Source organism: Podarcis erhardii (genome assembly GCF_964252035.2).
Source record: "Podarcis erhardii genome assembly, chromosome: 14".
NCBI classification, from domain to species: Eukaryota; Metazoa; Chordata; class Lepidosauria; order Squamata; family Lacertidae; genus Podarcis; species Podarcis erhardii.
Window position 1 is genome coordinate 18,977,426 of NC_138503.1, and position 72,089 is coordinate 19,049,514.

The following is a 72,089-nucleotide window of genomic DNA, read 5'->3' on the forward strand; positions in this document are numbered from 1 at the left end:
TTTTAATGAGAAATAAGATTAAATAAAGTAAAAATGGATGATTAATTGGTGAAAGAAGAGAATGTTAAATTACAGTATATTAAGATAAATTATAAAGATGAAGGATTTGCTGAAATATCTAACTGAACCAGAATACAAAGAGGGGAGGTGTGAGGAGGTCAAGGAAATAAGCTAAAGAAAGAAAGTTATGTAAAGGTTTGATCTGTTTTTTGTTTTTGTTTTTTTGATTCTATGCATCCTTTTTTCTTTTTTGTCTGTTTTCCATTTTTTATCTTTTTTCTTTGATGTGACTTGTTTTTATGTTTTCTTTTCTTTTTTGGTTTAATTGGGTGTTTTTCTGTTGTTATTTTTTTAAAATTACTTATGTAACCTTTAAAATTTTAATAAAAATCTTTTTTTAAAAAGTCTGGAACAGATTAATCCCTTTTGCATTACTTTCTATGGGAAAGCGTGCCTTGGTTTTGGAACGCTTTGGTTTTGGAATGGACTTCCGGAACGGATTACGTTTGAGAACCAAGGTACCACTGTATGTTGGAAGCTGCCCAGGGTGGCTGGGGCAACCCAGTAAGATGTGTGGGGTATCAATAGTAAATTTATCATTATGGAATGGGACGTCCCTATTTTCATTGGAGAAATGTTGGAGGGTATGTCAATAGTTATTAGCCATAAAGGCTATGTTCTAACTCTGCTATTGGAGGCAGTATGTCTCTGAATACCAATTGCTGGGAATCCTAAGTAGGGACAACGCAGTTGTACTCAGGCCCTGTTGTGGGGTTTCCCATGGGCATCTTTTTGGTCGCTGTAATAACAGAATACTGAGCCTGCAAGCTCTTCTTCTGTTACAATATACTCTGAATTATTTTGCACTTAATTCTATGGGAAGTGAGGGTTGGTAGGTTATGCATGCTGGGTTCATTGTTAGTACAAAGAAAGGTCTGTGAGGGGAATATGGATCTGCTAACAACTCTCAGCACCTTTAGCAAACTATCTGGGGTGATTTAGGGCACTGTTGGTGCTGTGGGTTAAACCATAGAGCATAGGACTTGCCGATCAGAAGGTCGGCGGTTCGAATCCCCGTGACGGGGTGAGCTTCCGTTGCTCAGTCCCTGCTCCTGCCTACCTAGCAGTTCGAAAGCACGTCAAAGTGCAAGTAGATAAATAGGTACCGTTCCGGTGGGAAGGTAAACGGCGTTTCCGTACGCTGCTCTGGTTCGCCAGAAGCGGCTTAGTCATGCTGGCCACATGACCCGGAAGCTGTATGCCGGCTCCCCCGGCCAATAAAGCGAGATACGCACTGCAACCCCAGAGTCGGTCACGATTGGACCTAATGGTCAGGGGTCCCTTTACCTTTACCTTTTTCACAAACTTGGATCGTCAGCTGCTTTTGGACTACAATTCCCATCATCCCTGGCCACTGGTCTCTAGCTAGCTAGGGATGATGGGAGCTGTAATCCAAAAAACAGCTGGAGACCCAAGGTTGGGGGAACATTGCTTTCAGGAAAGGCATGACTGTTGAAAGCGGTGTGATACTGCTTTGAGGGTATAGCCCAAATGGGGCCTGATATATTTAGAAGTAATAAGCGCAGAAATGCCATGTTATATTTATATACCGCTCAAAGGTTTCGCAAGCAATGAACACCTTATTCATATAAAGAAAGATGCAACAAAAGCATGATAAATACAACAGACCAATCATCGAAACAATGTCAGATAGCAATATCAAGGAAATGAAAAAACACATGAGCTGATAGTGGCCTACTTACACAATGAATCCGCCAAGATCTAATAGTTATCAACTAATCGAGGACTGTATCACTTAACCCAGTCTGCAATGTCATGTGTGCTGTTGTGAATTCTGGTTAGTCCTTGGTTTTATCTATAGCCTCCATTTTGGTGGTTGGGCTTTGATAGTGAGGCGCTCATGAATAAGTGTTGCGTTAGCAGCAGATGCCATCGTAGAAGTCATAAGCCGAAAGGGATATTAGGAAAGGAACCATTGTCTTTATCTCTATTTATCATGGCAAACACTAGTCATTCTTTGGGCCTTCCGTCTCTTGCTCGGAAAAGCTGGCTGACAGGGTGGTAGATATCAGACACCAGCAAATCCTGGATAACATGAGAAGGTAACCGGAAATGAAACAGATGGGTTTGTTAGTCTGTTTTTGGTATGGTATGCAGCAGGCTAATGAATTGTGTAAAGATCTTAGGCAGGGGCGAAACTAGGCTTTATTTCACCTGGGCCAAAGACCCAGTTGGGCACTCCCCACCACATGCACATTTGTGTACATGCACACGCAGTCCAGGAGCCTCCGGAGGTTTCATCTGGGGCAAAAACCCCAGCTAGCCCCCTGTAGCTACAGCACTGTTTCATGTACAGTGGTACCTCGGGTTAAGTACTTAATTCGTTCTAGGGGTCCGTTCTTAACCTGAAACTGTTCTTAACTTGAAGCACCACTTTAGCTAATGGGGCCTCCTGCTGCTGCCGCCGCGCCGCCAGAGCACAATTTCTGTTCTCATCCTGAAGCAAATTCTTAACCCGAGGTATTATTTCTGGGTAAGCGGAGTCTGTAACCTGAAGCGTATGTAACCCGAGGTACCACTGTATTAGATTTTTTTTAGTTTTTCGCCTCTGAGAGTGGGTCCCTCATTGCGAGAAGTGAGGTTACAGGGAACCAGACAGAGGGCCTTCTCGGTAGTGGTGCCCACCCTGTGGAACACCCTCCCTTCAGATGTCAAGGAAATAAGCAGCTATCCTATCTTTAAAAGACATCTGAAGGCATCCCTGTTCAGGGATGTTTTTAATATTTAAAGCTGTACTGTTTTTAACATTTGATTGTGAGCCGCCCAGAGTGGCTGGGGAAACTCAGCCAGCTGGGCGGGGTGTAAATAATAAATTGTTGTTGTTGTTGTTGTTGTTGTTGTTGTTGTTGTTGTTATTATTATTATTATTATTATTATTATTATTATTATTATTATTATCAACCTGACTGAATAAGCTAAAACACATGAACATGTTGCAAGCTGTGAGAGTAAAATGTGCCAATTTTAATTTTATTTTTTTAAGGTTGCCCGAAACACTGCTTTAAGAGATGTGGGTCATGGGTTTGGAAATACCCTTGCGGAAATAAAAAAGCAGAGTAAAAGTCATTGAGCCATACATGATCAAAGGGCAAAAAAAGGCATGCCAAGAGCTGTGTGCGCTGTAAACCACCAGTAGCCAGGGACTTTTTCCCAGATGTTGGCAAGCTCTTCTAATTTAATTTTCTCAAATATTTGATTGCGACGCGTTTGTCTCCTGACAAAGCTGAAAAAAGAAGCCAAGTCTCCAGTCCAGGGATGGACAACTTATTTTTTCTCCTGATGAGAGTCGCATTTCCTTGGGGGCAATATTTTTGGGGCAGGACACCAAAGATGAAAGGAGGACAGGGTAGAACTCAATGTGGATGGGGACAGGACCAGAGACAGTTGTGTGGGCCAGGCCACCCCCTTTTCTCTCACCTTGCCACTCCTTTCTCTCTCTGGTCGCTTCCAGACCACTGGTTCATTGAGCATTCATCCCAATTTGTTTGCACAAAGCTTGTGGGGAGGTTATATACATCCTCGGCTGTTTATCGAGCATCCATTCTGAATTATTTGCAGGGAGGATATGCGATGTTGTGTATAGTTGTTACCCTCAACTGCCCTGTTCAACAATCAGTGAGTGATTGTGATCAAAAACGAGTGTGCAATTTTTTTTATCACCCTGTGACAAGGCTAAAATACAGCTTGCACACCAACATTTTGAAACAGGCTGTGTGCATAATCAAAAAATGCCATTCAAAAGTTGAATGTATAATAATAATAATAATAATAATAATAATAATAATAATAATTTATTATTTATACCCCGCCCATCTGGCTGGGCTTCCCCAGCCACTCTGGGCGGCTTCCAAAAAATATATTAAAATACTGTGCTACATCAAACATTAAAAGCCTCCCTAAACAGGGCCGCCTTCAGATGTCTTCTAAAAGTCTGGTGGTAGCTGTTCTCTTTGACATCTGGTGAGAGGGCATTCCACAGGGAGGGCGCCACTATAGAAGGGAAACTCCCAAGGTACGCTTTTCAGCTCGAGTCTCTTTAACCGGCCTTGTGAATGTTGGGAGATCAGGTCCTTGGGATGAAAATAAGAACCTAAAATGAGCCTAAAAGGCATGACTAGACCGAAGCCACTGCTAATCCAGTATCCTGGTATCCTGTTCTCACAGTGGCCAGCCAGCCAGATGCCTGTAGAAAATCTGAAGATGGATGTGAACACAAAAGCACGCTCCTCACTTTTATTCAGGGGCAGGCTTCCTTTGAATGTGGAGGCGGTACACTATCATGGCTGATATTGATTCCAGCCTGATCTTCCAACTACAGTGGTACCTCGGGTTACATACGCTTCAGGTTACATACGCTTCAGGTTACAGACTCCGCTAACCCAGAAATAGTACCTAGGGTTAAGAACTTTGCTTCAGGATGAGAACAGAAATCATGCTCCGGCGGTGCGGCAGCAGCAGGAGGCCCCATTAGCTAAAGTGGTGCTTCAGGTTAAGAACAGTTTCAGATTAAGTACGGACCTCCGGAACGAATTAAGTACTTAACCCGAGGTACCACTGTATGTGTCTAATCCCCTTTTAAAGCCATCCAAGTCGGGGCCCATCACTGCATATTGTGGGAGCAAATTCAACAGAATTCTTTCCTTTTGTCTTTCCCGAATCTTCCACCATTTAGCTTGATCCAATGACCCTGGAGGCCCCTTTTTATTTATTTACTTGTTTTTTTAAAAATAATTTTATTGTTTATTTAACATAATTGTTACAAAATATAAGCAAAATATTACAAATACATACAAATACATACGTATATATTTCAAATGAGCATGTATATATGAAAAAGAAACAGAAGAAAAGAAAAGAAGAAAAGAAAAAAGAAGAAAAAATAAAGAGAAAAAAAGAAGAAGAAAAGTTGGAAGAATTTCTTCCAAGTTTATTCTACAAATATCTCAATATGAAAATAATAATAAAATTTCATTGATTGACTTCCATTGCTTACACTGCACTTCCTATATACATTTTCCATTTTATTTATTTGCTATTGAATTTCTAACTTCCCATTCCCTCCTGTTATAGGAAAATTTTGGGGTTCACTTGGATTACCAAACAAAGACACCAGCTAGAAATAGAGGAGCAAAACAGCAGCCAGTAGGCCTGTTCTTTCTTCAACAGGACTTCCACTAACCACATGGTAGAAGCAGGAAGAAGCCCAGAACAAAGGATGGCTATTACTTTTATCAGTTTTACAAAGATACCCACACCATCACAAATACATCACAGCTTGGGAGGGTCTGGTGACAGAAACCTGAGCATCAGGTTTGTCCCCATCCTTCCCTTGACCTCCACCTCACACCCATCAAGTAAGACAAAAGAAGTTCCTGGTTTCCAAGGCCAAGTTAATCATACTTCTTTGTCCTGACCAAGAACCTAATCCATTCCTGGATGGTTTGCCATTGTCTGTGGGATGACTGCCTGTCTGACACCCATTTACCAGGATGCCAGTGATTATCTCTTGTGCAAGAGGCTGCTGTGCACGTGATCCCAGGTTTCAGGGATTATGGCTGCCCACATCCCAGCCTCCCCCCTTCACAAGCCATTCCTTTCCTGAACAGAACAAAGTTGGAATGGTGCAAATCCATACTGGAGCGATTTTATATGACTTTCTAAAGTTTTCCCAGTGAGCCAGTATATAGATATTGAATTGTTACATTTGGTTTTTTAAAAAATAAATTAATTTATTTAACGTAATTATTACAAAATATAAGCAAAATATTGCAAATACATACATATATACATACATATTTCAGATAAGCACACACACACATATATAAAGAACAAAAGAGAGAAAAATAGGAAGAGGAAAAAGAAAAAAGGAGGAAAAAATAGAGAGAGAAAAGAAGAAAAGTTGGAATAATTTCTTCCAAATTTATTCTGCAAATATCTCAATATGAAAATATTAATAAAATTTCATTGATTGACTTCCATCGCTTACACTGCACTTCCTATATACATTTTAAGCAAGATTGAATCCAGATTGTTACATTTGGTAATGTGCAGCAGAGGTGCTTTGATAGGAAAAACTGACGAAGTGTTTTGTGGGGACATTTGCTGAAGTGATTGTGTTGATTTTGGTAGTTGGGGTGTGTGTGCATGGTACCTGCTGGAAGGGCAACCTCCCCACCTTTACATAAATTCCTGCAACACTCCAAAAAGCCGGCTTGGGTGTTCCTCTCCCCCTGCTCATTTAATCCCCACAACAACCTTGTCAGTTAGGTGAGCAACTAGCTTTAGGTCACACAGTGAACTTCAGGGCCAAGTGGAGATTTGAACCCTTGTCTCCTAGGTCCTAGTCTGACACTCTAAACACTACAGCACAGTGGTATTATAATGTATTAGAATTAATGCTAGTATTATAAGGTGCCATGGCAAACCTGAGTAGGGTTGTCACCTGTTATGTATAAATACAGTATTGTCCCATATTTCAATGTAAAATGCTGCATCCTGTATTGATGCACCTTTGTCCTGTATTTCAAGTCTTCTCTCTCTCTCTCTCTCTCTCTGCCAAGTTAGGGATCCTCTCCAAATTCATGTGTTTGAAAGAGTGTATTTAAGTTCTGGGTAACCAAGCACAGACAGATCTACAAATTCATGTGTGCCTGTACGTGTGTGACAAATTCCAGAGGGGCCATCCTGTTAGGCTGCAATAGATCATAATGTCTTTCTATTGCAGTTGGAAAGACAATAAGGTCCCTACCAGAGCGGAATGGCAGACCAAGTTGTTGGACTATGCAAAGATGGCAAAAATGACCAGGAAAATCAGAAACCAGGAGGTTCAAAACTTCAATAAAGAATGGGGAAAAATTATACTATACTTGAGAGACTACTGTAAGCATTTGAACTCTTTAGCAGGTCTTAAATAACTCATGTAATGTTACATAGACTTTGGACACAATGGAGAACTGAAAAATTAGAGTGACTTATAATATGCAGCTGAAAAGGTTAGCTAAAGGTTAACTAAAGCACCCATGGAGGGGAGGAGGGAAGTCTCAAGATTCGGAAGAATCTTGTGTAATTTTTATTATTTGTGATTTGGAATGTGAACAAATTTGTAAAATCAAATAAAAACTATTTAAATAAAAAGCAATAGATCATAATGGTTTGCTTTGAAATCACTGCGCATCAGATGGAAAATAAATAAATCGGGGCCCCCCACCCTACCCTGTCCTGTATTATACCAGAACAAAGGTGGCAACCCTATTTCAAGCACGACTGCGCTTAGCCAAATGTTGGCGTCTAGGCGCCCAGCAGCCCATCCCGGTCCGCTCACCCATCCCTCCAAATGGGCCAAATGGCTTTCCTTTGCGCTGCTGTTGCTCCTGCTCCTTCCGACGCCGCTCGCCATTGGCTCGACAGCCGGAGCACGTGGTGGCGGCGGGGCGTAATTGGCAGGCTGAGCCTGAAGGGAAAGAGGGGGCGGGCTCGCTCTCTGCCTTGGGCTGCCCTGAGTCATTCGCCTGTGCGGAGCAGGAACACAAACAGGCGGCAGAACTTGCTGAGCTTGAGCGGAGCAGGACGAGACGGGACGAGAGGCGCGCTCAGCCCAGCCCAGCCCCGCAGGGGAACGACGCACCATGAAGGGACCCAGCTCCTCGCAGCTCCTGCTGGGGCCTCTCCTCGCCTTCTGTCTGCTGGTTGCTGTCAGCGGTGAGTAGGCAGCGCTGATTTTCCCTTCCCTTCTCTCGCTTCCCTGCCTGGTTTTTGGCTACTGGAGGGGGTGGGTGGGGAGCCCTTCTTAAATTGCGCGCGGGGCGCCTCGAAGGCGAAGCTGCCCTGGCTTTAAATCCGTTTGCAGCCCAGCCCCTCTCGATTTGTTCCTTCGCTGCCGACCAAATCCTTCCACGAAACTCGCGTTAAAGCGCCGTGAGATCGCGAAATGCCCATTTGAAAAGATCAGCCGAACGCACAAGCAGGGTATGTTTACGCGTTGGGTTGGAATGCCGTTTGCTTAGGGTTAGGGAAAAGCGCTCTGTACATGCTCGAGAGGCTCTGTGCGCAATGATGGATTCGCCAGGGGCGGCGGGCGGCGCTAAGTCCTGGCTTTATTTTTATAGTTCTTCTCGTCCCTGCCTGTGTTTTGGGGGATTTAGCCTTGGCAAGCTCTAAGAGGAAGACCTGGTTATGAAGTTTAGAGAAGCAGGCCCTGTGTTCAAATTGTGGAGGGAAACGGTGGGGGAAGGGAAAGGGAGCTAGTGAAATCCACAAGCCTCTGAACTCGCCCAGTTTTACCCTATCTGTATCGTTCCTCAGTAACATTTTACAAACAATAGCTAGTGGGGTCAACGCAAAGAGTAAGGCTGTGCTCTCTTTCCCCACCCTCTGAACCTTGACTTGATGTGGGGATCATCAGACTAACATTTTGCAATGTGGGAAAATAGGCACCATATTTTCCCACGGGAATTGGTCTGTGGAAATCAAAGTGAAAGGAGAGCCTAAGGGGGCCTGCTCTAGGCTTTCAGGGTTGTTTTGGGGATAAGTAACCTCTTTTCTTAAAACTTGGTGCTAGAGAGGTATTTTTGTTCTCCTTCTATACCGACCTATTTCCAGGACTTAGGTACGTGTGCATGTTTTTGGTTTAAGGGACTTCCTCATAAATCTCCCAAGGGTCCTTTTGGGTGCTTGTGGGCAAGATGTCGGTAGGCTTTTGTGGGGATGTGGAAGACACTGGATCAGTGCAGTGACTCATTTCCAAAAGGAGCTTAGGGACTTAGGAAGCTGCTTCCATAACCAGTCAGATCATTGCTCTGTCTAGCTCAGTTTTGTCAACACTGGCTGGCAATGGTTCTATGGACTTTGAGGCAGAAGTCTCTCCCAGCCCTACCTCTGAGCAGTGGCCCCTCACAAGGGTTAATCTTACTTGGAAGCCGCTTTCTGGACGGTTTACCTAGATGTGCACCTCCAGACTGAGGCTCCTATAGCTTTAAAGGCACCATGGTTTGGCTTAACGTTGCATCCAGATTTTGGCCCCATGGTTTGTCTTGCTCCAGACAAACCATGCACTTTAACCAAGGTGTGTTCCTGGCTTACCGCTTTATCTAGGGTAGACAAACCATAAGTCTGGGTTTTAACAGTATGCCAGACCATGGCTTCGTCCCTTGTAGGGCAGCGGCATTGGGGAGGAGTATTGTCACAGTGATCTTTTATTTATTTATTGGTTATTCATTAAATTTGTATACTGCACTATACCCGCAGGTCTCAGGTTGCAACATAAAATCACAATATGAAAACACGAAATGCACAATAAAAACAAAAGTCCCTTCAGTCAGGGAACCTGCTTGCTTGCACTAAGCCTCGCTTTGGTTTAGCTTTATGTGTAAGTTTGGGCTAAAGGGAGGGTCTGAAATTAAAAACTACTACTTCTTGCAAAATAATTCAACTCCTTTTCTGTTCACCATGGAGGTATTCTCAGTTGCCTTGAGTATGAAATGTCACCTCTTTCCGAAGTATGCCCTGGATGACTTTAGGCCAGTCGCTTTCTCAGAGCCTAACCTACCTCGCAGGACTGTTGTGAAGATGCAGTGTATTGAACTCCCTGAAGAAACAGTGGAATATAAACAAAGTACATAGGGACCCAGGAAGCTGTCTCAGGTGGAGTCAGATCATTGGCCCATCTAGCTCAGTATTGTCTGCTCTGGCTGGCAGCTTCTCCAGGGTTTCAGCCATACATAGAGTTGCTGGGGATTGAACCAGCAACCTTCTGCTTGCAAAGCAGATGCACTACCACTGAACTGCGCCTCTTCCCTAGTAAGCTCATTGAAAAGGAATTCCAAACAATTGCTTTCAGGATTGGGATGTAAGTATCATATTTTTCTCACGCCCTATCCATGGTAAATAGGCCTTGAACAGCCAATATAATATAGTACAGCGATGGGGCGAGGGGAGATCTGGGCCCCATCTGCACTATGCATTTTAAAGCATTAAACAGTTGTGATTTCCCCCAAAGAATCCTGGGAACTGTAGTTTGTAATTTTCATTCTCAGAGCTATAAGTCCCAGAGTTCCCTGAGAAGAGGGATTGGTTGTTAAAGCACTCTGGAAATGGTAGTTCTGCTAACTGAATAGGGGATCTTCTAATGACTCGGCACCCTCAACAAACTACACTTCCCAGGGTTCTTTGGGGGAAGCTATGACCAATTAAAGTGGTATGATGCAGCTTAAATGTGTAGTGCAGACAACGCTGTGGATATGATAGTGGCTGGTGATCACCTCCTCCACAGGGAGTCAGATTCCTAATTGCTTATAGTACTTGTAGCAACCAAATGACTCCTGATTAACACTGCTGAAAGGAAACTTGGGATTTTTTGTTTGCAAGGACTGTGAGCTTCATTCAGTTTTAGTACTTGGAGCAAACACTTGGGCTCAGAATTATTTAATTTTATATGCATTTATTTTGCTCCAGTTTCCCATGGGTGGACCTTGGGTACATAGTAAAAACAATGACAACAAGGCATATTCTCGAAGCCTGAGTTTTGCTCACTCCTTTTCTAGTGAATAGGCTGTTGGACTTGGGTCAGGAAGACTTGGGGTTGAATCCTACTTGGCCCTGAACCTCATTAACTGACTGTTGGCCAACGGATCCCTCTTAGCCTAGTCTACCTAAGAGGGTTGCTGTGAGGACAAAATGTGCGTGCATGGGAAGGAATCATGTACAGTATGCCGATCTTGAAAGGAGAGCAGGATAAAAAAACAAGTTAGCAATAGAATGAGGAAGTTGAGGGCATATGTTCCTTGTAACATCTCTTCCCACACTTGGCAATGCTCCTTTGTGTGGTCAGAATCGGGGATTTTTTCTTCCGAGGGTTTTACCTGGTTCCTAAGGCAACTGCTGGAAGAGAGAGCACAGCATATTTATATTTCTGATTGATGGTGACAGTGGGGAGGAGACTGTTTAAATGCTTACTGCAGGGCTGTGATGGGTACGGGCCTGAACCCAACAGTGAGCTAAGCATTATCTGCCTCCTCTCTTGTTAGCACTTTAGGGCAGAGTCAGCACTTCTAAGTCTTTGTTGGAGGAGGAAAAAAACAACAACCTGAAACTCAGGATGATGGAGGTGCAGAGCTGTATGTAGCTGAAAGGGATTAGAATGGATTCTGCATGAATGAAAATCCCAGTGGATTCTGCTTTTGGTGCAATCTGTCCTCTTGTCCACTTTCCTTTTAAAAATTCTAACTTAAGTTCCGCATCTGGCAACCTCTGGGCCATCCAGCCCGCTTCCTTGGTGATTAAAGGTCCCCCACTCACTCGCCACACTTGCCAACCCCAAAATATAGGGGTGAATAGGGGAGCAGCCTCTGATATTTGGCAGATGGTACGTGGGTGGCGCTGTGGGTTAAACCACAGAGCCTAGGACTTGCCGATCAGAAGGTCGGCAGTTCGAATTCCCGCGATGGGGTGAGCTCCCGTTGCTTGGTCCCTGCTCCTGCCAAACTAGCAGTTCAAAAGCACGTCAAAGTGCAAGTAGATAAATAGGTACTGCTCCAGCGGGAAGGTAAACAGCGTTTCCGTGCGCTGCTCTGGTTTGCCAGAAGCGGCTTCGTCCTGCTGGCCACATGACCCAGAAGCTGTACGCTGGCTCCCTAGGCCAATAAAATGAGATGAGCTCCGCAACCCCAGAGTTGGTCACGACTAGAACTAATGGTCAGGGGTCCCTTTACCCTTTACCTTACTATCAGGCCCACAGGGTATTTAAAGTATATTACTTCCCCAAAAGAATCCTTGGAACTGTAGCCTGTCAAGGCTGTTGGGAATTGTAGTTCTGCATGAGATAAACTGCAATTCCCAGGGTTCTTTGAAGGAAGATGTGGGCGTAAAATGTTCTTTAAATGTATGGTGTGAATGTGACCTAAGCCACCTTCAATCAGTGATGCTCCTGCGGAAATAATTCTCATTCCTTCTGCCCAGTGGTTTAGAGTCAAGAGTAGAGAAAATGCTACTCTTCCCAATGAATCAAAACTCTCTAGGAATGATTTGGGCTTTTGTTTGGGGGTCATGAAACATTAGGGAGAAGTGGGCGACAGGAATTGGGGCTACTCCAGTTCCAGGCAAGATACTACATTCAAATACTGTGCTTTTTGAGCACATGGAATGAATTTTCTGTGCATTCATGAGGACTAGCGGCTTAGTAAAGGTACCCCTGCCCGTACGGGCCAGTCGTGTCCGACTCTAGGGTTGTGCGCCCATCTCACTTAAGAGCCCGGGGGCCAGCGCTGTCGGGTCACGTGGCCAGTGTGACAAGCTGCATCTGGCGAGCCAGCGCAGCACACGGAATGCCGTTTACCTTCCCGCTATAAAGCGGTACCTATTTATCTACTTGCACTTAGGGGTGCTTTCGAACTGCTAGGTGGGCAGGAGCTGGGACCGAAAGACGGGAGCTCACCCCGCCGCGGGGATTCGAACTGCTGACCATGCGATCAGCAAGTCCTAGGCACTGAGGTTTTACCCACAGCGCCACCTGCGTCCTAGCGCCACCCGCATCCTAGCGCCTTGGTACCCCCTCCTAAATGAATCCTGTTTTTTTTCCAGGCACTTCTGACTCTGGGAAACGAGACACATTGTTCTCTAGGTTGGGGGCATGATTGTGTTGCTCATCCGATTTTCTTCTCTCGTGACAGTGAGTGAAGTGATAATTGGGAATTGGTTCTGACCCAACAGTCCCGACGCAGACACATAGTATTCTTTTAATCATGAAGCAATCCTTCCCTCTGCAAGCAGACAATAGTTTCTTATCCCAGCCAGAAGATACGTTTCCCCCTTTCCATTGTTTGCTGGTTTGTTTATCAGGGCCAAACGGAATGAGCTGGTTCTTAAACAGTAGCTAATCAAAGGACACAAACATTCTTAGCCTGCAGTCAGAATGAGGGAAAGGAAAAGAATATAAAGGAGCACCAATGGGTGTGGGAGCAAACTTTTTATTCTGCAGGGACACCCTAAAGAGGACTCTTGTTGTTGTTTAGTCCTTTAGTTGTGTCCGACTCTTCGTGACCCCATGGACCAGAGCACGCCAGGCAGTCCTGTGTTCCACTGCCTCCCGCAGTTTGGTCAAACTCATGTTGGTAGCTTCGAGAACGCTGTCCAACCATCTCGTCCTCTGTCGTCCCCTTCTCCTTGTGCCTTTCATCTTTCCCAACATCAGGGTCTTTTCCAGGGAGTCTTCTCTTCTCATGAGGTGGCCAAAGTATTGGAGCCTCAGCTTCAGGATCTGCCTTCCAGTGAGCATTCAGGGCTGATTTCCTTCAGAATGGATAGGTTTGATCTTCTTGCAGTCCATGGGACTTTCAAGAGTCTCCTCCAGCATCATAATTCAAAAGGAACAGACGGCATGTAGGATATGACACTGCCTTTTACCATATCAGGCTTCTTGTTCATCTAGGCTAGTACAATCTACTCTGTTTTATTTTATGATTGTTGCTATTTAAATTTACTAGTCCCTTTTTAAAGGGATTTAATTATTATTACAAAAAGCATAAAACAAAATTTAAATCAACTGTATTTTTAGAAGGCAGGATTAAAACATCCCACTCACCCAAGGCAGAAAAGGCCTGGCACCTAAAATATGTAATGATGGCGCCAGGCGAGCATCCTTGGGGAGAGCATTCTATGAGTGAGGAACCACCACTAAAAAGGCCCTGTTTTCGTCCAGATCTCCCATTGAGGGGACACATGAGATTTTAAGCCATTTTTATCTACACCACTGCCCAGAGACCGCTTGCTCTGGGGCTGCTTAGACAAGCCAATAATAAATAAAAGAAATAACGCATAATCAGATTGGCAGCAGCTCTGACGGATTTCTGGTGTGACTCTCTCTTATGACAATTGCCTGCTACCTGTCCTTTCTAATTGGAATTGTTTGGGATTGAACCTGAGACTTGTAGAGATATCAAAAGCCAGCTTACACCAAGTCAGGTCACTGGCCTGTCTAGCTTCAGATGTTAATGATTAAAAGGGTTTATATACCACTTTCATTTCCAGAAGAACTGCTTAGGCAGTCCACAAACAAATAAAGGCAGACATCAAAATTACAAGTATAAAAGCAGCTGTAAAAATACAGCTTCCTGGAATGAAAATGTTTATTTTATTATTAAGGTATTTATATCCCACCTTTTGACTTGGAGTTCCACTGTCACAGAAATTGTAGCAGGAGTTCACTAGACAGGAGAGTCGCCCTTTAAAACTCACTTTTTCCTTTGCACGCTGTCGACTTTTTCCTCTGCTCTAGCCTCTTCCTTGAAATAGTAAGCGGCTTGGAGAGCTGTGCAGAGACCTACTTAATGCCTGTCCTATTAGGAACATACCAGAGAAACTAATTAGTTTTGCTGTAAATTGAGGATGAATGCCGCACTGCCCCCCCCCCAACCTGGAGAAGCTCAGTTCATAACCTTTTCATGAGAGATAATGTTTTATGAATGGGAAACCATGCTTTGTGAACGAAGCTCATGTCAAATTATACATTATTAAACCAAAAGGTGGACAGAACAGCAGTGTTCAGACTGTATTTTACTCGAGCAGCCACCTCTGAAGATGTAGCCAGGAATCTCAGAAACCCCTCCAGATGTAGCTGGGAATCTCAGAAACCCCTCAGTGGGCTGGGAATGTGTCAAGTGCTCTGTAACTGGGTTGGAGGAAGTTGCTCATCAGTAGAAGATGGGAACTGTCAAATGGGGGGTTTTTTTTGCTTATCAGAGAATTTGGGCAAGAGCAAGAAGAACAGATCTGGGAGGGAGAAGGAGACGGGGTAGTTAAAGTGTCTGGACAGGGAAATTAAATGTGTCTGACTATGGATGGCGGTAACCGTCAAGACAGGCAATTCAGAAAGTACCACGATGGACAAGTTTGGAAGCTATGTAATCACACATGCTCCAAGTTTGCTGAACATCTCATGGATAATCTTCCTGGCACTTTCTGAGGTTTTAAAAGTTGCTCCCCACATTGTTTTCCTTGACGCTTGCATTTATTTTATTCTGGATTGCTTTATGTGATGTTTTAATGTGTTGTGAACTGCTTTGAGATTTTTTCTTTAAAATATAAAGTGCTATAGAAATGAAATGAATAACAATGAAAAACTTAATCCCAGTGGAATGGTGCCTAGACATTCCATTGGGGTGACCCAACAGTGATTAGCTTATATACCTATCTGGGTTTGTAACACTGGTCCTCCAGGTGTTTTGGATGAAAGCTCCCATCATCCCTGACCATGACAAGGCTGGCTAGGGCTGATGGGCACTGGAGTCCAAAGCAGATTGGGGAAGGCAGATCTGGTTGTTGTTGAACTCTAGCTCCCACCAATCCCAGATGCAGGATTGCTTGAAGCATTGGGGTGTGAATTTACCCTCCCTTAAAGGCAGCCCCAGGGCAGGCATTAACAGCTCTCCTGCTGTGGCCCTGGCATCTGTCCCAGAATTCCAGGTTCTGAAACCACCTCTGCTTGGCTTCTGAAACTTCTGGGACGTTGCCCATCCTCAATACAGCCAAATATTATTTTCCCAGTCTTTTAAGGGTTAGAAACTTGGTGGTGGTGGTGGGTTGTTTTTAAATGAAAACTTGGGATTGTATTCAACTAACTTTTTTTGAAATGAATGTCCATTAAGTTTGATGAGTCAATTCCATGGGTAGACAAACTAAGGCCCCGGGGGCCAGATCCGGCCCAATCGCCTTCTAAATCCGGCCCGCGGACAGTCCGGGAATCAGCATGTTTTTACATGAGCAGAATGTGTGCTTTTATTTAAAATGCATCTCTGGGTTATTTGTGGGGCATAGGAATTCATTCATGCCCCCCCTTCAAAATATAGTCCGGCCCACCACATGGTTTGAGGGACAGTGGACTGGCCCCCTGCTGAAAAAGTTTGCTGACCCCTGCAACTCTGAGTAAAAGTTAATTCAGTACATCTCACTGAGCAGGAAAAAAAGGGTTCTCTGGAACCTGGATTCTGAAATTTTTTCCCTTACCCTTTTGCAAAACTCTGGCATTCACACATCCCTGCTGATTGCCAATGCATTTCTGTTGAGCCACCTCCTTCCACTGAAGACGCTCAGTGTTGTTGTTTTGTAGTAACTTGGCCACTCCACTCCACGGGAACCCAGCTCTCAGTTGCATTAATTGTCCAAAAGGCAGGGCAGAGAGACACAGAGGGCAGCTAAGTACTCCTGTCTGTTTGGGAGCAAGTCAGATCGGAAGCGACATCTCAGATTCCTATGGCCATCCCTTCCTCCCTGGCTGTGGCTCGTGGCAGTGCATTGATGGAAGATGAGGTCATCTGGCACCAGCCAGGGCGACAGCACAGGCAGTGCCTGAGCTCTGTTGCTTTTTTATTTTCCCTTCCCAGGCCGGGCTGTGAGAACTGCCCATGCACCTCTGAATACAGTTTGGAGCCTGGTTTCTTCTTAGCCTGTTGGAGGAGTGGAGTGTTAGGAAGTGAGATTAACCCCAGGGACTTCTGCTATAAAAAGACTTGCGAGCAATAATGCTGGGAGGAGTAGCTTAAGCTAATGAAATCTGTCTGCCATGGACGTTAAAGCCCTACCCCAGCAAACAAGGAGCCTGGAGGCTATTTTTGGAGGATCTGCCTTGGGTCCTCTACAGCGGGAGATTCAGAAGAGGCAAAATGAAAGGAATTCTTCAAAGAGAAAGTACTTCTCTCCGTGCGTAGTTAAACTGGGATTCACTTCTGCAAGATGATGTTGTAAACAAAAATTGCCCTTTTCCCTTATGGGGTATCCAAGAGCCCATGCAGAGTACTTACATAGGTTCCCTATTGGTAGGAGAGAATAGCAGAGGCCAGCCAGAGAATATTAAGAAGCAAAGCAGCTAGTAAGCTTGATATTTATTGATCAGTTGCAACAGGGTGCTCCCCTCACCCGCAGAAGAGAGGAGGAACCCAGAAAAATGGCGCGCAAGGCCTTATAAAGACTTTTGAAATTGCCACCCTGTAGATCAAGACCACCCCCAGAAACATCATATATACATCACAGAAGGGGTGTAACCTAAGACCACCCCTCAGATACATCATACCTACATCACAGAAAAGGCGGTCTAAACAGAAATTTGAATGTTGTTTTTCTCCTGTCTGGCAGGTTACTTGATTGGATTGCCTGGGTAGCCTGGCCAGTCTTTTGTAATGATAAATACTTAGTTCCTGGGCCATGTCACAGGCTCACACCCTATACATATCTTAAATGTGCCCTTAAGACAGGATTTGTGAGGAAAGAGACAATGGGAGGTTTCCCACTTTGACCATGCAGAGAAAACATTTGCTCAGTTTAGGAATCAAAATGGTTCCAGGTCGGTCTTCCTGTGCTGATCTATGTATGTGCTTGATTGGTAGGTTTATGAACATTACCATATATCTAAGACCATAAAATTCCTATCACAATGATGACTAGAGCTAGGCAATATATCGTTACATCGCCCAAAACCGGTTTGAAGTCCATATTGTGATACCGGTTTCATAATTTTTGACCTGGCAATATGTTGCGAATCATCATGTGCGTGTGTGTGCTGTGCAAAAAATCACCATGCGTGAAAAACTGTGAAGCCAGCCAGTGCCTTGACATAGCTTCTCCTAGGCATCTGTTTGGCCTCTGTGAAAACAGGATGCTGGAATAGATGGACCTGATTCAGCAGGCTATTCTAATGTACTTAAGTATACACAAGGACTTCTCCACAGAGTGCATAGTTAACTATGGAATTTTCTGCTACAGCAGGTGTGGGAAACCTTTGACCTAGTTATTGTTATTGTTGCTGTTATTTTATTGAATTTATATACTGCCCCATACCCAGAAGTCTCAGGGCGGTTCAGGGAAAAGATAAACATAAAAACAACTTAGATAATCAGAATAAAAAGAACAACCCAATAACGCCCCCCCCAAAAGAGCCACATTTTAAAAGGGCATAGGATGTCGGAATCAGAGCAATCAAAGGCCTGGTTAAAAAGGAACGTTTTTGCCTGGCGCCTAAAGGTGTATAATGAAGCTGCCAGGTGAACTTCCTTGGGGAGAGTATTCCACAGATGGGGAGCCACTGCAGAGAAGGCGCGTTTTCGTGTTGCCACCCTCCGAACCTCTCGAGGGGGGGTCACATGAAGGAGGACCTCAGAAGATGATCTCAGGGACACCGGGTAGGGTCAAATGGGAAGAGGTGGTCCTTGAGGTATTGCGGTCCTGAGCTGTTTAAGGCTTTATAGGTCAAAACCAGCACTTTGAATTGGGCCCAGAAACTAATTGGTAGCCAGTGCAGTTGGACCAGAGTTCTGCTTGTTGCTGAACTCCTATCAGCCTCAGCAAGCATTGCCATTTGCCAAAGATGAGGGGAGTCAGAGGCGCCATCTTCTCAAGACGATTGAGGGGGCCCAACGTGATGTTGCGATGAGCCAAACTCCCTCTGAACATTGAGAGGGCCCTCCCCCCTTAAAAAAATGGCCCCCACAGAACTGCTTCAGCCCCTAGGTGTTGGCGTGCCTGATGGGAGTTGTAGTTCAGCTGCGTCTGGATGCCCAAAGGTTCCCGACGCCTGTGAGGATGCTCCCCCCTTTAAATAATCCCTAGAAAAACAGGCAGGATAAAAATGGTTTCTGGGGATTGTTATTGTTCTATTTCATAGCACATGCTGTACCATTGAGCTGTGGCCCCTCTCCAAATACAGTGGTACCTCGGGTTAAGCACTTAATTCATTCTGGAGGTCCGTTCTTAACCTGAAACTGTTCTTAACCTGAAGCACCACTTTAGCTAATGGGGCCTCCTGCTGCTGCTGCGCCGCCGGAGCACGATTTCTGTTCTCATCCTGAAGCAAAGTTCTTACCCTGAAGCACTATTTTTGGGTTAGCAGAGTCTGTAACCTGAAGCGTATGTAACCTGAGGTACCACTGTGTTTTCTGTGACCCCTCTCCCACTCCTGGACACAATTGGAAATGGGAACCTCAGACAAATCAGGATCCTGACCCCCCGTTGGTATTTATGACTGGTGGGGAAGAGGGACCTTCACTATAAAGCTGCTGCCTTGCACTGATTCACTCCCTTGGTTTTCCAGGTGACTTCTGTGAAGAGAACAAGTGTCAGAATGGAGGAACCTGCCTGACCGGCATCACCGAATCTCCTTTCTTCTGTATCTGTGCAGAAGGCTTTACTGGGATTGATTGCAACGAAACCGAGAAAGGTAAATGTGGTGTTCGGAGCACGGGGCTTATCGTTACAACTTAAAAAAGCAGAGGATGGTTTGTGATGATTATTAATACAAATTTATAGGCTACCATTAAGCCGTCAAAATGATGTGCATAATGAAAATGGAATAGAACACAAGCTCTAAAAAGAGTGCTCAATAATGGAGTCGCTTGGAGGAGCCCAGAAAGGAAAATGCAGGATAGGTAAAAAAAGGTTAAAAGCACGTCTGGATGGTGAAGTCCAGTCAAAGGCAACTATGGGGTTGTGGCGCTCATCTCGCTTTCAGGCCGAGGGAGCCGGCGTTTGTCCGCAGACAGCTTTCCGGGTCATGTGGCCAGCATGACTAAACCGTAGAATAGATAGGGCATTGGGTAAGGGACTGATCTGATTCCTGGCACAAGTTCTGCAGTGGTCTCAAAATCTCTCCACCTTGGGACCCCAAATGCTTACTGCAACAATGGCAGAGTTAAAATAAGTGCAAGCACATCAGTCCTGCTAATTATGCTATTGTTATTCCATTGCACTTCAGAATATATTTTGCAATGCTAATGACATGCACATCTCATTTGTTGATATTCACATCCCGATTGCCATTTGCAAACCATCAGCTGCTCTGACATACATGATTTCTTTAGAACAATAAGGAGTGTCTTGCTGGATCAAGCTAGTGGCTCATCTAGTCCAGCACCCTGTTCTAACAGCGGCCAACCAGATTTCTAATGAAATCGCATGTGTGTTGGGGGCGCTGATAACTCTGCAGGTGGTGGTTTGTCGACCTCCTCTTGCATAGTTAAATCTAGCAGGGGATGTGGGATGTTCTTGTTTGCATCTGATTTCTCCTTCTGCACCTCTTGTTTTCAGGTGCCTGCCACCCAAACCCCTGCCAGAATGGGGGTGAGTGCCAGGTGGTTCCCAACAGGGGTGACGTCTTCACCGAATACCTTTGCAAGTGCCCTTCGGGCTATGAAGGCAAACACTGCGAAAACAGTGAGTGTGAGATGTGTCTTTGGGAAAGTTGCAGCTGCAAACGGAAGAGCAGCTCGCGCTGGCTTGGAGCAAATGGCCCATCAGTCTGGTACCCTGTTTTCAGCAGTTGTAGCTATGTGCCTCTAGGAACGCCCCCAAGCAGGGCAACAACCACCTCTTGCAATTACATCCATGTTTATAGTAGGCCAGATTTTACATTTATATCTCCCTTTCCCTCTTTATTTCTGCATTCCAAAATCTTATTAATTTCAATTACATTCCGGTCAAAATAATAATCCCTTATACAACAGCTGCAGTATTAATAACTTCTATTTGTGTTGACCAATAAATGATTTATAGACGTACAAGTCAGGCACTCAAACTATATCCTTGTTCTTCCTGTGTGTGGCAATTCTGTCCCTTCTCTTTCCCCATTTCACCCTCACAACAACCCTGAGAGGCAACAAAGGGTGAGATGTTTTGACTGTGGCTCAAGCTCACTCAGTTAGCTTCCTGGTAGAGTGGGGATTTGAACCCTGGTCCTGCAAATCCTAGCCTGACAATCTAACCAGTGCACCATACTGGCTGTTCATACTCCGTACTCTTCTCTGCGAGTCTGTTGTTGACGGCAGATTCAGTTTCAGCTGGTAATTGTTACAGCTGTTCAGCAAAGAAAATTGCAATTTATCTGTCTTCTGGCAACTAAAAGTAGCATCGAAGATAGGAAAAGTACAGTGGTACCCTGCCTTATCTTCTGTTTGGCCACAAATGACCTTCAGACATTTGCAGTCTTAAGACATGGCTGACAAATGCAACAAAGCTTTCTTTTATGGTTTTCTTTTCATTTATAAAGTTTATATCCTGCCCTTCCTCCCCAAGGAGGGCAGGGAGGCAAATAGATATACAAGAGAAAAACACATCAAGCCAATTCTAAAACAGACCAAAACATTCTAGCAGCAATTACAATTTGGAACATACTTCCATCCAGCAATCTTGAGGTTGCCAGGAACAATATTCTTCAGCCATCAAATGCCTGGGCATTTAGTCAAACGGGGGTCCTGATTTGGCTGCATTGGGAGCGAGCAACTCAATTCTTCTTTCCTTTTGGTTGTAGACATGAACGAATGCTCTTCGCAGCCTTGTAAGAATGGAGGAACCTGCTTGGATCTCAGTGGGGACTATGCCTGCAAGTGCATGCCGCCCTACTTGGGGAAATCCTGCCAACTCCGTAAGTTCCTGATCCGTGATGGGTATGAAGGGTGGTAGTGATGAAATGACCAAGTCCGTTTAGAGCACAGCTGGTGAATCATTGGTCCTGCAAATGTTGGACTAGAACTTGCAACATCCATGACCGTTGGCCATGCTGGTTGGGCTGTTGAGAGTTGGGATCCATCAAGATTTGGGGGTGGGGTATCTCCCATTTGTGATGCAGCCCAATCGTCTGCTTCTGAAAACTAGCGGCTGGAAGACCCTGGGGAAGCTTGCAAACAGGTTGATAAACTGAAGTTTATTTGCTTACACTGATATGTTATCTTCCCATCCTCAAGTTTATTCTGCAAGGTAGGTTAGGCTGAGAGACTCCAAATGGCTCAGAGAGCTTCATGGCTGGGAGGGGATTTGAGCCTGGTCCTAGCCTTTTTTTTGGGGGGGGGGTGTCTGTTTTTTTAAAAAACCCCATTACGCCAGCATCTTGTATTCAGAAATATACTGAAGATTGTGTATACGCAAAATATGCGAACACCCCATAAAATTCTGCCCATGGATAACCCAGTTTCTGCATTGAGTGTTATCACCTGTATACATGCAGAAAAATTCTATAAGCCAATAGTGAGCTAAGGTGCCCTCTGCATTGTGAAGCAGTCATGGCTTCCAACCAAGCTTTAATCTCTTGCAGTGCAAATAAAAAGAAATAAATATAAATTTTATATATATGTGTGTGTGTGTGTACACACACACACACACACACACACACAATCAAACAAACAAACAAACAAAGGGCCAACCTGTGCAATTCTGACACAAAACCCCACACTAACACTATGCAGGAACCAAAATGCAGCTATCCTTCGCAATGTGCACTTCTCCTAGTTTGGCGATGCCGTTTTCCAACCAAAGCGTATGCGCAAGAATGTGTACCTTGGGGGAAAATGTGTACACCAAAATGCGTCTGTATTAGATAAAATAATGCACGCAAATTCTACATGTAGGGGGAAACGGCTTGCAAAATGCATATAAAGGCAAAAGTGCATTCAGAAATGTATGTTGGGAGAAATGCATTTTTGGGGGGAGAGGGGAAGATTTTCCCCAGTCTTGCAAAGACCAAATGACATTTACAGATTCAACCATCCCTACAAGAAAGCCTCTTGAGTGTTCACCATTCCTTACTCTCTCTTTTAAACTTGGGTTCTCGCTCAAGCTGTGCCTGCCCAGTTCTCGTGAACTTCCCTCACATTTACACGTCAGAGATAATTAACATGTAATTGTCTTCTCTGCTTAACTTAATTTCAGCATGAAGTGATTGAGAATCTCAGTCCCCCAAAAGCTCCTCTAGGACTTATTTTCATGTTGCTCTGCTTCTTGGTGACACTTTTATTGCATAAACAAATTACAGTGGTGCCTCGCAAGACGAAATTAATCTGTTCCGTGAGGCTCTTCATATAGCGTTTTTTTCGTCTTGTGAAGCAAGCCCATTGACAGCGGATTAGCGCTATTAGCGATTTAGCGGCTTTTAGCGGATCAGGTGATAAGCGGCTTATCAGCGGATCAGCTGATAAGCGGCTTAGCGGCTTAGGAAAAGGGGGGAAAAAGGGGGAAAAACCCGCAGGAACTCGCAAGACATTTTTGTCTTGTGAAGCAAGCCCATAGGGAAATTCGTTTTGCGAAGCGCCTCCAAAACGGAAAACCCTTTCGTCTAGCGGGTTTTCCGTCTTGCGAGGCGTTCGTCTTGCGGGGCACCACTGTAGACACTTGAAGGGAGATAAGAACTAGAAAAACACATTATTCTGAATAACCCCACAAAGATATTTCCCCTCCCATCTCCTTGAGGGCTTCTTTGCTAGAAACAGGGAGCAGGAGCCATTGGCTTGAGAACAGCATTCCTTTGGAGTTGGAACAGAGCTTGCACCCACCTCCGGTTAGAGATCAGGGATCTTGAAAGCCCCCAGGTTCTCCGGCAGCCAAAGATGGCATATGTATGTGTGCGAGATTAAATTAGATACATTTATTTGTATATAGTTATCCAACCATCCCAAGAACAAAAGTTTGAGCCATATGAAAAGTAACACAAGGCAACATCAGTAATAAGAAACATCATAAGCAAACTTAAAATGCCATGTTTCCCTGGCAGATTGCAGCATGCCTCTTAAAAAGGGAGGGGATGTTCTTCTTGTTTAACAAATGTTAAAATAAAATAACACGGTATGGAATCAATTGAGTGCATGCAGATCTGAATAAAGTTCTATAAAAGCACAGAACAGTCTCTGCTTGAGACTTTGAAGTACCACTGTGCTTCATACAGCCTGATAAATACAGTGGTACCTCGGGTTACATACGCTCCAGGTTACATACACTTCAGGTTACAGCCTCCGCTAACCCAGAAATAGTGCTTCAGGTTTAGAACTTTGCTTCAGGATGAGAACAGAAATCGTGCTCCGGCGGCGCGGCAGCAGCAGGAGGCCCCATTAGCTAAAGTGGTGCTTCAGGTTAAGAACAGTTTCAGATTAAGTACGGACCTCCGGAACGAATTAAGTACTTAACCTGAGGTACCACTGTACTTCACAGCCAAAAAATCTGATGCTCTCCTACTCTTTTCATGTGCCAGTTCTCTGTGTGCTGCTATTATTATTATTATTATTATTTTGCAGGATGCCAACTCTGTGTGTGTGTGTGTGTGTCTCTGTGTGTGTTGTTTTGCAGAGTGCAAGAGGCAGGTCCCTGCCCCAAGGAGTTTACAGTTGAAAAGCTGACACAGGGGAAGAAGCTGGGGAGGGAAGTGGAGGCAGGTCTTCACAGGGAAGCAATATGCGATAGTTTCAGTTTCTTCTTCTTTCCCTCTCATTCCCTGCCCTCCTCCCTGTGGTCTTTTTGCCGCCCCCTCCAGGATGTTCAAATTTGCTCGGCATGGAATCGGGAGCCATTTCGAACACACAGCTCGCCGCCTCTTCAGTGCACTACGGGTTCCTTGGCCTGCAGCGCTGGGGTCCAGAGCTCGCCCGCCTCAACAACAAGGGGATTGTGAATGCCTGGACCTCCAGCAACTATGACAGGAGCCCTTGGATTCAGGTAATGGTGCGCTTGGAAGCAGCGAGTCCAATGTGGGCTTTGAAATGTGGGATGCCAAAAACTAAGCAAGGAGCATTCGTCCATACTGGGAGGGCCAGGTGGAAACAGGCCTTTGATAGACTGAGTTGATTATGTAGCAATGGTGAATGTGCTTTTACTGTTGTGGCAGCTTGTTTGAATTATAGAAACATTAATGCAACTTCCTTTTTATGGTGCAATGTATTTTAATGCAAGTTGCTTTGATACCTTCTGAGGTTACAAGTGACCAATAAGTCTAATAAGCATAGCTTGGATTGTGTTGCTTTCATTGTTTTTAAGGCTGATGTTTTAAGGCTCCTTTGGGAGGGAGGGATATAAATGGGAATTAAATAAATAGAGATGGTTGGGGGTGAAAAGAGAAAGGGGTGCTTCAATGTCCTGTGCTTGTCTCTGTGACTCCCAACGTGCTGTTGGGCATATAAGCCACACACAAAACATCTGATTAGTGTTGAGTCACACACACAAACACATACAGAGATGTTTATCCAGTTTCTGCCTTCTTTTCCTCACCCCAGGTCAATCTCATGAGGAAGATGAGGATCTCTGGCCTTGCCACACAAGGGGCACGCCGCGTAGGCCGCCTGGAATATGTCCGGGCCTACAAAGTAGCCTACAGCCTCGACGGACGCGAGTTCGTGTACATTAAGGATGAGGAGCAAGATCATGACAAGGTGAGCAAAGGGGGTAGGTTCTGCAGCTGTGCCTGAAGGGGTGGAGAAACAAAAAAAAGGGGATGGTAAGATGGTAACGGTAAAGGAGCCTTGGATGGTTAAGTCCAGTCAAAGGTGACTATGGGGTTGCAGCACTCATCTCGCTTTCAGGCCGAGGGAGCCAGATTTCCGAGTCTTGTGGCCAGCTTGACTAAACCACTTCTGGCACAACGGGACACCGTGATGGAAACCAGAGCGCACGAAAAATGCCGTTTATCCTCCTGCTGCAGCGGTACCTATTTATCTACTTGCACTGGTGTGCTTTCGAACTGCTAGGTTGGCAGAAGCTGGGACAGAGCAATGGGAGCTCACTCTGTTGCAGGGATTCAAACCGCCGACTTTCCAGTCCGCAAGCCCAAGAGGCTCAGTGGTTTAGACCACAGCGCCACCTGTACCCCTGAATGATGCTGAAGTGCTTTAAAATACATTACTTTGTTTTTCTTAACAGCAGCCTCCCAAGGGTGGCCACTAAAACAGTGCCTTTGTTGTTGGGTTTGGCAGCATCCCACAGCCGCTTTTTGTAGTTGCTTCAGATGCTGATGTCTGCCGCACGACCCACAAAACTGGGATTTTGATTGGCGCAGAGTGGCAGTTGCTTGAATTTCCCACAGAGCTCCTGATGTACAAAGGACACATCAGTTTCCTTGCCCATTTCCCCCCCTCTGGCCCTTCTCCCTTTGACCCCCTCTATGTGGCCTCCAGAAGGTTGTCTATGAGGGGATCTGGCCCTCAGTCTAACCCCCTCCAAACTCTTGCCCTAGAGAATGATTAAATTTAGCACATGTATTTTACTTACTTTTAGTAAACTAAGAACAGTGGAGTGACTCCCATGCTAGCCATACTCCAAGTAGACCCATTGAAATGAATGGACCTAGGTTAGTAATGCCCTTTTGGTTTCAAAAAAGTGCTCTCACCACGACTAGCATCGGATGTGTTAGTACCTATGTTAGGCAAAATTGCACACAAAAAATGGCCTGGGTTCATAAGCTGGACTGTAGGAGGGCCTCCCGAGATGGGCAGTGTATTGTACAAATGCCTTGCTTAGAAAAAAATGGGCTTCCTCTCTGCCACCGGCCCTCTTTTCCATTGAAGCGCACCACCTTTTGCTACAAAAAAGGAACAGTTTTGAGCACAGCATACATTTTTAGTTGCAATCGTAGAAGAATCCACTGTGATTGAAACATATCTGAGTTTGTCAAATGGTGTTGCAAGGAATCTTATGAGCGGCAGGAGATTTTCCACGAGGACTTCAAAGTTGCCTTTTGCAAACTAAGGTGGAGAACTGAATTTAAGATTTGAGAAAAAAACACACACTGAGACAAACTGAAATTGGCAGGTGTGCCTTGAGGGCTCTGCTGCCGTGCCCTCCCTGTTTCCTTTAGATTGCTGCAATTCCAGCTTCTCCCAACCATGCAAGAAGAAACATTTTACTAATGATGCTTAATTCACTGTGCTGAGCCTGTGGGTCCTTACTTGTCCCCATGCAGGTGTTGAGACTATGCTGAATATTTGAAAGTCCAGGAGTTCTTTGAGTTTTTCTGCAAGCACCGACAAAGCCCCCCTAAGTGCAGTAATCAGAAGCACATTGCATAGTAGCCATTCCTCAGACCCACCCTTCCCCACCCCACCTTAAACGTTTTCTCTTGTCCCAGTGGAAGCCTGATAAAGGTACATAAGAGTTGAGTTAGCTTCTGCATGAAAGGGGGGGGGGAGTTGGTGTGTGTGGGGTCCCAGCACACAAACAGCCCCCACCTTACCCCAATTAAATAGCTGGTTTAAGATGTTCTGTTTATACTTACAGCAAGTTTGTTTCGTGAGCTAGCAGAACTGTTTGAGTTGGTATCCCGCAAGACAACAGAGGTTTAGGACCAGAGTTTTCCTTCTCCTATATATTGGCTCCCTCTGTTATTCCTGCAAGCTCCAAACTCCTCTATAGTAGAAGTAGAAAGAACATAGGGAGCTGCCTTAAACTGAGTCGGACCATTGACACATCTAAAGGTAAAGGTAAAGGACTCCTGGACGGTTAAGTCCAGTCAAAGGCGACTATGGGGTTGCAGCGCTCATCTTGCTTTCAGGCCGAGGGAGCCTGCGTTTGTCCACAGACAGCTTTCCGGGTCATGTGGCCAGCAGGACTAAACTGCTTCCGGTGCAATGGAACACTGTGACGGAAACTAGAATGCATGGAAATGCTGTTTATCTTCCCGACGCAGCGGTACCTATTTATCTAATTGTGCTGGCGTGCTTTCGAACTACTAGGTTGGCAGGAACTGGGACAGAGCAACGGGAGCTCACCCCGTTGCGGGGATTTGAACCGCTGACCTTATGATCAGCAAGCACAAGAGGCTCAGTGGTTTAGACCACAGTGTCACCTGCATCCCTTGATACATCTAGCTCTGTATTGTCTGCACCGACTGGCAACACCATCTGGGTGTAAGGCCAATGCCACTGAGCTACAGATTCTAACCATTCTGCCATGCTGCCTTTTCGAAATAGCTGCCTAAGAAGATGTCCCCTTTAGAGAGCAGATGTAACTCTAGACGAGGGTTATCATCCTGGTCCCCACCATCCACTAGTGGGCATTTCAGGATTCTAGGTGGGCGGTAGGGGGTTCTATGGCACAAGCTGAATCCTCCTTCCATCGAGCACTGGTGGGTGGTAAGGAAATTTTACCATCAAGAAAGATGGTGGGCGGTAGCTATAAAAAGGTTGAATATCCTTGCTCTAGACCATCAACTCTGTTCCTAAGGTCTCATCCTTTCACCGTTGCCCTCTCTCCTCTGGCAGGTGTACACCGGCAACTCAGACTATGAAGACATGGTGACCAACCTCTTCAATCCTCCGGTTACGGCCCAGTACCTCCGCATTTACCCTGTGATCTGCCGTAGAGCCTGCACTCTGCGCTTCGAGCTGGTTGGCTGCGAAATGAATGGTAAATGCTTCCCATTGGTCTAAGGCCACTGGCACCGTACGTTTAAAGCACTGCGATGGCTTCCCCCAAAGGATTCTGGGAACCAGGAGTGGTTTAACAGCCAGTCCCTCTTCCCAGGGAATTATGGGAATCGTTTCTCTGTGAGGGGAATAGGGGTCTCCAAATAAATCAGCACCCACAACAAACCACAGCTCCCAAAATTCTTTGAGGGAAGCTATGACTGTTTTGAGTAGTCACATAGTACTTTAAACGCATAGTGCGAATGTGGCCTAAATGTCTTTGGTGGTGGTGGACTTTCTTGCATGGATAATCAGAGGGCAGCAGCACCCTGGAGAATTTGACTTCACCATCCTTGCCTGCATGTTGGAATTCTTTTTCCTTAATCTGGTTTGGGTAAGCCAAAATGTCGATGTAGGTCTAGGGATGGGGGTATAGGTCAATGTTGGTTTCTCTCAGTTTCTCAGTTTTCCAGTTCTAAGTTCAGTTCTCCACATTTGCACATCACTTTGTGAACTTTGTTTTTTTTTTTTTAATAAAAGGTCCTCATGAAAATTCATTGGCTTTTCATTGTGAAGTTCCCCCAATATGTACATTTTTGCACAGCCATCTCTTCTAGTACAATGCATTTTGGTATGTTATTTTCACTAATATATTTTCACCCTTTACCCTGACATATATATGTTTTGCTACGTTACTTGGCTGTGGAGAACTGCATTTCAAAATCTGGAAAAATGCAAACTTTCCAAGGATAGCTGTATGTTTGGTTTGCGCACATTAAAATGTGAACCGAATTGAATTTCACCCACGTCCCCTAAGCAGGTCACCCAAATTGCCCTGGGGGAATTCAGCAGGGTTGAAGCAGTTGCCTTTGCTGACCTCTAATTTCCAAAATCTGTTGGCACTTAACTGTGAAAACTGGGACTCTCAGATTGGCCACTTGGGTACTGTGGATAATTGCCAGCGCTGTCTGCTCTGTAAAGAAACGTTTAACATTTCTGTGCAGAGGCAGCCCAGATTTTGCACTAAAAAAGGCCTAATTTACTACCTGTTTTTGCATGACTTCTTGCTGTTTGTATCATATTTTTAATCTGGCTTTGTTTGGGCCACGGAGAGGGGAACTGAGAATCTTTCTCCAAGCTGCTGGGAAGCTAAGAAAAGGCTAGACTTGATATGCAGTCCTCACTTCTGAGCTTTAAATATGCATCTGGCAGGGGTTTGATGCATTGCTCCGCCTCCTCCTCTTTATGGGACAAGCTCTCTGGGATAGCTCAGTTGGTAGAGCATGAGACTTTTAATCTCAGGGTTGTGGGTTTGAGTCCCGTGTTGAGCAAAAATATTCGTGCATTGCAGGGGGTTGGACCAGATGATCCTTGTGATCCCTTCCAACCACAGGAATCTCAACCATTGGGCTTTGCTCAAAATAGTCATTTCCAGTTTGATCTTGGAAGCGGCCCCTTGGTGAGGACTGGCCTGGTAGGACTAGGCTTTCTTTGGCTTCCCTAACAGTGATGGAGTCCTGGTTGTTGGGTCCTGTTGTCCAGGGCAGGGGGCCTCCCTATTGCAGTGGTGCTGTCAGGGCAGGACTTATGGGCAAACGCCTGGGGTCCCCACAATAGAATGAGCTCCCCAATCCAGGAGGGTTGGCTTATCTAGGGGTGCCATATGTCCGGGAATTGAACTGTCAAAATGGCGTCTGGGTGGATTTTTACCAAGTCAGCAAAATGTCCTGGAAAACCCAGATGTATGAGATTACGCTAGTAGGACTGCAAGAAGTTCTGTAAGGAGGAATATTTGAAATATTGCAAGAAAGACTATGAGGAGAATTGTTAGTTAATGATAATTAAGAGTAATAGAGAAATTAAGAAATGCAGAATAAGTGAGAAAGAATGGAAAATCATCAGAGGTGTTGACGGAAGTCTAAAATATTGTATAAGATAAGTTATGTTAAATGAATGTTAGAAATGATATGTTAAAAAAACCCAATGAAAATGTATATATATAAGAAATGAAAATGTATATATATAAGAAAACCCGGATGTATGGCAACTGGAGCGATTTTTAAAGAAAAATCCCTTTAAAAATCCCCCAAAAGCTCCAAAACTCTTTTTTGGGGGGGACATGTTCCCAGAGAAAGGTCATCAACTTCGCCCGCCCGCCAACAACTTTGTTTGGATTTTCACTTTTGGGAATATAGCTTAATGCATTTCCAGAATAGATGAAGTAACACATATTAGCATTTTCAAGTGGCAGGCTGAAGCCCAAAGTCTAAAATGGCTCGACTTGCACCACTGCCCACATCCAGACTTTGGGGCTCTTTCTGTTTCTTCCTCCTCCTCTGCATCCATAATTACAATCGTACCTTGGTTACTGAATGCCTTGGTACTCGTATGTTTCGGTTCCTGAACGATCGAAAACCAGGAGTGTGTGTTCTGGTTTTCGAACGATTTTCAGAAGCTGAACGTCCAGCATGGCTTCCGATTGGCTGCAGGACGATCTTGCCGCCAATCAGAAGCCGTGCCTTGGTTTTTGAATGGTTCCGGGAGTCAAATGGGCTCCCGGAAGGCATTCTTTTTGAAAACCAAGGTACGACTATACAGTGACACCCTCTGGTGGTGCTCAGAATTATAGGCCAACTGACTGTTTTTCCTGCTTCTTACTGTCACAGCTCTGTTGTAGCATTGTAAATTTGCTTGGTGCTTTGCTGAGCAGTGTCACGAAACCCAGACTGGCCCCTGCCCTGAGGACCTTACAGCTGAAATGTTGGTGGAGGGTGACAGAACTCAGTATTGCTCACTGACTGGCAATACCTCTCCTGGGTCTTTCCGAGTCCTTCCTGGACATGCCAGAGATTGAACACGGAACCTTTTGCATGCAATGCAGATGTTCTTAACAATGAGCCACAGCTCTTCCCATCCTCCACATTAACCCATGACTTAAAAAAATATCATTTAATCACAAAACGCCAATTAAATATCTTTGCTCTGAGTATGCATCTCAAATATTTTATCCTACAACAGCATTTGGGTGTGTGTTGTGACTTGAGAAGCGTATCACAGAATTCAGAGAAGTGGGAAATCTGAAGGATAATTATTGAGGAATATCCACTGGTGAAATTGGAATGGAATTACACCATTATTGGGTAAAAACCAGGGTGGCTAACCTTTGATGCTCTAGATATTCCTGGACTGCAGCTCCTGTCATTCCCTGGCCATTGGGGCAACAGGAGGTGTCATCCAGCAACACTTGAAAGATTACATGTTAGATGCCCAGCTCTTGCACCCTCAAAGTGACATGTAAATATTTGTGGACATCATTGGGATTCCATCTTTTGGGTTGGCTTACCCCTGTCCCCCATGCCTTTGTATTTCCATCTGTGCTTTGGTTTTTTGTTTTTAAAACAGTTTCCAGATAGCTGCAAGACTTGCTTTTAGTGAGATCCCTAATGGTGGACAAGTTGGTTTGAAGCATCAATCAGCTCTTCACCACTGCTGATGTTCAGAGCACAGGGATGCAGGTTGCAGAATTCTGCCTTAGAACCTTCCCCAGAATCTTCTCAACACATAGGAGTTTCTGTGGCAGGCATGTTTCTATGTGGGGGATCTAGGCCGATGGGTCAACATGGAAAGTTTTGAAAGCTGCTGCTTTGGGGAAAAATGTGTTTGTGTGTTTCTGTCTGTCTGATGGTGCTTAATTTTGTTTTCTTTTGAGCATCTGTTGCTTCCGGTCTCTTCCCTTTCACTGTGTCTGTGTAAACCGTTGTGTTACAGTGTATTTCAACATGGCAGGTTGCTCGGAGCCGCTGGGCATGAAATCCCACTTCATCAGCGACCAGCAGATCACAGCCTCCAGCGTTTACAAGACATGGGGCATCGACGCATTCACTTGGCACCCGCACTATGCCCGCCTGGACAGGACGGGCAAGACCAACGCTTGGGCTGCCCTCCGCAACAAACAGGACGAGTGGCTTCAGGTAAGGCCTTGCTGCTCCCACCCGAAGGGCAGTGCAAGGGTGAAGACTGGGCACTTTAATGTGTGGCATAAGAGGAGCCTGCCAGTGGCCCATCTAGCTCATCACTCTGCCCTCACAGTGGCCGACCAGATTCCTGAAACAACCTGGAAGCTGGGAATGAGCACAACAGCATCCTGCTCACCTGTGATTCCCAGCACCTTATATTCAGTGCCTGGAAGATTACTATTATGGCTAGTAGCCATTGATAGACTTGTGCTCCATGAATTTGTCCAATCCTCTTTTAAAGCCATCTATGTGGATGGCGATCATTGCCTCTTGCAGCAGTGAGTTGCACAGTTTAAGTATGCCACATGAAGAAGTACTGTCTGAAGAATTGTGTGTGTGTGCGTGCGCGCACACACACACACGCAGCGCGAGAGAGCGAGCACTTTATTGCAGTCCATAGACCCAAAATACACAGTACAGTGATGGTATATACAGTCATACCTCATGTTACGTTTGCGTCATGTTATGTTTTTGCTTCATGTTATGTTTGTGCGTGCATGCGCCAAATTGCGCTTCACGCATGCGCACAAGCGCCAAATCGTGCCACGCACCTGCACACACACAGTGCTTCAGGTTGCAGGCTTTTCATGTTGTGAATGGGCCTCTGGAATGGATCCTGTTCGCAACCAGAGGTACCACTGTATCGACCGCTGTTGAGGTGTAAGAGCAGCCTTTCTAGTCCACAAAGGTGCTTTAGCTCGTACATACTGGTTTCTAATTCTTACTGCCTCTGGGAGAAATTTTGCTACGGCTAGTGTAATGGTATCCGTCTTATCCTTGAGGAGAACCTCAACGTAAAAGGAGTCAGCCGTTGTAGAGTGTTCTGTTAATATTGGTTTGATTAGATGCTTTCTAATCTGTTTATACAAACAAGAGTGTAGAAAAATGTGTTTCATACATTCAACGTCCTGGGAACATGGGCACAGCCTGTCTCGGTATGGGAGGCCAGCTAATTGAAGAATTCCTTTCTTTTACTTGTTCTGAATCTCCCACTGGTGCTCGCGGTAGGCAAAGGGCCCAGATCCAAGTGGTTTTACCTTTGCCCCCCGGCTTCCCCCACCAAAGACCCACAGTTTAGTGATAAATTTTGCTGTTTTGTTTTCTAATTTTCATGTTTCTATTCTGCATTTTATTTTGTGACCCGCCTTGAGATCCTACGTTGAAGGACAGCATATAAATCTAATCAATAAATAAATGAAAATAAAATGGCAAATAGCAGAAAACTTGACTGCTGTTTGCTCTGAATCAACGTTTTCCTGGGGGAAATCAGCAGAGTTAATGCGCAAGCCAAGGGTCTCCAAAGTAGTTCCTTTTTATCAGTCCTGAATCTCCCACTGAATCTCCCAACCCTTTGTGGGAAATATTTTTCTCTCCCCATTCTCTCCATGCCAGCCATAATTTCATAAACATAGCATGTCACCTCTTCCTCCACCTTTTCCTCTCAGTGAAACGGTCCCAAACGCTGCAACCTTGCCTCCATGCCCTTGATTGTTTGGTTTCCCCTTTTTCTGAACTTCCCCAACTTTTCAGTATCCTTTTTGAGGTGAGGCAGCCAGAACTGAACACAAAATTCCAAATGCGGTTGGCACCATTTAAGGTGAACTTTTATAAGAGGGCATAGGGGGCTAGGAATTTGTGCCCTAAACTTCTCCCAGCAGCTGTGCACATCCTTATCATGTGGTGGAGGGCTATTGAGATTCACAAGGGCAGAGGACCCTTCCAGACTGCCGTTATTCTGCAGGGGTCTGCATGTGTTCAATGCCATACTGACAAATTTAGGTTCTGCACTGAAAGTCGATATGGAACTTTTGCACAACAAACCTGTTTATTATCTCCCCACCCACCACCAAAATCAATTTTTTGTGTGTGATGTGGATGGGAAAATGTGCAGTAATTAACGTTTGCTTGACGTTAGCACCATCAAACCCCCTGCAAACAAATTGAAGGAATCCTTAATAAACAGAATATCGCACAACCTCCGTACAAACTTTGCTGCATTCAAATTGGGTTGGAGGCTCCAAAAACAGTTTGCGTGGAAGTGACCTTAATCCATAAAAAAAGCAAGTGAGTTAATGGTAATCCAACTTCTTTCTTTTTCACTTCAAATAAATGAAAATTGCTGCGAGCCAGGATTATTCACTTCCAGAAGTAGCTTATCTCAAAACGGGAAGCAATTTAGACTCAAGTGCCTGCTCCAAAGGTTGTTATCTTCTCTTGCTTCCACCCTCCTCGTCCCATTTAGTCAGAGGCCAATGTGTAGCTGCCTGTATCTTGTCTGTAGCTGATCCTTGCTACTAGTGATGTTGATTATTTTCACATCCCTAGCAGCACATATCCCAGTGCTCTCAATGAAAATTAGGGGCGGAAGTTCCTGTTTCTCTGGCAAGAAACTCTCCCTAAACAGACATCTAAAAACTAACACGGGGATAATCCACACTTACCTTTTGCCCTGCACTTTCTAGAGACAGGTCTGAGTGCTTTACCCCAGCGCTTTCCCCAGGAAAATCTGCTCTCTTAACATTGACTCAGAACAAACAGCAATTTTGGTTTTCCGTGGATAGCAGTTTGCTCTGATCAGCAGCAAAGAACAGGTTTTTGCAGGGAAGGCAGAGTCAAAGGGGGGGGGAGCACTTGGATATATGGTGCTTTAAAATGCATAACTGTGCCAGGAATGTGGTGTGGGAATGTTATATAACCCTTTGTGGGAAAGTTGTGGATAGTAGGAGATGATATATTGATTAAATGCTATTCTTCCTTACTCATGCTAGTGAGTTAGTAGCAGAGTACATTCCTTTGTATATTGCAGGAAGCTAGTTGCAGATTTGTTTGAATATCTTTAGTTAAGTAATCCAATCTGGCATGCCCAGATTACAGTATATTCCTGGTAAGACCCCTTTGATTCCCCCCAAAAAGAATAAAGACACAAGAGTCTTCCTTATAAGTAATGAAAAGTTTACTCACATTCAGTTCACAGTATGATCCTGAAGGCAGGCTTTAGCTTGTAGTTACAGAAGTGAGTTTGAGTTCATCCCATATGGGAATGAGCCCATGTGTTGCTGGCTGAGAGCCAGCAGACAGCAAAATACATCAGTATCAGAAGAGAGCAGCAAAAGAGGAGGATGGCTGAGTGACTGGCCCTTTTACAGGGTCTCAAAGGATTACGCCCATCTATCTAGTCACACACAGAGGATGCTCCAAACCAGGTGGGACAGGAAGTCCTCCTGTCTGGAGTAACATCCCCCTGTGTGTCCACTCTGGGCAAACAGGAAGTGTTTTATTTTACTGCTACAGTGATGTCACATCCCACACATGGCACAAAAGGAAGTCTTGATGAGCCCTCAGTTGTATGCAAACTTGCCCCCAGGTTTGGATGCTTTTCCTGCAAATCTTCTGAGTCTTAATAGAACTTGTGTGTTGGGGTTAAAAGGTTTCCAGGGAAGGTGGCCTCACCTGAGTCCGGGCCCCTCTTTTCTTCTTCATCTTCACAAATTAAACGCCATCCTTGTTTCCCTACAGATTGATCTTGGGGCCGAGAAGAAGGTGACAGGGATCATTACACAAGGAGCTCGTGACTTTGGGCACATTCAGTATGTTGCTGCCTACAAAGTGGCCTATAGTGATGATGGGAAGTCCTGGACTCTTTACAAGGATAGCAGGACAAACGCCACCAAGGTAGGCTTGGGGAATTTTGCTTCCTCTGTAATCGAGAAACCACTCCCATCCTCAGTGAGGAATAGGAGAGAAATTCAATTCAGTTTGCATTTATCAAATCTGCGCTCTCCAGAACAAGATGAGAATCTAAAAAACAGCCACCCTTCAAAATCTGCACTTATCCGAAATTTGCGACGCACTTCCCCGACATTTTTCAGGGCTTAAAAATGAATACTTTAGTGAAAATAAACATAGAATGCAGCATTATATCAGGAGAAATTGCTTGCAACAAAGGGTACATTAGCCAAGTGTGTGTGTATTAAAAGAGAAATTCACACTAAAATGCTGAAGGATCAAGAAAGGGTAACCCTTGCTTACAGCCCTGCGAGGTCGGCCGGCCTCCTTCCTTCCCGCTCTTGTTTTTTCTAACCGTACTTCTTTCTCCTCACCGGCACAGATATTCCAAGGCAACTACGACAACAACTCGCACAAGAAGAATGTGTTTGACGTTCCCTTCTACACCCGCTTTGTGCGCATCCTCCCCGAATCCTGGCACAACCGCATCACCTTGCGAGTGGAGCTTCTGGGCTGTGATGAGTAGCCCCCTCACCCCTGACCATGGAGGCTGTGAAGCAGAGAGCCAGACTGACTTCCCCACCCACTTTGTCTCCTGCCCCCTGCATCCCCTGGACCTGTGGCGCTTTCTGTTCCCAAATCCACTACTCCTAGTTCCAATTTATAAAAAATCCTATGCCCTGTGTCAGGCACTGGGAACACCATTTTTTTGTAGAGCTAGCAGCTATCAGGGTCCGGGGGCCTTGTTACCTCCTTGACCCTCTGCTTGTCTTCTATCTCCTCCTCACTTTTTGCTTTCGAAGAATGATTGACAAGCTGGCTCCTTCAGGGATTGGCTTACTTTGTTTGCATCACCACGGCCCCCTCTTGCGGGTCCCTTGCACTGCACTTTAAGAGCCACTGTTGAGCGTCTGGGCTCTTGCTTTTGTAAGCCCTACCCCATGCATGGTTGATTCCCTCCTGGCGACATCGTTGCGCACACAAACCAGTTGAAACAGTCCTTGTCCTCTCCAGAGAGCCCTGGAAACTGTGGTTCAAGGTGTGGGGCGACTGTAACGGAAAATGCTTAACAGCCTCCTGGAGCCACATTTCCCAGGATTCTTGGGAGGAAACAATGGCTGGTCTAAGACACAAGTTTAATAGCCTAGGTACGATGTAGGTCACAGGCAGTGTTGTATATATACTCCCTTGGATTATCATTATTTTTCAAAACATGATCAGAACTTCAGACCAAAAAAACCCAGGGTTTCAAAGTTCTAAGTTTTTGCAAGATAAGTTGAAGTTTAGCGTAATTTATTCTGCTTTCACAAGTCACAGAGAAGCCCATAATGCCCCTACTTCCTGGAAACAGAGGTCTCTGCTCCTCTCGGCTCCTCACATGTAACCACGCGGTTGCCCACACTTTTCCAAGTTCATTTTCAAAGCCTTGAGGACTATCAGCTTGCTTTTGCTCCTCCGGCAATGGAAGTCACTGCATGAAATCCACATAGCGCTGCTCCCAGTTTACCTGTTCCCTTGATAAACTTTTCTCAGGATGCTAAAAGATTGGAGACTGGGTGAACTCACAAATTTGTAAAGTATTCCTTAAACTTTGCTGGGGCTGTTTTGGCAGTAGTCTAACCTTCCCCCAACCCTCCACTTTTTGCATACTGAAAAAGACACAGCACTGTTGTTGTTGTTGCTGTTGTTTGTTAAACCCACTAGGCCCCTCTCCTTGCGACTAATGCAACAGCTTCCCCTAATTGCTTCTCTCTTTTGGAGACCACGCTTGGCAGAGGCCCTGTGAAGAAGCGAGGCTCTGAGAAGCTGTGTCAAGGAAGGAAGGACAGCGTTTTAAAATGAAAACAAATGTGGAATGTCCCTTTTGGAAGGGGTCTGTGGTGGCGGTTGGGGGAACACATGGCTTTCGGTAAGACAAACCTAATAAGAGGGGCTTCAAGTAGGGCCACCGTCTGGGATCTGGAAGCAATTAACCCAGAGCACAGTTTTTTTTTAAGCCATAGGAAATTCTGAGGGTATCCGCTATGGCTTCTCAGCAAGACACAGTCCCTAAGTAAAGACTCTCAGTATTAAAACAAACTTTAAGAACGCTTGCTTTTTGATGTCTCTTTCAAGGCATGGAATCCCAGGCAGAACCAATGGATGGGGGAGAGGGAGGCGGAGTTTGGGGTGAGAGATAATACTGTAAGTTCCTGGCCTACTGTACAGAAGAAAGAGATGGACAATGAAAGTTGTCTTCAGGTGGCCAATGCTGTTAAGTCAGCAGTGGAGAACCTTGGCCCTGGGAGCCCGAATAGGCCCCTCCAAGCCTTTCTGTCTGGCCCGTGAGACACCCCCACATCAAGCCCCTCACCGGCCCTGTTCTCCCTCCTTACGTATATTTGCCTGGCTGGAAAATGTCCTTGCACTTGGATGATGATTCTTTCCTAGTGGGAGGAGGGAGAGGAGTGTATGAATGTGTGTAGAAAGTAGCCCAGGTGCTCTAATACGCAGCCTAAGGGCCACACGGAGTCCTCAAGGCCAATTGACAGGGAGGTCTTCCAGCTTCATGCTTCTGGTGCTATATTAGTGCAAGCATAACGACATCCAGTGCTTGGAAAGAGTTGACAGCCAATCAGAAAGGAGCCCAAATCTGAAGATGCCCTGCTGCAAGATAAGGCAGATCCCAATGAGCTGAACTAACTCTTCACATGAAGCAGATGCACTGGGTAGCCATTCCTTTGCCGTGTTTAAGGGTTTGGGAATGAGGCCACCAGTTAGTATGCATTCTTTGCTCGGCTGACTTTGCTCAAGCACAAATCCCCATTGCTTATGATGATTGGTTGAGGAATATATTCACATTGTAAACCAGGGTTCCAAAGCTAGTTGCAGAACCAAGGTCAATAGGTACCCTGGTGAAGACTTGTCCTAATATAAATGTTAACCCTGGTTAAGGCTGGTGTCAGGGAGGCAGGACTAGGGTGTGTGAATAATGCTATGGCTTGTCTCTGATGTCTTAAACATGGTTAAGAGGCAGATCGCATTACATCTGTGCCGGCCTATAAGAGGGAGTCCCATCCATTGTGTTGCACCATGGCAGACCAGCTATAGATCTTCTCGGTCAGTCATTGCCCCATGTGCTTTTTCCTGCTCATTCTGCAGTGTTCTGTGCTTTGAGCAAACCTGTTCAGAGCACGCCTGGCTGAGGCTAGCCATGCGCCCTGCCTGCAGAGGATGGTCTTCTGTTGGAAGGTCAATCAAAGGACAGTCTTCAATTGGAAAGACTGCCTCTATTTGAGGGGCTGCCCATTTTGAGTTTTAAAGACACCAGGGAGACCATCAGGTGCCTTGAAGTTGCCTACAGGCAGCACCCAGACAGCAGATGAAGAAGACTCCCAGCAGCCAGCTCACCTGGTCACCTCCCCCCCCCCCAAAAAATGGAGGCATGTATTGCCTTCAAGTTACAATTTTTCTAAATTTGCACTGATATATATATAAAGGCACATTTTATGCAAAACACTGGTCTATTGCGCTCTTGCTACTTGACAATGCACAAGTTACCACCCGAGTCTGGCCTGTGCAATACAGGTGTTGTGTACTCAAAAAGTGCCCCACATCAGCACAAAACAATTACATCTCTGGCCCACACAGGCCCACTCTGGGTTTGGCTTTGGCAATTCCACTGTCTCCACTGGGGAGGAAACAGATAACCTACTGAGTAGGGTGGGAGAGCTCAATGCATCTGGCAAGGCTGTTTATATTATCCCTCCTACTTTCCTCTCCTTTGACGCTTCCACCCCCCCACGCGTGCGCGCGCGCGTGTGTGTGTGTGTGTGTCAATCACATTTGCACCATACATCTAAAGCATGATACCACTTCAGTCCCCTCTTCCTGGAAGCTAGAGTTTTCTTTTTAAAGGGTGCTGAGGCTTGTTAGGAGACCACCTGTTTCCTTCAGAGAGCTACAGTCCCCAGAGTTCCCTTGGGGAAAAACAGGATTCATGCTTAAATCACTCTGGGAATTGCAGCTCTGTGAGCAGCATAGAGGTACCGATGATCAGTTGTGTTGTACCTTTGCATATAGAGTTTCAAGTGAAAATGGGTCACCTGGAGCCATTGTGGTGTCAGGTGATGGAGCGGTGAGCAGCCCTGCCCAGCTGTCAAGCTTGACTCATGGAATGTGGGGGCGGTAAAGATCTGGCTTTCTGGATAAATGCAGGCCCCACCCCTACCCTACTGGCTGCACTTGCTTCCTGATCCACAAATGCTTCCTGGGTACATCATGCCAGCCTTCCAATGCCATACTTTGAGGTCTTAGATTACAGCTGCAACTTGTTCCAACTGCAGGTCGCACGGCGGATGGGATGGTGACGTCTGTTGCTGCTGGGAACCAGACTCTTAAGTCAAAGCATGAGCTCAAGAGAGACATTCCTTTGGGGAGGGTTGGCTAAGCAAGCTCCAAAAAAGAAAAGCTGCTGATGTGTTAGAGATGCCCAGAAGGCTTTGATTATCTGTGTGCAAATGAGAAAAGGCATCAGCTGGCAATGGGGAGGACTGCATCATCATAAGAAGATGAGAAATTAATGCAGGATCCTGTCCCAAACAGTAGCCAACCAAACACCCCTTGGGAAGCCCATAATAAGCAGAGCATCGAGGCAATAAATATTTCCCTGTCTGTATCAACTGGTATTCAGCAGGATATCACTCTCAATATCAGTTTTCTGTCTCTGATACCTGAGGCAATGCATAACCACCATCAGTGGTGGCTGGTGCCTATTGGGACTGGGAGGGTGTAAAGGAGGGAGGCCAACAGTAGGTGGTGCCAGAGACAATGGCAGGTGAAGCAAACAACTGCTTTTGTCCTCCCCACTGCTGAATTCCACAATGGCAAAACCTAGACTAAGGAGGAAGATGCAGATAGCCAAAGCCACCTCCCAGGACTGGGGGCCTCGGTGGACTCCTTTGCCTTAATGGACCAGCCTCCACTGTTTATCATGACCAGTAGCCATGGATAGACTATTCACCCATGCATTTGCCTAATCCCCCTTTATCTGTGATTTATTTTCTCACATTTATATCCTACCTTTCTTCCATGGTAGCATACAATTCCCAGGTGCAGACCACACTTAGGTCGGTTTAGTTTCAGCAACATGGTGGTCTCATGTGCCTTCACACCACACCCTGGTCATTAAAGCCATCAATTTATGCCTTTGGCCATTGTTACATCTTGTGGCATTTCCTTTTGGGTTGTCTGAAGCCCTATTTTCCTTTGGGTGGTCATGCTATTTTAAACCAACTACATGACATGTTCACACCATACATTTAAAGTAGTACTGCACCACTTTAAACAGTCATATGGCTTCTCCCAAAGGATTCTGGGATCTATAGTTTGTTAAGGACACTGAGGGGTGCTAGGAGACCCCTACCCCCCCCAACAGAACTAAAATTTCCAGAGTTCCCTATTAAGAGCGATGAATTGCTAAACCACTCCCATAACACAGCTGATCCTAGAAGCCATGCTGTCAAGCCTCACATGTGATGATGGATGTGGGGCAAGGGGGCATGGTTTGGGGAAAACGAGACAAATTGGGACCCTGATTGAAGTCCCCCATACCTTCTGCAAGAAATCAAGATGATGTTGGTGTTCAACCTAGGAAGCTAATGGAGAGCAGTGAAGGACATCTGCTGGCATGTTTACTGCCATGAAAGTCCACCTGTTCTCAACCTGTATGCTTGCATAGATACACCAGGCTTCCCCAACCCAGCCCTAAAGAATAGGGTAGGATTGGTGCATGGAAATTGCAAAAAAGCAGGTTTCGGCTAAAAATGTGAATAATTATCTTATGATCACCATGGTATCAGCTATGGAGTCCATTACCCTAGGAGGTGATAGACACTACTTCACTGGTGGAGGCAGTAATGTTGTCACAACAACAATGGTCTTGTTCAGATGCCTGATTATCATCTTCCAAAGCAACTGCTCTATTCCCAACTTGAGAATGGAAAACGTAATGCCAGTGGACAACAAAAGAGGTTTAAAAACGCTCTCGGGCAAATATAAAAAAGTAGTATAAACACTGACAACTGGAAAACACTGGTCTGTGAGTGCTCAAATTGGAGAATAAAGGTAAAGGTACCCCTGCCCGTACGGGCCAGTCTTGACAGACTCTGGGGTTGGTGCACCCATCTCACTCAAGAGGCCGGGGGCCAGCGCTGTCCGGAGACACTTCCGGGTCACGTGGCCAGCGTGACAAAGCTGCATCTGGCGAGCCAGCGCAGCACACGGAAACGCCGTTTACCTTCCCGCCAGTAAGCGGTCCCTATTTATCTACTTGCACCCGGGGGTGCTTTCGAACTGCTAGGTTGGCAGGCGCTGGGACCGAGCAGCGGGAGCGCACCCCGCCGCGGGGATTCGAACCGCCGACCTTTTGATCGGCAAGCCCTAGGCGCTGAGGCTTTTACCCACAGCGCCACCCGCGTCCGCATAATTGGAGAATAGCCTCTACCAAAGACTTCATGGACTTTGAAGAAGCCCGAACTCAAGATGAAAGGGAGAAATGAGCTAAGAGGAAGGCATGTTTGGCAAATCCTTACTGGGATCAACTCCCACCCGGAAACCTATGTTCCCACTGTGGAAGGAAGTGCGGATCCAGAATTGGCCTCCGCAATCACTTACGAACACACTGTTAAGACATGGAAGACAATCTTACTTGGCTACTAGTGATTGCCGAAGAAGAAAGAAGTTTCTGAATACCAGTTTCTGGAAGCCACAGGAGAGAAGAATGCTCTTGTGCCTGGGTTCTGCTTGAGCATTGACCCACAAGCATCTAGTTGGACACTGTGAGAAGTGGAGGCTGGATTTGATGGGCCATTGGTCTGATGCAACAGGTTCTTATGTTCTTAGTGGAGGCATTTAATCAGAGGCAGCAGGGATGCTGTGGCTGCCAGACTCCTGCATTGGACAATGACCCCCAGGGTCCTTCCTAACCCCACAATAGCTAAGAGCACCAAGGTACAATGCAAAGCTCAGCCTGTGATTTCTTGCACAATGCAGCTGATGATGAATGGTGGGAACGGCTGACAACTTATTGTAGGAATCTTCTGGGTTTTTTTTCCAACCGTAAGAACAAACAACTCTCTTGGCATATCAGCCAGTGGAGTGCCAGGTTATTGCAGAGTGAATGGCTTCCCTGCTTGGGAAGGTCTGTAGCTCTGTGGCAGAGCACATACTTTCCAGGGGGCCCCAGGTTCAATCCCCACCACCTCCAGGTAAGGCTGGGAAAAGATTCCTAGCTGAAATCTTGGACAGCTTCCTAAGTTCCTAAATACAGAGTGTTCCCTATTGAGGAAGCAGCAAAGAACTTTCAACAGTATGCAATAGAATACAGTGGTACCTCGGGTTAAGTACTTAATTTGTTCCGGAGGTCCGTTCTTAACATGAAACTGTTCTTAACCTGAAGCACCACTTTAGCTAATGGGGCCTCCTGCTGCCACTGCGCCGCCGGAGCACGATTCTGTTCTCATCCTGAAGCAAAGTTCTTAACCAAGGTACTATTTCTGGGTTAGCAGAGTCTGTAACCTGAAGCGTATGTAACCCAAGGTACCACTGTTGTGGAAGTGGGCAGAGGACACAATGTGATCCTGCAGACGAGAACAAAGGTGTTACAAGGTACCTCCTGGTTTGTTTGTTTGTTTGTTTGTTTGTTTGTTAAGTGACATCATGCTTATTTCTTGGGGGGTAATACAGTGGTATCTTGGTACTCAAACGGCTTGGCTCCTGAACAAATCAGCTCCCGAATGCCACAAACCCAGAAGTGAGTCTTTCGGTTTGCGAACATTTTTCAGAAGCTGAATGTCCGACACTGCTTCCGCGGCTTCCGCTTGAGTGCAGGACGCTCCTGCAGCCAATCAGAAGCCACACCTTGGTTTTCGAACGGTTTTGTTTTTTGTTTTAAAAATTTTAAATAATACATTTTATTAGTATTTTCCACACAACAACATGAAAAATATCAAAAAAATAACAAAACACAAAAACCAGCATACAAAAAACCCCAATCCATATCTTACAAGTTAATAATATAAAGACTAAAAAGAAAAACAAACATTGACTTCCACCAATCCCACAGCACCTCCTTTACCTCTCATTGTATCTTCCTGTTTTTCTTATCATCTCTATCCTAGCATCTAGATATACCGTATTTTTCACTCTATAAGACGCACCAGACCACAAGACGACCTAGTTTTTGGAGGAGGAAAACAAGAAAAAAAATATTCTGAATCTCAGAAGCCAGAACAGCAAGAGGGGTCACTGCGCAGTGAAAGCAGCCATCCCTCTTGCTGTTCTGGCTTCTGGGATAGCTGCACAGCCTGCATTAGCTCCATAAGACGCACACGCATTTACCCTTACTTTTTAGGAGGGAAAAAGTGAGTCTTATAGAGCAAAAAATATGGTAAATCTCTCTTTCTTATCCTTTCACTTCACAAGGTTATTCCAGACTCAGCCGGATTTCTGTCCTCGAACCTTGGCTTTTAAGGTATTCATTTAGGCACTCCCATTCCTTTTTCACTTCACTTTTTGGTTTTTGTCTTATTATATCTGTCAATTTGGCTAATTCTAAATATTCTGAAAGCTTACATTTTTGAACGGTTTCAGGAGTCAAACGGACTCCCAGGACAGATTAAGTTTGAGAACCAAGGTACCACTGTACTCGGTTTAGAGGCTGTGTGAATGGTTTTATTCACACCTCTTGCACACAACCATGAAATCTCACCTTTGTGTTCGGTAGCATGACTACAGAGACTGTGGTCACAGTGAACTCTGCCCTTGGAGACTCCTGACTATGCTGCTGCTGCTGCTTCTCCATCTTCTCCTTGTGCTTACTGCCTGCCCACTTCTTGCCCATACAAACAAGTGACCAGAACAAGGAGCTACAGCAGAATCCATCACTTACCTTGGGCACTCCTGGGTAGCTGTGCAGACTGGGCCCAGAGCAAGTGGAAAGCAATGTGGGAGCAGGAAGCACCTGGTTAGACTAAGAACAGGTGTGGGGAACTGTTGGACCTCCAGATGCTGCTAATGGCCAGCAACACCCTGAAAGTCAAAGGTTCCCCACACTTGACATAGAAAGTTACGTTATACTGAGCCAGACCATTGGTCCATCTAGCTCAGTGTTGTCTATGCTGACTGACAGCATCTCTCCCAACTCTCCCTCTGGTCTACCTGGAGATGCCGGGGTTAAACCTGGGACCTTCTGCCCCTTTGCATGTGTTCATCTAGCCCATCATCATCATGGACTCTTACTAGTGGTGGCTCCCCAGGGTCCCAGGTAGAAGTCTTTCCCACTACCTGTTGCCTGAGATCCTTTTAATGGGAGATGTTGGAGATCAAAACTAGGACCTTGTATGTGCAGAACATGTGAAGAACTTAAGAAGAGCCTTCTGGATCAGGTCAGCAGCCCACCTAGTCCAGCATCCTGCTCTCACAGTTGCCACCGAGATGCCTGTGGGAAACCTGCAAGCAGACCTGTGCACAAGAGGACCCACCCCTCCTGCGATTTCCACCAACTGGCATTCAGAAGCACTGTTGCCTACTCCAACCATGGAGGAGGAGCATCTCCATCAAGTGCTCTGCCAGGGGGTCCTCCCATACCCTACATTGGCTCCCAGTACATTTCTGAGAACAATTTAAAATGTTGGTGCTGACCTTTAAAGCCCTAAATGGCCTCGGTCCAGTAGACCTGAAGGAGCGTCTCCACCCCCATCGTTCTGCCCAGACACTGAGGTCCAGCGCCGAGGGCCTTCTGGTGGTTCCCTCACTGCGGGAAGACAGGTTACAGGGAACCAGGCAGAGGGCCTTCTTGGTAGTGGCGCCCACCCTGTGGAATGCCCTCCCACCAGATGTCAAAGAGAACAACAACTACCAGACTTCTAGAAGATATTTGAAGGCAGCCCTGTTTAGGGAAGCTTTTAATGTTTGATGCATTACTGTATTTTAATATTTTGTTGGAAGCCACCCAGAGTGGCTGCGGAAACCCAGCCAGACGGGTGGGGTATAAATAAATTATCATTATTATCATTATTATCATTATTATCATTGTTATCATTGTTATCATTATTATCATTATTATCATCATCATCACCTTCAAATGGTGGTTCCGATCCACAAGAAGGGCAAGTCTGAAGTTCTGTGAGAAAGAACATCCCTCTTGGCTGCCCAAAGAGCTATTTAGATGCCTCTCCACTTTGCAGGGAAACTGTCCGCAGGATGATGCCTCTATCACCCAGGTTGGGAGAATCTGAGCCTATTTCCAGAGCGGTTGAACAAATGTCCCCTGTTCTCAGGGTTTGTGAGCCATTTCAAAGAGAGAAAAGGGACTCGTTTGAAGAATATTGGGAGTTGGCTCTTCTCTCTCTCTCTCTCTCTCTCTCTCTCTCTCTCTCTGCTTTTTGTGACCAAGCGGCTCATAAGCTTTTGTGCCTTAGCCATGCCCCACGGATGCTCTCATTTGGCAACCGCTCCCAGCTCATCTGGGCCTGAGCTGCTTCTCTCTCCCCGATGCATGGGAAAGTGTGAGCCCCAAAGGAAGGGCTCAAACTGCAGCTGTTTAACAATCAAAGGTTTTTAGGTGCCAGTCCCAGAGGGAGGATGGATCAGCTCTTAATTGCCTCCCAGCTTCTAGTAAATTCCTCAGCCCCTGGCCGCTATCCGAGACAGGCACGGATATAATAAAAGTCTGTGCCAAGACAGGGCAACAGCCTTGCCAAATCGGCTAAAACCTTGCCCTGTGATCCCACTCCACAATTATAAATAGGACTGTCAGCTCATTAATTTTATTTTTTATTTTAAAAAGAAAGCTGAATAGCGATCTGGCTTTTGACTGATCAATGAGTGGATTAAAAATTTCATACACTTACTTAATGCAACTCTTGGAGAAAGTTGCTTTTCTCCTGAGGATCCTGAATGATCCATTGAAGTGTGAGATTATTGCAAGTTATAAAACTAAATTATGTTACTGTTAGGACTGGATGAACCAATCCATTTTCTCTCAGGCTCACATTTTTCCAGTGTTGAGTTTCATTTGCCACATTTCCACATTGCATTTTAAATATTAATATTAATATTACAAAATATATTTATACAAAATATATCCAGTATCCATAAATGTTGCAATTTTTTAAAGGTCATAATGAAAAGTGATTTTAGTGCAAACTTTTTCTCACTTTTCTACAAACAATTTCCCCTGATATACACATTTTTGCAAGCAATTTCTTTTTGCAATTGCTGGCATTTTTTGCAAGCAAATTTGCCTACATAATGCATATTTATCTGCTATTTTCATGAATGTATACATAGTTTCCCCTAATATGCACCCTTTCATACCCATTATTTGGTTGCATAACAAAATTTGGAGACATTACCATTTAAAATAATGGCTATGGGTTTCAATTTGCATATTGCTTCACATGAAATTCTGGACCAAAACACATTCTTCAACCACCTATGCATGTCTACTCAGGAGTAAGTCCCTTTGCTTCCCGTAGAGTTTCCTGCCAGGTAAGCATGCACAGAACCACAGCCACATGATAGAGTAGTGTTTTAGAATCTGAGCAGGGAAGTTACAAATTCAAACCTTAGCCATGGATTTACCACGTAATCTTAAGCTTCAACTGCAGCATGGACTAGATCAACCTTTGCCAAACTGGTGTTCTCTATGGTAGATTACAGCTTACTTTACAGGGTTGTCATCAGGAGTATAGATATTTCGCCCTTGTGGTGCATTTTTAGCAATTCGGCAAAGTACTGTGCAAATCTCCTTTTTCTGTTTGTGCCTTTAACTGGAGGTTTGTTTAAACAATAGTAGAAGTTAATGGTACAATGATGTTCCCCATTCCAGCGATTTCAAACACATTGGCTTCATCCTGCGAGTCTCCAGAGATGCACATAACTCGCTCACGATACCTTGACACTTTGATGTTCTCCAGGCCCCGTGGTTATAAAGGAATGGATTATAGCAAGATTTTCCTGGCACCTCTGCCTTTTGCCACAAGCATCCTTCCGACATTTTTTTCTGGGGAGCAGTTGCTGATAACAGCTCCAGGATGTAGAGGCAGGAAATCAATGGGAGCCCCCCTCACGCTGTAGGTCACGCCGCAGAGACAAACATTGTCTTTAACTCCTGGCTATCAGCAGGCTTGTTCTGCTGGGTGTCTGGAAGACAGCTGCTCAGGAAAATCAGGAGATGGGCATTCCTTGTCTCCTGCGACCAGGAAATTCCTGGCTGCAACATAGCACCAAAGGGTGGGTTTTTTGGGGGTGGGGGTGGGGAGAAGCTGATCAGTGCTTCAGTTTCCTTTAGAACAGGCATAGGCAAACTCCGGCCCTCCAGATGTTTGGGACTGCATTTCCCATCATCCCTGACCACTGGACCTGTTAGCTAGGGATGATGGGAATTGTAGTCCCAAACATCTGGAGGGCAGGAGTTTGCCTATGCCTGCTTTAGAGCATCACTACAAGACCATTTCCCCAAAGCAATCAAGGTCATGAAAATATTTATTCCAACAGTCATCTGTAGAGATTAAGGCAGCAGACATGTTCTCCTTTCAGTCCTCCTAACAGCCATGTGGGGTGTGAAATGTGGGAGATATTAAGTGGCCCAAGGATAGCCACTAAGTTTTGTGGCTAACTAGAGATTTGAACCTACACTGGCGGTTTCCTGGCCATTTCACTAATTGCATGGACAGCTTGTGGAAACCAGTCAACGCTGGATCCCTGATAGGATAGGCTGAGAGACTCTGTCCAGTTTTACCTCAGGATAAGCACTTCAGGGATTTTAATTTGTATGTTGTCTTTCAGTCGATCTCACCTGTTTGTCTTTGACCTTGTTCTTAAATCAGTTTGGGTCCTTCGTGTGTATGTGAGGGATGCGGGTGGCGCTGTGGGTTAAACCACAGAGCCTAGGACTTGCCAGTCAGAAGGTTGGTGGTTTGAATCCCCATGATGGTGTGAGCTCCCGTTGCTCGGTCCCTGCTCCTGCCAACCTAGCAGTTCAAAAGCACGTCAAAGTGCAAGTAGACAAATAGGTACCGCTCCGACGGGAAGGTAAATGGTGTTTCCGTGCGCTGCTCTGGTTCTCCAGAAGCGGCTTAGTCATGCTGGCCACATGACCCGGAAGCTGTATGCCGGCTCCCTTGGCCAATAAAGTGAGATGAGCACCGCAACCCCAGAGTTGGTCACGACTGGACCTAATGGTCAGGGGTCCCTTTACCTTTACCTTTAAAGTGGCACTAACAGATGCAATGAATAAATATTGAGCACTACTGTGGTGTAGTTGTTAGAGTTATTAGACTAAGACCTGATAGACCAGGGTTCAAATTCACACTCAGCCATGAAGCTCACTGGCTGACCTTGGGCCAGTCGCTACCTAACAGTCCCAAAGATTAAATAACGAAATAAACAAAACAAATTCATTTATCCTCCGAATTCTCCTTGGAAGAATGTGGCGTGTAAATGCCAACAGCAGCTAGAGATGGGGTGTTGAGGTATCAAATAGGGGTGCTCACAAAAGTAACCACTTCTGTTTTGACTCCTCACATGAGTGGAGTCAAGGTGAGCAGAGCCCTGGTTTAACCTTGCTGGCCCCAGTCCTAGACTCCCTGCCCACCCCAGGACTTGCAAACCTTACCTGAGGGAGCTGGCCATAGCAGATACCCAGATAGTTTATTCCCACAAGGAACTAGGATGACACACCCCAGCGAACAGCATCCTTTTTCTGACGGGAATGCTGGGATGTGTAACTCATTCCTACACAGGGAAAGCGTCCACCCACCTCCCTTTTCTTTCTTTCTTTCTTTCTTTCTTTCTTTCTTTCTTTCTTTCTTTCTTTCTTTCATTTATTTTTATTTGGTTTTACAGTGGTACCTCGGGTTAAGAACTTAATTTGTTCTGGAGGTCCGTTCTTAACCTGAAACCGTTCTTAACCTGAAGCACCACTTTAGCTAATGGGGCCTCCCACTGCTGCTGTGCCGCCAGAGCACGATTTCTGTTCTCATCCTGAAGCAAAGTTCTTTTATAGCAAAGGTACTATTTCTGGGTTAGCAGGGTCTGTAACCTGAAGCGTCTGTAACCTGAGGTACCACTGTACAAATATGAGTTTATAACAGTATCTACCAAATGCCTATCCATATAAAAAGATTTCTCTGAATCTCATGACCATCTCTTCCATGTGTCCTAATGTGGACATTTTCAGCTAAATATTATTTCCTAATCTATATTTTGTATTCATCCATATTATCCATAATACCTGTTACATTACAAGTGATATTAAAATCCTGCTAATGTTTTCATCTGCTTACAGTGGTCTCCTAAGTAAATTATAATTTTCCCCCATTCTTTTTTAAAAAGTTTTTGTCCTCTTGGTTCCTGAGCTTTCCAGTCAGCTTTGCCATTTTGGCTTAGTCCATCAGCTTAGTTTGCCATTCCTCTCTGGTAGGGGCTCTTTCTTCTTTCCATTTCTGGGCTAGTAGCATCCGTGCGACTATTGTCACATACATAAAGAGTATTTTCTGCTCCTTTGGAATGCCAGTACCTAAAATTCCTAATAGAAAAGGTTCTTTTTTAAAAGAAAAAACAACCACAAAAGTTATTTTCAACATTTTTTGCAGTTCACCCACCTCACTTTTCTCTCTCCTCAGGTAAATTTGTGGGTGCTATGGTGGCAGTGGATGATTTTAAGCACCTGCAAGCATTTTGCAAAGTGCATCGCTTACTCTCCTCACTCAGTATCTAGAGAGAATCCCTGAATGCGAGGAATTAAGGGCTTCCACATCTAAGGGTGCCAGTCTTTCCAAACATAGGAAGCTGCCTATGTGAGACCCTTGGCCCATTTGATCCAGCAGGGTCTACAGCAACTCTCCAGGGTTTCAGCTGGAGTCTTTATCAGCAGCCCTACCTACTACTACATCTTGCAGCACGCAAGACCAATGCTTTATCAGATGTGAACCCTCATATCTCTTCATGTAGAAACCTTGGGCTGGCTTTAAAGGCTTGGTCAGTCTGACCCAGTTCCAGCTGGCAAGTGGACACAGGTCCTGATTGTCTCGGAAATTGTAGCAGGAACAGGAACCAGTGACTAAAGAAACAAAACCTTTCCGTGAAGGACAGCACAATTCAATAGGGCCTGTTGCCTTACATTGTTTACAAGTCTCCCAGTTAAGGAAAGACTTCTTGAACTATAAGTTGTTGACTGGGATGGATTCCTTTAAGTTGGCTTCTCAGCCAGCACTGAATAGGGGAAAAAAATTGTTTTCTTCTAAAGGGTGCCTCCAGACAGTCACTGTTTTGTGGGAGAGATTCCAGTGCATACTGGAAAATTTATGTTCATCGCTCCCGGTGGAGTATAGGGTCAGGTTCAAGGTGCTGGTCTTGACCTTTAAAGCCATTTTTGGCTTAGGGCCCTCGTATCTACGGGAGCTCCCCTCCTGGTATGCCCCGCAGAGGACCTTAAGGTCCATGAATAACCATAGTTTAGAGGTCCCGGGCCCTAAGGAAGTCAGACTAGGGCCAGGGCCTTTTCAGTGATGGCTCCGACCTGGTGGAATGCTCTGTCCCATGAGACTAGGGCCCTTCAGAATTTTACCTCCTTCCATTGGGCCTGTAAGACAGAGCTATTCTACCTGGCCTTTAATTTGAATTTAGCCTGATCTTTTATTTCCCTTCTCTTCCCTCCCACTCCCTTTTTATGAAGAATACCCGCTCTGAGACCCCACAGCTAATTCTCCCCGGGCCTCCTCGCTGGCCCAAGTAGGACCAATTTGGCCAGCTAGCCCTGGGGATTATCTAATTGCTTATTTCCCCTAAATTGATTTTTGATTTTTATTGTTATTCACGTTTTTATACTGTATTTTATGTTGCTTTTACAATTACGGTAAGTGTTTTAAATTTGTTGTTAGCTGCCCTGAGCCCGGTTTTTGAACCGGGAAGGGCGTGGTATAAATCAAAATTTATTATTATTATTAATTAATGTGGATTCAAGTGCTCTGTCACCATAGTTTAACAAGTCTTCTTAAACACACACATACACACACGCTCCATAGACTTTCTGCAGTTGGGAAAGTGATGGAGAAACGGATTGAAAAATGTGGGATAAGTGACTGATTAATGGGCCGATGTAGAAACACCCCGCAAGCAATAACTCATGGACATACATTGAAGTGAAGTGTTGGAAAATCCAGAACAGGTAACAGAAAGTACCGTATTTTTCGCTCTATAAGATGCACCAGACCACAAGACGCACCTAGTTTTTGGCGGAGGAAAACAAGAAAAAAAATATTCTGAATCTCAGAAGCCAGAACAGCAAGAGGGATCGCTGTGCAGTGAAAGCAGCGATCCCTCTTGCTTTCTGGCTTCTGGGATAGCTGCGTAGCCTGCATTCACTCCATAAGATGCACACACATATCCCCTTACTTTTTAGGAGGGAAAAAGTGAGTCTTATAGAGCAAAAAATACGTTACATCTCCATGCAGCGCACAGTTAAGTTATGGAACTTGCTCCCAGAGGAGGCAGCGATTGCCACCAACTGGGATGGGGTGGCTTCAAAAGAGGATTAGGCAAATCCATGGAGGACAAGGCGATCCATAGCTACTCGCCATGAGGGCTATGCTGTGCCTCTTTGGTGGAAGGCAGTAATGTTTCTGAAAACCAGTTGTTGGGACCTACAAGAGAGAAGAGTGTCTTGGGCTCAGGTCCTGCTTCTCACAGGCATCTGGTCACAGTAGGAACAGGATGCTGGACCAAATGGGTCCTTGGCCTGATCCAGCAGACTCTTCTCATGTTAATCAAAACAGAATGAACCCAGTGTGAATGCTTATTGTTGTATAACCTCGCCACAAACAAATCAGAACGAATCTGCTATATATTTTGGAATGCGCTTTGCCCGTTCGTTCTCACTAGGTTAGGGATGCCTCTGGAGATATCACTGCTGTTATTATTGAACTTACTGCAACATTTTAATTCTATATTATTGTTTTAATTGTGGGTGGGGAGGGGGAGGAATTTAAAGGTGGGATGTGAAACTATGAAGGAATGAAGGTGAATGATGGTGCTCTGTTCCAAAACGCATGTTTTCTTTTTGAAAGGGTCTGTTCTAACCAGAAAGGTTAACAGTTCACAGGAGGGTCAATAGTTCAGAGTGGGAGTAAAGAGGAAAATGAAGCCTAAAGTCAAAAGGGGAAAATGTAGGAAGCTGCCTTATGCAGTGTCTGGTCATTGGTCTATCTAGATGAATATTGCCTACACGGACTGGCAGTGGTTCTCCAGGATTTGGAAAAGGCTCTTTAATAGAGGTACCTGAAGATGCCAAGATTAGAACCTGGAACCCTTTTCAAAACTGTAAAGAAGTAGACTCACTAGCAGGGTTTGAGTAAACATTTACAATTAGCAACACAGAAATGAAGATGAAAAAATGGGGAAATAATAAAGTGCGAGACGAAATATGAAAATAAGTAGGGTATAAAAATGTGAAGAATGTAATAACATTTAAGTTAAAGACTGCATATTAAGGTAAAATAAAACAAACAGTAAACATTCAAAGAACCAGAAAAGGAAGTCGGGGTGGGGTGGGGTGGGGATTAATATGTTGTTCTGTTTTTGAGATAATGTTGATTGTGATGATGAGAAAATCTGTAAAACTCAATAAAAATGATTCAAAAACAAACAAAGAACCTGGGATCCTTCATGGAGAAATATGATATTTCATACAGAAATATTTCATACAGAAATATGAGCCACAGCACTTCTTCAAAGGAGAAGGAACCTAAGTGATGGAACCTAATTGATTAGAGGAAGTGGTACTGTATCCAGAATTCTGCTCCCCTTCTGAGGTTGGGAGGGAGGAGTTGAAGTAATGCAGACTGCCCCCCCCCCCCGTGTTCCTATTTTCCAGAGACAGTTCCAGATTTACAGAAGCTGTCCTGGTTTCGGATTTTATTTCCCACTTTTCCTTAGGACACCCCTTTTTTCATTGAAGAAATGTTGGAGGGCCTTGGCCTAGTGTACCTGAAGGAGCATCTCCACTCCTATCGTTCAGCCCAGACACTGAGGTCCAGCGCCAAGGGCCTTCTGGCGGTTCCCTCCCTGCGAGAAGTGAAGCTACAGGGAACCAGGCAGAGGGCCTTCACGGTAGTGGTGCCCGCCTTGTGGAACACCCTCCCGTCAGATGTCAAAGAAATAAACAACTATCTGACCTTTAGAAGACCTCTGAAGGCAGCCCTGTTTAGGGAAGCTTTTAACATTTGATGAATCATTGTATTTTAATACAGTGGACGCTCAGGTTGCAAACATGATCCGTGCGGGATGCACGTTCGCAACCCGCAGCATCCGCAACCCGCAGCGTCCGCAACCCACAGTGGTGTGTCTGTGCACGCTCAGGTTGCGGTTCAGTGCTTCTGTGCGCGCGCAAAGCGTGATTTAGCGCTTCTGCGCATGCACGACCACCGAAACCAGGAAGTAACCCTTTCCGGTACTTCCGGGTTTCGGCGGTCTATAACCTGAAACAACACAACCTGAAGCGTCTGTAACCCGAGGTATGACTGCATTCTGCTAGAAGCCACCTAGAGTGGAAACCCAGCCAGATGGGTGGGGTATAAATAAATTATTATTATTATTATTATTATTATTATTATTATTATTATTTATAATAATAATTTATTGACAAGGGAAAGTTAGAGAGACAAAAGATAGTGTAAGAGAGCACTGAAACACTGTGGATGGAGATCCAGTGTAAAAAAGAGAGCATGTTCGGTGAGCCGTAAAAGCCAAATGGCTGTCAACGCAGGAAGAAGCTGAACCCTGAAGGTCTTGAAATTGGTAAGGGAAATTGATCAGGTTTTTCTAAACAAAGCTCAGTGTCAGGGCTGGCACAGCCATCAGGTGGGGTGAGGCTGCTGGGTGGGGGTGATTTATTACCCTCTAACACATTATGTCAAAATGGAGTATGTTTGGATTTTAAATGTGTCTAAGGCATCCTACGCCTAATCGCCCAACCACTCTGCCCAGTACAGAGAGGTGGTTGGGCCGGCCATTGTCACATGACCCCTGGAAGGCTGATAGAGGTTCTCCATCCCTGTTCTCCAACCAATCCCAGTCCTCCTTTGTTTGTGACACCCGGTCAGCTCAGCCAATCCCTTGGCAAGACAGATTTGTGATGCTTGGCAGCAAACAGGCATTGTGATTATGCATCCTCCCTCAGCGGTGTTTCCAGGAAAAGGAGAGAAGGCTGCAAACACCTCAGCACATTCCTTGGGCCTCCCGGGAGCCATCGCTGCCCCATCGCCACACGCATCACACCAGACAGCTTTTTCCTTTGACCTGGAACAATGGAGCAGGTGACTCAGTGTCTCCGAGGCTCTGGAAACACCGTACCCGTGACAGAAGATGCTGCCAGGGCGAGCGGCACTTCCGAAAAACAGCAAGGGGGTTGCAAGGGCAGTGGCGTAGGGGGAGAGGGAGGCCCTGGTCCACAACTCTTCAAAAGCAAAATACGTTTTGTTGAGGTGCGGCTTGGGAAGGTGGGAAAGCAGCTGAGAAAAACAGTGGAGTCGTGCTCTGCTGGGTATTAACTGAGAGCTTCCCCTAGAAGCAGCCATTCGTTCCTAACCACACTACAGAAGTGCATTGGTTCCCGCAATGAGACACCCATAACTCTGTGGGGCTGAAGCAGATACATAGCTGTCAACTTACAGATTTGAAAATAAGGGACCAGCAGCCTCAAAAATAAGGGATCAGCAGCCAAAATAAGGGATTTTCAGAGCATAGGTATATTCAACTTCTGAACCCCTCCGAGCCAAAGGCAGAAAGCCCAACCAGCAGCCAAATGAAGCCTCAAGTGGTGGTTCCCACAGCGCAGCAACCCGGCAAAGGGGATGCAGCAAGGAAAACCGCCGTCACCTCTCCGCTGGGAAGCGCTGAGCAAAGGCGAGTCCCCAGGCAACGCGGCCGATTTGATCGGCACAAGGCATGCAAACTCCAACCCCCAGTCGTTCTTAGACTCCTTATTGGGTGAGCAACGCAGCCAAGCAACACAGTTGGAGCCTCCTTCCTCCCTGGCTGGCAGGGAGGGAGGGAGGGAGAGGAGCTGCTTCCTTTGAAACCCCGGAAATTTAAGGGACATCATCAGTAAGGGACAGCAGTGGGACACAGTGCTGGGATAAGGGACTTTTCCGCCAAATAAGGGACGGTTGACAGCTATGAGCAGATATGACCCAGTGCATCCCATATTCCCAAATCCTGCTCCAGGAAACAAGGCTTAAATAAAGTACTATGCATTAGAAGTACAGCAGTACCTCGGGTTACATACGCTTCAGGTTACATATGCTTCAGGTTACAGACTCCGCTCACCCAGAAATAGTACCTCGGGTTAAGAACTTTGCTTCAGGATGAGAACATAATTGTGCTCCCGCGGCGTGGCAGCAGCAGGAGGCCCCATTAGCTAAAGTGGTGCTTCAGGTTAAGAACAGTTTCAGGTTAAGTACGGACCTCCAGAACGAATTAAGTACTTAACCTGAGGTACCACTGTATTATGATTTTTTGGTTTAAAGGCTTTTGCCCATCAAACATTTTAGCCTGAATTAAAGTTAATAAGATCCATAGCTGTCAACTTTTCCCTTTTCTTGCGAGGAATCCTATTCGAAATAAGGGAATTTCCCTTAAAAAAAGGGAAATGTTGACAGCAATGATAAGATGTTAACATTAGACTGCAATCTTATACACACACTTACCTCAGAGTAAGTTCCAGTGAATTCAATGGAGCTAGTTTTTTGAGTCAACATGTGTAGGATCACACTGGGCTCATTCAAAATTTCCTTTGTACCTCATTTCTAGGCAAAGGTTTGGGATTTCTGTGTCCAAGTGGTTTTCTTTTCTTCCACCCCTTCCCCCAGGAAAACCCACATTTTATAGCTGAATCGGAGTAAACAGGACTCAGGTTTTCTTTGCCACAGACCTGGAAACCCCAAACCTGTGCCCAGAAAGCGTGGCACAAAAGGAAGTTTGGATGATTAGGCTGCAATCCTATTGTCACTAATCTGGCTGTAAACCCCACTGAGCACAGCGAAAGTTACCTCTGAAACTGAATTTGCTGTTTGAATCTGACTCCTTAAAATGTATTGATTGTATCTTTAAATTCTGCTTTGATTTGTAGTGTTAAAACAGAGCCAAAGAAATGAGGGGGAGTGGAACCTTTAATGGAATAATAAGAATTGTGACTATTGCTCAGTCAGCATATGGCATTGTTTAGACTCATCTACAGTGCTGATTGTGACACATTCTTCTATCCACATGTGTGTGTGTAAAATTAGAATCACTGCAATACTCAGTGTAAAGATGGGGTAGAAATTCAGTTTCTACAGAAAAACAGAAATCCAAAAGATGTATTGTTCAGCAATAAATAACGACGATTTTGATATTAAAACACACTGGGCTGTATCCAATGTTAGTCCTACTCAGAGTAAACCCATCTGGGTTAATGGACATGGCAGATCTATTAATTTCTACTCTGGGCCTACTCTGAGTAGGACTAACATTGGCTACAAGCCTATATTTTCCTGTGATATATTTGTATAATTATATCAACACCTTATAACTCTTTGAGAGTTCCCTTTGATCAAGGAAGCAAGGGATTTATTCTACAATATTCAGGAAAGGTTTTTGAGTTCAATATCGAATGTTGAGCTGCGGAGTGTTACACATCAGCTTGGAAAAGAAAAATGGAAAACTGAAGCGGGAGGGGAAGGATGAACGGGGTTGCCTGAGCCCCCTAATAATTTACTGGAGTATGCTGGAGGATGGTCTCGCAAGCTGGCAACCTCAACCCTAATATGGAAGCACTCCTCTTAGGGAGCAAGGATATACTGCAACATTTAGTTGCAGTTTGCACTTGTAAAGTCTCTTCCAGACTACCAGTTTATTGAGTATTCATCCTGATTTTGCTTGCATGTGGAAGTCAGGCTATGTCTAATTTTCATTGAAAATTTGTTCTGATTTAGAAATAATAGACTCATAGAATTGTAGAGTTGGAACGGACCTGGAGCGTCATCTAGTCGAGCCCCCTGCAATGATGAAATCTTTTGCCCAAGGAGCTCGAACCCACGACCCAGAGATTAAGAGTCTCATGCTCTACCAACTGAGCCATCCCACCTTGGCAGTTTTCTTTATGGGGGAGTCATAGGACGAGCATCCATCCAGATTTGCTTGTGGGCTGTTTATATGCCTCCTTGCAATCATTCCTTCAACCCACACTTTTCAGTCCATCTTCCCGTCACTTTCCTAACTGCAATAAATCCTGACCCCCCTTTTACAAAAATAAATAAAATAAAATAAAAAGTGTTTCTTACACTAGGGCAGCAGAAATGCTTTCATTCATTTCAATTGCACAAATCCAAATTTCCAGTATCTGCTCGAATCCCTCTTGCAAAATACTAGAGGTGACCTAAAAAACTCCACCTTTTGGCTCTGACACGAGCATTTAAGGGTGGTTCAGAATAAAAATTACAAATCACACATATAAAAAAAAGCCTCCCACAAGATAATTAAAAACAGACTTGTCCCTTCAATTGAACCACTTGTCTGTATCTAATATTATATATTTCCTTCCTTTATCTATGAGACATTTGGGCTGTTTTATACAAGAGTTCTGCCCTTATTCTTAAATAGAGGATGGAGGCCTGGACTCCATCTCCTTCCTTGCAACATATATTACCCTAAACACACCATCCTCCCCACAAATTCTCACCAGAATGCTTTCTAGCAAAGAAAGGACATTCCAGGAAGGAGCCGCCATAGCAACCTGGTGGTGCCCAGGCACCCATGAGATCTTAATCATCGCAAGCTCGTTAACAAACCAATTAGCTGATTTATTTTAGGAGGTGTAAAAAAAGAACAACAAGCACTTTACATATTGTTGGAAGGAATAAGGAACAATGATGAACATGCCCTCCCCAGGATACCAGTACTCCCGACTAGGAATGATTTCATGCTTGGTGAATGTAGCAATGGGTGTCCCATCAAGGCCTCTCCCTTCTTGCGGTCTCCAGACATCCACCAGCTTGCCAAAGACATCTGCAGCTGGACCCGTCATGGACACAGATTTAAAGCACATTTTCCTCCCACCCACACGAGTCCTGGGAACTGCAGTTTTTAAGGATGCTGGGAATTATAGCCCTGTGAGGGGTATACTACGCTTCCCAGAATTCTATGGGAATGTTCAGGGAGGCAGGAGAGGATATATTGTTTATTAATATGCTTCCTAACTTGCGCTAGCAAGTTCTGTAACTTAGCAGAGTTTTACATTCCCCTTTTAAACTCACAGCAGGTAGGTGGTTGCAGGCTTGTTTAAGCCTCTCAGTATTAGATTTTTGGTAAGTTCCCTTATTTCCCCCTTAAAAGAATATACACGCCACAATCTTGTGTAAAGTATATAAAAGAAGTTTACTCACATCATCAGTTTACAGTTGGATCCCTGAAGGCAGACTTCGTTACAAAGTATATACATGTGAGTCTATCCCATATGGAGATAGTCCCTTTGTCCCTTTGTCCTCTGTTGGCAGAAAGCCAACAGAGCATCTCTAACTGTTGGCAGAAAGCCAACAGAGCATCTCTAACTGAAAAGCTCTTCAATGATGCAGAAGCTGAAAGAGAGGAAGATGGCTGCATGCCTTGTCCTTTTTGTTACCTGTGTGGGATGTAAACACAGGAGCAGTCAATGACAACATTCCTAGAGTGTACATGTTAGAACATGGGGAGGGATGTCTGTCCAGCAAGCAGGTAAACTTCCTGGGGACGGACTTCCTCCGCATGTGACCAGAGGTGGGTGTGGCCTCACCTGTGCAGGTAATGATAAAAGCACAGGGCAGGCAGCCACTCTCTCTCTTGTCTCTTGCCTCTTGCCTCTTGCCTCTCTGCCATCTTCATCTTCTGAAGGAGCAACATGCCCTCTTGGCTCCCAGCCAAGAGAGGACAGTACTATCTTGCTACAAGATAGATTCTAACTGCATGTAACCTTTTTAAGCCTGCCTACCTTCTGGGATCATATTGTGAACAGAACGTGAGTAAACTCTTTTATACTTTTATAAAGACCGTGTCGTGTCTTGTATTTTAAGAGGGAACAAAGGGGAAATTACCAGAGTAATTATTATAGAGGTTCTAGCGAACCTGTGCAAGCGTTACCGTTGCGAACTTAAAGGGGAATGTCTATAAACTCTGCTGATATTTTGGGAACTTGTTAGCACAAGTTGGATAAGGATATAATTAGTCAATATATCCTCTCCTGCACCCCAGAACATTCCCACAAAGGGTTATTGGGCCCAGTATTGCATATTTCTGCGTATTTTTGAAGGATTGCGTTGGATTGTGATTTTGAGTTGAGTAGTATTTTTCTGAGTTAACTTCCTGGTAAGCACATGGTCCTTTGTTCCATTGTGCAGTGGGGATTAAGCACCCCCCCCTTCCCTCAGAGTTCACAGTGACCCAAGGCAGTGAAGAATTGTTTTGTATTTTGAGATTTTTGAGATTTTGATTTTAAAATTTTGAGAAATTTTGAAATTTTGAAGAATTTTGAAATTTTTGGATTTTAAGATGGCTAGAGCAGCTTTTGATAGTGATGCAAAGCTAGGAATGCCTGTGCTGAATGAACACAATTTCATACACTGGAAGCAGCGCTTGATAGCATGTTTAGATTATAAGCACATTTTGGAAGCTTTGAACCCTCAACCTACGGGATCGTCTGAGGAAGCTTTAGCCAAGATAAGTGCTTGGAAACGCATGAACAGCGAAGCTAGACACATAATTTTGAGTGGACTTCGTGATGAGCAGCTATCATTAATAAATAGTACAGATGATGCATCTCAAATCTTAAGAGATATTGAGCGCGTGTATGGAGAATCTAGCATAAACTGCTTCAGAAACCTGGTGTGTAAATTAACCAGAGTGAGGATGAATTCAAAAGAGGAATTCACAGAGCACATCAACAAGTTCACTGAGATTATTCAGAGAATTGATTTGACTCCCAAAGCTTTTGATGAAGATACAAAGATAGCATTTTTGTTATCATCACTTGGACCACGCTTTAGCGCATTTGTAAGTTTGATGGATCATAGACAAGGTCTGACTTTTAAAGACTTGATTGGTTATTTAAAAGAAGAATGCAGAGATAGAGCTGAATCTCCAGTGAGAAATGCTAGAAGCAAGGACAGCAGTTATGCATCTAGGCAATGTACAAAGTCCAAAGAGATGCCTAAGAAAGTGATTTGTTTCAATTGTAACAAAGAAGGACACATTGCGAAGAATTGCAGGGCTCCTAAAGCCAAGAAACCCCACCCCTTTCAGCCAAAAGGGGAAAAGAAGGGGAAATGCGAATGCACATGGCTACTGCAAGAAAGGAATTTAGCTGTCCAGAATTGTGAAAATAGACGTAATAAATGGATAATTGATTCAGGTGCCAGCTCGCATTTTTCATATAAAAAGGACTATTTTAATGAGATAAATGATGAAGAAGGATCTGAAATTGAAATTGCAGATGGCAACATTGTTAAAGCAAAAGGTGCAGGTTCCATGAGTCTGAAATGCAATATAAACAATGAATGCATTGAGAACACAATCTCTAGAGTTTTGTATGTACCAGAGCTGAGCTGCAATTTAATCAGCGTGTCCACATTGGACAAGAAAGGTTTCCAGATCACATTTGGAAATGGAGAATGTAAAGTGACTAGAAATGGCAAAGTGTTTGCTCAAGCAGAGCTAATCAATGGTGTATATGAGCTTGATTTTTCAGAGAATCAGTCTGCAAAAGTGGCACATTCCAGCCAGAAGGATGAAGCAGATCTGGACCTATGGCACAGAAGGCTTGGACATAGAGACACCAACGTCATTCTGGATCTACAGAAAAGAGATCTTGTAAGAGGTTTGCAGGTAAAGCAGAGCAACAAAGCTCCAGCAAAGTGCATAAGCTGTATTACTGAGAAGGCTGTAAAACCTTCATTTCCACGTTGTGCAGAACAAAGAAGCAACAAAGTGCTTGACATAGTGCACACTGACATATGTGGACCCATGAATGTTCCCTCACTGGGAAAGAATAGATATATTTTAATATTTCTGGATGACTTTTCAAGATTTTGTGTTGTGTATTTCCTCAAAGAGAAGAGTGAGACAGTGGACAAGCTCCAGGAATACATTGCCATGGTCAAGAATAAATTCCAAAGAGCTCCAGCTGTGCTAATGAGCGACAATGGAGGTGAGTACTGCTCAAATGAAATGCAGGCTCTCCTGGCCAAGGAAGGAATTGCACATGTAACCACAATTCCTTACACACCACAGCAGAATGCCATAGCTGAGAGAAAGTTTAGGTCCATTATGGACATGACAAGGTGCATGCTAAAGGATGCATGTTTGCCACAGAAGCTGTGGGCCGAAGGAGTGTACACATCGGTCTATTTGCAGAATAGACTGCCAACTAAAGGTGCAGAGCGCACACCATTTGAACTTTGGCATGGGAAAGCTCCCAATCTGTCGCACATACGTGTGTTTGGAAGTCCGTGTTACTTCCACGTGCCCAAGGAACACAGACACAAGCTTGACTCCAGGGCAAAAGCAGGTATCCTTGTGGGATATGCCTCTGGAGGCAAAGGATATAGAATTATGGACTTACAAACTGGTAAGACAAATGCATACCATGCGGTTTATTTTGATGAATATGGAAAAGTAGACACTAAGAACACTGTTGTGGATTCTTCCGATAAGTCAGAAAGGACTCAAGAATTTGTATATTTCCCTTTTGAGACCCCACAAAGTACTAATCTGCCTTCGAGTGTTACAGCACCCCCTACAGGCGACACAGAGGACCAGAACCCTGGCAGCACCAGAGACGAAGATGAGGACTCAGATGGGGACATGCCTGCGTTGGAGGAGGATGAGGAAGCTGATGCGGTCGCAGAACCAGAGGTCAGGCGCTCGTCCAGAACCAACAAAGGTGTCCCACCATTACGGTTGTCCTACTTTGCAGGGTCGGCGTTTCCACAAGAACCTTCCACTTGGGAAGAGATACAGGAGATGCCAGCTGCAGAAGCCAGTCTCTGGAGGAAGGCCGCGCAGGAGGAGATGGATGCACTGCATCAGAACAAGACCTGGACACTCACTGAGCTGCCTCCCGGTAAGAAGGCCATTGGCAGTAAATGGGTTTTCAAGGTTAAGAAGGGGTCAGAAGGAGAAGTGCAGCGCTACAAAGCTAGACTTGTAGCACAGGGATTTTCACAGCGTTTTGGTGAAGATTATGATGAAGTTTTTGCACCAACTGTGAGGTACAGCAGCGTAAGAATGCTTTTAAGCATTGCAGCCTCCAAGAAAATGAGAGTGAAACACATAGACATTGCTACCGCTTTTCTACACGGGCAGATTTCTGAAGAAATCTATATGAAACAGCCCAAAGGTTTTGTGAAACCACATGAGGCACATTTAGTGTGCAAACTGCAGAAAGGACTTTATGGACTTAAACAGGCTGCTAGAGCCTGGAACCAGAAGTTGCATAAAATGCTGACGCAACTTGGGTACAAGCAAGGCGACGCTGATAAGTGCTTGTACAGTAAGTCAAATAATGGACAATTCTCATATATCTTAGCTTTTGTTGATGACCTGATTATTGCCACAGCAAGTGAGAAAGACTATACACAGATAGTAAAACACCTTAGCAAAGAGGTGGAGGTCAAGGAGCTAGGAGATGTCCAGTACTACCTCGGGATCCAGGTGGAAAGAGAAGAGGACGGCTCATTTCTTCTCAGCCAAAGACAGAAGATCCACGAGCTAATTGAGCACATGCAGATGCAAGACGCACATCCAGTTGCTACACCGATGGCTACTGACTTCCTGAAGAATCAGCAGGATTCGAAGCAGTTGCCAGACAACAATGACTACAGGTCGGCGATTGGTAAACTTTTGTATTTAGTTACCACATGTAGACCTGACTTAGCTAATGCTGTGGGGATTCTTAGCAGAAAAGTGAATTCTCCCACTGAGCATGATTGGGCAGGTGTAAAGAGGGTGGTGCGATATTTGAAGGGTACCATGAATTGTAAATTAAGGTTACCAGCCGTCAGAGACCCTAAGTTGGTTGGGTATACTGATGCGGATTGGGCTGGGGATAATGCTGATTATAAATCAACAAGTGGTCATGTTTTCATGTTTGGTGATGGACCTGTTTCATGGGGCAGTTATAAACAGAGCTGTGTAGCATTATCTTCCACAGAATCAGAATACGTTGCAGCAACAGAAGCCTGCAGAGAGATCGCCTGGCTTGATCAACTCATAAAGGACTTTGGGTTGGTGAGAAAAGGGCCTGTCAGCTTGCTAGAGGACAATCAAAGTTGCCTGAAGCTGACGCAGAGTGAGAAGTTCCTGGCCAGAACAAAACACATTGGGGTTAAATACCACTACATACGCCAGATGATCCAGGATGGACTTGTGGAACTATCCTACTGCAGCACCCAAGAGATGACTGCTGACATCCTGACGAAACCCCTACCAAGAGAGAGTTTCCAGAATCTACGTGTCAAGCTGGGACTCTGGGTGGTTGAATAAAGTTGTTTATGTTTTGTGTATGTTGTATTGCCTGAGAAGGGGTATGTGGGATGTAAACACAGGAGCAGTCAATGACAACATTCCTAGAGTGTACATGTTAGAACATGGGGAGGGATGTCTGTCCAGCAAGCAGGTAAACTTCCTGGGGACGGACTTCCTCCGCATGTGACCAGAGGTGGGTGTGGCCTCACCTGTGCAGGTAATGATAAAAGCACAGGGCAGGCAGCCACTCTCTCTCTTGTCTCTTGCCTCTTGCCTCTTGCCTCTCTGCCATCTTCATCTTCTGAAGGAGCAACATGCCCTCTTGGCTCCCAGCCAAGAGAGGACAGTACTATCTTGCTACAAGATAGATTCTAACTGCATGTAACCTTTTTAAGCCTGCCTACCTTCTGGGATCATATTGTGAACAGAACGTGAGTAAACTCTTTTATACTTTTATAAAGACCGTGTCGTGTCTTGTATTTTAAGAGGGAACAAAGGGGAAATTACCAGAGTAATTATTATAGAGGTTCTAGCGAACCTGTGCAAGCGTTACCGTTGCGAACTTAAAGGGGAATGTCTATAAACTCTGCTGATATTTTGGGAACTTGTTAGCACAAGTTGGATAAGGATATAATTAGTCAATATATCCTCTCCTGCACCCCAGAACATTCCCACAACCTGGACAGGTAAGGTCACACCCACCTCTAGACACATGCCAAAGGAAGGATGCTCCAGCCCAGGAGGAGACAGGAAGTTTTGACTGACTGGACCAAACATCCCCTTGCATGTCCACTCTAGGAAAACAAGGAATGTTGTACTTGACTGCTACTTGTGTTTCACATTCTACATTTTTCAGGTGGAAATGTGCTATAAATATATGACGTGTACACAGCAAGTGTAAGAACGCTGCCCCATCTAGTTCAGTGCTGCCTACTTTGACTGGCAGCAGCTCTCCTGGATTTCAGACAGGCTTGTCTACTGCCTAGGTTTGCCATACGTCCGGAATTTCACGGACACAACCAGCAATTGGCCATCGGAAACAGTGTCTGGGTGGAAATTGGTGAAACGTCCAGGAAAATCTGGATGTATGGCAACCCATGTCGGCAGTGTTGTTTTTGGTGATTTCCCTCAAAATCAGCTCAAAAGGGGGGGGGGGATAGAACGAAAGCTCAACAACTCCCCCACCCCAAAGAAAAAAGCTCAACAACTTTTCTGTCCAGATTTTCACCTTTTTGAAATATGTCAACCCTACTACTGCCCCTACCTGGGGGTTGAACCTGAGACCCGCTGCAAAAAAAGCAAATAATAATAATAATAATAATAATAATAATAATAATACCCCACCCATCTGGCTGGGTTTCCCCAACAGATGCTTCGCCCCTTCCCCAAACACACACCTTTTATCAGTCAGCATCTCCAATATCTATGGTGTTTCACACAACAGCATCCCACTTAGATGTAATGGGGGAGGGGAATGTGATTCCTTTTTGTGGAGGGCTGATGTGTCCATGGCTATCCTAGTCCCGCTACTCACCTACTGACCTTAATTTCAAGAAGCTGCAAATCTACTTCGCAGGCTAGCACTGAGCATAAGCTGCTCCATTTGGGTTCTGGTCGAGTTCTTGCCCTTTCCCCAACCCCAAACACACTCCTTTCTTCTGGCGCCTAGTTAGAAAGCTCCTTAATCCAATACTAACAGAACCGTGTAACAGATACAATCGCCAGTCTCCTTCTCCTTTCTGCTATCCAGCTTTTCCCAGATCAGGTTTTAATGCCTATTAAGTGTTTAAACATCTATCGTCCTAAACTCTTGCCAAGCAATTTCTTTTTATTAAGCCACGTGGGAGCAGGAAAAGAGATGATGTGTCCATGGTTTCGCATGTGCGATAAACTCCAAAGATCTCCACGCACCCAGAAAGATTAGGAACAGAGGACAGGACGTTATATCCAGTCAGACCATTGGTGCATCTATCTCAGTTTTGCCTACACTGACTGGAAAAAGTTCTCCAGAGTTTTAGACAGGCCTCTCCCACTCTTACCTGGAATTGTCAGGGGTGGAACCTGGGACCTTCTGAATTACGGCCCTTCCCCTGGTTATGCTGGACCTGAGATGCCTAGGACCTCAATCCAGGAATGGGGAAGCTGTTGGAATCCAACACCCATCAGCCCCAGCCCACCATGATCAGTACTCAGGGATGATGGGCGTTGGAGTCCAGCAACATTCTCCATCCTTGCCTTAACCTTTTCCAACTCAGGAATAAAACTTGCACCCCAAATCCAGACGTTTGGGACTACAAATCCCAGCATCCCTGTCCATTTGCCACAGCGGATGGGGGTTGCAGTCCACAACATCTGGAGGGCACCATGTTGGCTAGGCTGAAGTATTCAGGCCCAGTAAGTTCTGGAAGTTTCAGAGAGGTGAGTGTGGACAGAAAAACGCTCACAGATATTGATCTTTACAGGAGAAGGAGAGTCATAAGAACTTTCTGGGGTCCTGTCCTTAAAGAGAAGGTGGTAGATGCTCCACACATTTTTTAAAAATAATAATCTGTCACTGCTTCAAACAGCATTTTGGCTCCCCTTAGCTGCCTTGACAGGATGTCCCAATGGGAACAATATTATATCATGATATAGCACTGTGCCCAGGGGTGTTCTTGAGAAAGCAAAGATGGCTGCCCTCACCACCATTGGCCAGCTGGAGATAAGAAATCATTCTTCTTTTGGGACCAGGTTCAGAACTGGCATTCTTGGGCCGTTGCCAGGGGCCCAGATGCATGGCAGGACCAACAACTATATGGGGGGCTTTCTGAATAATTAAAACAGCTCACAGCTGGCTGTGCTGTAACTGTTTCTCACTTCCCACACCCAGCAGGTAATCCTGCAGGGTGGGGGGGTATAGCAATGCAGGATGATGACTTTGTCAGCGCCTCCCCTCAAACCCAGAGCTGGACCCAGCTGTTTGGGCTTGATGCTTTAAAGATGCTTTGGAAAGCTCAACTGGTCCAAAATGCAGCAGCCAGATTGCTAGCTGGAGTTCCATTCAGAGCTCAAATAACCCTTGTTTTAAAACAGCTGCACTGGTTATTAGTTTGTTTTTGGACCCAATTCAAGGTTGTTTAAAGTCCTAAACAACTTAGGCCTCAAATTTCCAAAAGACCACCTCCATCACGACCAACCCTCTCAGGTGTTAAAATTGGCAGAGGCAGACCTCATGGTAGTTCTGCCACCCTCAGAAACTTATTTTTTATTTTATTTTTTGCAAATTCCTGCAGTGAGGGGGTCTTAAAAATAAGTTTTTGTGAGGAATTCAAATCTGCTATGATTTTTATGATTGGACAACATTTAGCTTGGCTAATCTATGTTTTATGAAGAAAATGTTTGGTTTTCTTGGAAAACCAAATAATTCAAATTTTACCTCCTGAAATGTTAGGCAATGCCACAAAAAAACTAGTTTCTCTGCATAAACCATATCTAAGCATACAATATTACATTGTAACCATAAAACTACATTAGAAAGTAATGACATCAGTTAATAAGAAGTTTCATCGAGTCTTGAGAGCCAGCGTGGTGTAGTGGTTAAGAGTGGTGGACTCGTAATCTGGTGAACCGGGTTCTCTTCCCCGCTCCTCCACATGCAGCTGCTGGGTGACTTTGGGCTAGTCACACTTCTCTGAAGTCTCTCAGCCTCACTCACCTCACGGAGTGTTTGTTGTGGGGAAGGAAGGGAAAGGAGATTGTTAGACGCTTTGAGACTCCTTGAGGGGAGTGAAAGTCCAAACTTATCAAGTCCAAACACTTCTTCTCGCTTTGAATTGATCTTGGACATCAGTTGACTTGCTTCTTGGCCTCTGCTGCAGCCTTCACGTTTCTCATGCATATTCACATGACAGTTGAAAAATTCAACATGCCCTAATGTGGAATGGTGGCCTGGGAGAGGGTTTTCTCTGTGGCAGCCCGTAAGTTGTGGAATCCTGCCAGAAACACACACTTAGAGATGCATCTGGTGCCTTCATTGTATAACATTCATCATATGGTGAAGCAACATCTCTTTACCCTGACCTTTGACACTCAAGACCCTTCCTGCTGAAATAGGAGGGCCCCCAACAGTATTGGCATTCCGCCGGCTCCTGAATTCCCACGAAGATTGAATAGTTTCTGCTGTTTGCTAAAGAAGAAGCACCTGTTTACCTTGGTGTTTGACAGTTAAGGTATTTTGTGCTGAGTGGGGCCCACCTCTTTTGCTGAATCTCTGCTCTTCTCTTTTCATTGGAACGAATTTACTTGTTTTTATCATTGTAATTGTGTTAATTTGTGTCTAATTGTATGATTATATTTGGGAAAACTTATGGTGAAGAGTGGGCAAGAAATCTTACGAATAAAGAAATTATGGATGTTGGAGAAATTTGATTCAGTTTGTATTTAAAGGTGACCCTACCCAATTCACATTTTCCAAAGCAATATGTGAACCGAAACACAGCCGTCCTTAGAAATTCACACTTCTGCGAATTTTGCAATTCTCCAGCTAAGTAATGTGAATAAAAATGCATATACTGGGGTAAAGTGTGCATTAAAATGCATATAAGTGCAAATAGCATACAAAAGGATATTTCATTTAAGGGAAATTGCTTTGCAAAAATACATCTCATAGGCAAAAATATACAAAAATGTGTAAATAAGGAGAATTTCGCACTAAAATGCCAATTAATTTTCCTGTACCAAGACCAAAGCTGCTGCTCGTAGATATTGTTATCACTCAGGGAAACAGGCAACACAAGTTATGCACCCAGGTGGCAAAAATAGAAGTTGGGCCAAGTTAGAAGTGCCCAGCAGTCTGTGGCTCCAGCTCATTGTACCTTCTGAGTGTGACCTTTGATGCAAAGCAATGCGATGCCCATCCTTTTTAGACAAGGTCTCCTTGTTCATAACCAGGAGACAGACTGTCTTGACAGATAAAGCCTCTTGTAGATAGCAGACAGTGAGAGAGAAAACAGCTTCAGCCCAGTGCCTATCAGAGAGGCTTGTGCCTCTGAGATCAAAGCAGGAATAGTTCATTGAGAAGGAGCAGCGTTCGGGAAAGGACGGACTATAGGCCATTTGCTTTCAGGATGAGCAATTGGGGCTGATCGGCCTGTTAAGGATAGAGGAGAATTTTGATGGAAAGGAGGATGGAAATTGCAGATGTTTGCTTATTTGTCCTATGCATAGAACAGAAATCAAACCAACAAATATAACCAGTATTTGCTCTTGTTTTCAGTTGGCAAGTGATACATAATCACTTAGTTTCTTCTTACCCCAATTTGCATCACGTTGAAATGAACGTTGTGGAATAATGTAATGATAACGTAAAGCATTGCAAAATGTGCATATTATGATAAATAATATAGCAACCCAGAGGGCAAATTAAGTAAGTTCACTCTTATATGTGAATGGAACCAAATTTCTTCCCCATCCCTAGATGTTCATTGCACCCAGTTGTGGTAGACAAGTTCTTGGTAGTGTCCATCTTGGGAAGGAGGGACTGTGCCTAGGCCATGCAAATACTTCATTATATCTCACTGTGTGTTTGTGTGTCTGTGTGTATATATATATATAAAGGTTGTTTACTTTGAAGTCTGAACATCTCCTGCTTCCACAGCACGGCTGGATCCAAGCCCCATTTCCTGATCCTAGAATAACAACAGCAGCACAGAGAAACAGCCCAGAGGGCCCAGAGGCCAACAGGGTCGCGATGCACACAACTTTCCAGTTCCTTTTCTCATTCAGACTCTGCTCTGTAGCCCAGAAATAAGGGCCACGTGAGGAATTTGTGCATTCAGGTCAGGATAAAAGAGAATCTCTTCTCCTGCTTGATTTATCCCAGATATACCTATGCTCCAATAGTCCTTATTAGTCCTTATTTTATGAGTTGGTTTCATGCTTCACCTTTTTTCTCTTATTGTGCTCTGTGATTGTTGTTTATTATTGTATGCTGTCCTTGGAGGGGATAGATTTTTAAAAAACAAACAAACAACAACAACAACAATATTGTGTTCAGATAGTAAAGATAAAGGGACCCCTGACCGTTAGGTCCATTCGCAGATGACTCTGGAGTTGCGGCGCTCATCTTGCTCTATAGGCTGAGGGAGCCAGCGTTTGTCCGTAGACAGCTTCCGGGTCATGTGGCCAGCATGACTAAGCCGCTTCTGGTGAACGAGAGCAGTGCACGGAAATGCTGTTTACCTTCCCGCCAGTTTACCTATTTATCTACTTGCACTTTGACATGCTTTCGAACTGCTAGGTGGGCAAGAGCTGGGTTCAGATAGACTCCATTAATTCATCATCACTGTCACCATCAATAGTGACCAGTGTGCTGCAATGGAGCTTCTCTCCTGACACTGGTGTCGCTGCAGTTTACCTGATGGGGTGGGGCAGGCTGGCAGCAAGCTTGGGTCTGTGTGGGTGCCCAGGCAGGAGTGCTGGATTGACTCCAGTTCAGTTCTCACCTTGCCACTGCTTGGTCCTGCCCCAGCCCCTTTACAAGTAAGCGGCCATGATGCCCAAATCAGTGGCTCTGAACCTCTTTTCTACCATATTGGCTCCTACCGGTTGTCATAGCAGTGACAACAGATGAAGATGGCAAAGACAGGATTCGAAGCCCTGAGTCTGCTAGCACAAGAGCTCTTGTACTAGTGGATAGCTGAGTTGAAAAGTTGTGCAAGAGAGGAATCCAGCACAGCAGTTGCGTGAGTGGAAATGCATTGCGCAGCAGACTGTGCAACGTATCGTGCAGCAAAGTTACCAGCCACCTGCTTGTGCATTCTTTTGCACAACAGTGATCTGCAGGCACAAAGCATTTCACTATGGGGACGAGTGTGCCACTACTAAGCGCCTTTCACTTAGTGCTTCAATGGATACAATTCAGGGTGGGAGACTTCTGTGGCCTCCCAGATGTTGCTGGACATTTCCCCTCATCCCTGACTGTTGACCATGCTAGTTCGGACTGATGGGAGATGGAGGACCACAAATCCCCCCACCCCTGTTCTAACTAAATGTAAATATGTGAAATGCAGAGAAACTCCAGCATCTGTTAACAGCTGTCAGAAGCTGTGTAGCAGCTGAATGAAAAACTCCAGTGCCTCTTTCTACATGAGACTGGTCATGGTTGCTGTCAAACTGGGTCCATATTTATTGATTATTTAATTTATTAATTACATGCCCTTCATCCTGAGGTCCCAGGGAGGGTTACAACATTAAAAAAACTGTCTTAATTATGGAATCTACAGTTTTTCAAGATAAAGTACACCTATGCTTTTTAAAACAAAACAAAAAAATTCCTTCCAGTAGCACCTTAAAGACCAACTAAGTTAGTTCTAGGTATGAGCTTTCGTGTGCATGCACACTTATCTGAAGAAGTATCTGAAGAAGTGTGCATGCACACGAAAGCTCATACCTAGAACTAACTTAGTTCGTCTTTAAGGTGCTACTGGAAGGATTTTTTTTGTTTTGTTTTGACTATGGCAGACCAACACGGCTACCCATCTGTAACTGGATCTATGCTTTTTGTTTGCTTGCATAACGATGATGATAC

The 72,089-nt window shown here is 44.9% G+C and overlaps 1 protein-coding gene across 2 annotated transcripts; it reads left to right on the forward strand.

Annotated features, from left to right (window-relative positions):
- Positions 1-7,566: 7,566 nt before the first annotated feature.
- Positions 7,567-38,035, forward strand: MFGE8 (milk fat globule EGF and factor V/VIII domain containing). 2 transcript variants are annotated; one of them, XM_081839099.1, is made up of 10 exons: positions 7,567-7,779; positions 19,151-19,276; positions 20,143-20,268; positions 21,362-21,475; positions 24,347-24,528; positions 25,083-25,238; positions 28,062-28,206; positions 31,974-32,176; positions 35,738-35,893; positions 36,330-38,035. In XM_081839099.1, exons 1-10 carry the CDS (start codon positions 7,707-7,709, stop codon positions 36,471-36,473), a joined length of 1,425 nt encoding a protein of 474 aa, XP_081695225.1. In that variant the 5' UTR covers positions 7,567-7,706; the 3' UTR covers positions 36,474-38,035. The 2 variants fall into 2 exon arrangements, with proteins under 2 accessions (XP_081695225.1, XP_081695226.1); XM_081839100.1 differs by having other exon boundaries at positions 7,568-7,779; positions 31,992-32,176.
- Positions 38,036-72,089: the final 34,054 nt, after the last annotated feature.

Bases quoted from the DNA above. Each gene is read 5' to 3' on its own strand.
- MFGE8 (XM_081839099.1), top strand. From the start codon at position 7,707: ATGAAGGGACCCAGCTCCTCGCAGCTCCTGCTGGGGCCTCTCCTCGCC. The intron at 24,529-25,082 runs GTAATGGTGCGC...TCCTCACCCCAG, and splicing joins ACAGGAGCCCTTGGATTCAG to GTCAATCTCATGAGGAAGAT. The intron at 32,177-35,737 runs GTAAGGCCTTGC...GTTTCCCTACAG, and splicing joins AACAGGACGAGTGGCTTCAG to ATTGATCTTGGGGCCGAGAA.